We start from the raw sequence: 72,089 nt of genomic DNA on the forward strand, positions 1-72,089 counted from the left end.
CAACTGAAAAGAAACTTTGTGTTCGCAAAAAGATAAGTGAAGGACGGCTTTCACACTCACTTATCTCTCAGAACGCAGTATCTTGAGAGACTATCGTTCATCGAGCACTTGGGAAAGTTTTGCATGGGAAACTTTTACTCTGGTTTCTCAGTGAGTTTCCAAATGCCGGTTTGAAATTACTGAAGTTTTCACTTTAAAACCGATTTGGAGATTGTGCCTCCCCATTTATATGTATGGAGTGTAGTTTGCAATTTAAAAGAAACTTAGTTTTTGCAACAATCTAGGTGAAGGACGGCTTTCACACACACTTATCTCTCAGAATTGAGCATGTGGATATACGTTCGTTCAACTAGCACAAAGGGTACGGGTTGCCGGTGAAATTTTTACTCTGGTTTCTCAGTCTGTTTCCTATTGCCGGTTTGAATTTCCTGCGGATTTCACTGTAAAATCGAGTTGGAGCTTAAGCCTCCCTATATATATGTATGGAGTGTATTTTGCAACTTAAAAGAAACTTTGTGTTCCCAACAAGCTATGTGAAGAACTGCTTTTACACAAAATTACTTTTCAAAAGTGAGATGTGGAGAGACGTTTGTTCAACTAGCACAAAGGGAAAGGGTTGCAGGAGAAACTATTACTCTGGTTTCTCAGTCTGTTTCTTAGTTCTGGATTGAATTTCCTGCAGTTTTCACTGTAAAATCGTGTTGGAGCTTGGGGCTCACATATAAAATTTTGGAGTGTAGTTTGCAACTGAAAAGAAACTTTGTGTTCGTAACAAGCTAGGTGAAGTACGGCTTTCACGCTCACTTATTTCTCAGAACTGAGCATGTGGAGAGACTTTTGTTCATCGAGCACAATGGGAAAGTATGGCAGGGGAAACTTTTACTCTGGTTTCTTAGTGAGTTTCCAAACGCCGTTTTGAAGTTCCTGCAGTTTTCACTGTAAAACTGATTTGGAGATTGTGCCTCCCCATTTATATGTATGGAGTGTAGTTTGCAACTGAAAAGAAACTTTGTGTTCCCAACAAGCTAGGTGAAGGACGGCTTTCACACACACTTATCTCTCAGAACTGAGCATGTGGAGAAAGTTTCGTTCATCGAGAACAAAGTGAACGTTTTGCAGGGGAAACTTTTATTCTGGTTTCTCAGTCTGTTTCTTAGTGCTGGATTGAAGTTCCTGCAGTTTTCACAGTAAAAAAGATTTGGAAATTGTGCCTCTCCATATATATTTATGGAGTGTAGTTTCCAACTGAAAAGAATCTTTTTGTTCCCAACAAGCTAGATGAAGGGCGGCTTTCACACACACTTATCTCTCAGAACTGAGCATGTGGAGAGACGTTCGTTCATCGAGCACAATGGGAACGTTTTGCAGGGGAAATTTTTACTCTAGTTTCTCAGTCTGTTTCTTAGTGCTGGATTGAAGTTCCTGCAGTTTTCACAGTAAAACCGAGTTGGAGATTGTGCCTCTCCATATATATTTATGGAGTGTAGTTTTCAACTGAAAAGAAACTTTGTGTTCCCAACAAGCTAGGTGAAGGGCGGCTTTCACACTCACTTACATCTCAGAATTTAGCATTTGGAGAAACTATCGTTCATCGAGCACAATGGGAAAGTTTTGCAGGGGAAATTTTACTCTGGTTTCTCAGTGAGTTTCCAAATGCCGGTTTGAAGTTCCTGCATTTTTCACTGTAAAACCGATTTGGAGATTGTGCCTCCCCATTTATATGTATGGATTGTAGTTTGCAACTGAAAATAAACTTTGTGTTCGCAACAAGCTATTTGAAGGACGGATTTCACACACAATTATCTCTCACAACTGAGCATGTGGATAGACGTTCGTTCATCTAGCATAAAGGGTACGGGTTGCAAGAGAAATATTTACTCTGGTGTCTCAATCTGTTTCCTAGTGCCGTTTGAATTTCCTGCAGGTTTCACCGTAAAATCGAGTTGGAGATTGTGCCTCCACATATATATTTATGGATTGTAGTTTGCAAATGAAAAGAAACTTTGTGTTCCCAAAAAGATAGTGGAAGGACGGCTTTCACACACAAATATCTCTCAGATTTGAGCATGTTGGGAGACGTTCATTCATCTAGCACAAAGGGAACGGGTTGCAGGGGAATCTTTTACTCTGGTTTATCAGTCTGTTTCCTAGTTCCGATTGGAAGTTCCTGAGTTTTCATTGTAAAACCGAGTTGGAGATTGTGCCTCTCCATATATATTTATGAAGTGTAGTTTTCAACTGAAAAGAATCTTTTTGTTCCCAACAAGCTAGGTGAAGGGCGGCTTTCACACTCACTTATATCTCAGAACTTAGCATTTGGAGAAACTATCGTTCATCGAGCACAATGGAAAAGTTTGCAGGGGAAATTTTACTCTGGTTTCTCAGTGAGTTTCCAAATGCCGGTTTTAAGTTCCTGCATTTTTCACTGTAAAACCGATTTGGAGATTGTGCCTTCCCATTTATATGTATGGAGTGTAGTTGGCAACTGAAAAGAAACTTTGTGTTCACAACAAGCTAGGTGAAGTACGGGTTTCACACACACTTATCTCTCAGAACTGAGCATGTGGAGAGAGGATCGTTCATCGAGCACAAAGTGAACGTTTTGCAGGGGAAACTTTTACTCTGGTTTCTCAGTCCGTTTCTTAGTGCTGGATTGAAGTTCCTGCAGTTTTCACAGTAAAACCGATTTGGAAATTCTGCCTCTCCATATATATTTATGGAGTGTAGTTTTCAACTGAAAAGAATCTTTTTGTTCCCAACAAGCTAGGTGAAGGGCGGCTTACACACACACAAATTTCTCAGAACTGAGCATGTGGAGAGACGTACGTTCATCGAGCACAAAGTGAACGTTTTGCAGGGGAAATTTTACTCTGGTTTCTCAGTCTGTTTCCTAGTGCCGTTTGAATTTCCTGCAGGTTTCACTGTAAAATCAAGTTGGAGATTGTGTCTCCACACATAAATTTATGGAGTGTAGTTTGCAAATGAATAGAAACTTTGTCTTCCCAACATGATAAGTGAAGGGCGCATTTCACACACACTTATATCTCAGAACTGAGCATGTGGAGAGAGATTCGTTCATCGAGCACAAAGTGAACGTTTTGCAGGAGAAACTTTTACTCTGGTTTCTCAGTATGTTTCTTAGTGCTGGATTGAAGTTCCTGCAGTTTTCACTGTAAAACCGATTTGGAGATTGTGCCTCCCCATTTATATGTAGGGAGTGTAGTTTGCAAATGAAAAGAAACTTTGTGTTCCCAACAAGCTATGTGAAGAACTGCTTTCACACACAATTACTTTTCAGAAGTGAACATTGGAGAGACGTTTTTTCAACTAGCACAAAGGGAAAGGGTTGCAGGAGAAACTATTACTCTGGTTTCTCAGTCTGTTTCTTAGTTCTGGATTGAATTTCCTGCAGTTTTCACTGTAAAATCGTGTTGGAGCTTGGGGCTCCCATACATATGTTTGGAGTGTATTTTGCAACTGAAAAGAAACTTTGTGTTTGTAACAAGCTAGGTGAAGGACGGCTTTCACACTCACTTATTTCTCAGAACTGAGCATGTGGAGAGACTATTGTTCATCGAGCACAATGGGAAAGTTTTGCAGGGGAAACTTTTACTCTGGTTTCTTAGTGAGTTTCCAAATGCCGGTGTGAAGTTCCTGCAGTTTTCACTGTAAAACCGATTTGGAGATTGTGCCTCCCCATTTACATGTATGGAGTGTAGTTTGCAACTGAAAAGAATCTTTGTGTTCGCAACAAGCTAGGTGAAGGACGGCTTTCACACGCACTTATCTCTCAGAACTGAGCATGGGGATAGACGTTCGTTCATCTAGCATAAATGGTACGGGTTGCAAGAGAAACTTTTACTCTGTTTTCTCAATCTGTTTCCTAGTGCTGTTTGAATTTCCTGCAGGTTTCACTGTATAATCGAGTTGGAGATTGTGTCTCCACATATACATTTATGGAGTGTAGTTTGCAAATGGAAAGAAACTTTGTGTTCCCAACAAGATAGTGGAAGGACGACTTTCACACACAAATAACTCTCAGATTTGAGCATGTGGTGAGACGTTCGTTAATCTAGCACAAAGGGAACTGTTTGCAGGGAATAATTTTACTCTGGTTTATCAGTCTGTTTCTTGTTCCGATTTGAAGTTCCTGAGTTTTCACTGTAAAACCGAGTTGGAGTTTTTGCCTCCCCATATATATGTATGGAGTGTAGTTTGCAACTGCAAAGAAACTTTGTGTTCCCAACAAGATAAGTGAAGGGCGCCTTTCACACACACTTATCTCTCAGAACTGAGCATGTGGAGAGAGGTTCATTCATCGAGCACAAAATGAAAGTTTTGCAGGGGAAACTTTTACTCTGGTTTCTCAGTATGTTTCTTAGTGCTGGATTGAAGTTCCTGCAGTTTCCACAGTAAAACCGATTTGGAAATTGTGCCTCTCCATATATATTTATGGAGTGTAGTTTTCAACTGAAAAGAAACTTTGTGTTCGCAACAAACGAGGTGAAGGACTGCTTTCACACTCATTTATCTCTCAGAACTTAGCATTTGGAGAGACTATCCTTCATCGAACACAATGGGAAAGTTTTGCAGGGGAAATTATACTGTGGTTTCTCAGTGAGTTTCCAAATGCCGGTTTGATGTTCCTGCATTTTTCACTGTAAAAACGATTTGGAGATTGTGCCTCCCAATTTATATGTATGGATTGTAGTTTGCAAATGAAAAGAAACTTTGTGTTCCCAACAATCTATGTGAAGAACTGCTTTCACACACAATTAGTTTTCAGAAGTGAGCATGTGGAGAGAAGTTTGTTCAACTAGCACAAATGGAAAGGTTTGCAGGAGAAACTATTACTCTGGTTTCTCAGTGAGTTTCCAAATGCCGGTTTGAAGTTCCTGCAGTTTTCACTGTAAAACCGATTTGGAGATTGTGCCTCCCCATTTATATATATGGAGTGTATTTTGCAACTGAAAAGAATCTTTGTTTTCGCAACCAGCTAGGTGAAGGACGGCTTTCACACACACTTATCTCTCAGAACTGAGCATGTGGATAGAGGTTCGTTCATCTAGCACAAAGGGTACGGTTTGCAAGAGAAATTTTATCTCTGGTTTCTCAATCTGTTTCCTAGTGCCGGTTTGAATTTCCTGAAGGTTTCACTGTAAAACCGTGTTTGAGGTTGTGCTTCCATATATACATTTATGGAGTGAGGTTTGCAAATGAAAAGAAACTTTGTCTTCCCAACAAGCTAGGGGAAGGACGGCTTTCAAACACACTTATGTTTCAGAACTGAGCATGTGGAGAGACTTTCGTTCATCTAGCACAATGGGAACAGATTGCAGGAGAAATTTTTACTCTGGTTTCTCAGTCTGTTTCTTAGTGCTGGATTGAAGTTCCTGCAGTTTACTCAGTAAAACCGATTTGGAAATTGTGCCTCTCCATATATATTTATGGAGTGTATTTTTCAACTGAATAGAAACTTTGTGTTCCCAACAAGCTAGGTGAAGGACTGCTTTCACACACACTTATCTCTCAGAACTGAGCATGTGGAGAGACGTTCGTTCATCGAGCACAAAGTGAACGTTTTGCAGGGGAAACTTTTACTCTGATTTCTCGGTCTTTTTCTCAGTGCTGGATTTAAGTTTCTGCAGTTTTCACAGTAAAACCGATTTGGAAATTGTGCCTCTCCATATATATTAATGGAGTTTAGTTTTCAACTGAAAAGAATCTTTTTGTTCCCAACAAGCTAGGTGAAGGGGGTCTTTCACACTCACTTATCTCTCAGAATTTAGTATTTGGAGAGACTATCGTTCATCATAGCACAATGGGAAAGTTTTGCAGGGGAAAGATTTACTCTGGTTTCTCAGTGTGTTTCCAAATGCCGGTTTGAAGTTCCTGCAGTTTTCACTGTAAAACCGATTTAGAGATTGTGCCTCCCCATTTATATATATGGAGTGTAGTTTGCAACTGAAAAGAATCTTTGTGTTCGCAACAAGCTAGATGAAGGACGGCTTTAACACACAGTTATCTCTCAGAACTGAGCATGTGGATAGACGTCCGTTCATGTAGCACAAATGTTACGGTTTGCAAGAGAAATTTTTACTCTGGTTTCTCAATCTGTTTCCTAGTGCCGTTTGAATTTCCTGCAGGTTTCACTGTAAAATCGAGTTGGAGATTGGGCCTCCACATATATATTTATGGAGTGTAGTTTGCAAATGAAAAGAAACTTTGTGTTCAAACAAGCGAGTGGAAGGACGGCTTTCACACACAAATATCTCTCAGATTTGAGCATGTTGTGAGACATTCGTTCATCTAGCACAAACGGAACGTTTTGCAGGGGAGACTTTTACTCTGGTTTATCAGTCTGTTTCCTAGTTCCGATTTGAAGTTCCTGAGTTTTCACTGTAAAACCGAGTTGGAAATTTTGCCTCCCCATATATATGCATGGGGTGTAGTTTGCAACTGAAAAGAAACTTTGTGTTCCCAACAAGATAAGTGAAGGGCGCCTTTCACACACACTTATCTCTCAGAACTGAGCATGTGGAGAGAGGTTCGTTCATCGAGCACAAAGTGAACGTTTTGCAGGGGAAACTTTTACTCTGGTTTCTCAATCTGTTTCTTAGTGCTGGACTGAAGTTCCTGCAGTTTTCACAGTAAAACCGATTTGGATATTGTGCCTCTCCATATATATTTATGGAGTGTAGTTTTCAAATGAAAAGGATCTTTTTGTTCCCAACAAGCTATGTGAAGGGCGGCTTTCACACACACTTATTACTCAGAAATGAGCATGTGGAGACAGGTTCGTTCATCGAGCACAAAGTGAAAGTTTTGCAGGGGAAACTTTTATTCTGGTTTGTCAGTATGTTTCCTAGTGCCGGTTTGAATTTCCTGCAGGCTTGACTGTAAAATCGAGTTGGAGATTGTGCCTCCTCATATATATTTATCGAATGAAGTTTGCAACTGAAAATAGCCTTTGTGTTCCCAACAAGCAGTGTGAAGCACGGCTTTCACACACACTTACCATTCAGAACTTAGCATGTGGAGTAATGTTCATTCATCTAGAAGCAAGGAAAAGGTTTGCAGGGAAAACAATGACTCTGGATTCTCAGTCTGTTTCCTACTGCCATTTTGAAGATCCTTAGTTGTCACTGTAAAACCGAGTTGGAGATTGTGCCTCCCCATATTTATGTATGGAGTGTAGTTTGCAATCAAAAAGAAACTTTGTTTTTCCAACAAGCTAGGTGAAAAACTGCTTTCTCACAAAATTACCTTTCAGAAGTTAGCATTTGAAGAGACTTTTGTTCAACTAGCACAAAGGGAAAGGGGTGCAGGAGAAACTATCACTATCGTTTCTCAGTCTGTTTCTTAGTTCTGGATTTAATTTCCTGCTGTTTTCACTGTAAAATCGTGTTGGAACTTGAGGCTCCCATATATATGTTTGGAGTGTAGTTTGCAACTGAAAAGAAACATTGTGTTCGTAACAAGCTAGGTGAAGTACGGCTTTCACACTCACTTATCTCTCAGAACGTAGCATTTGGACAGAATATCGTTCATCGAGCACAAAGGGAAAGTTTGCAGGGGAAATTTTACTCTGGTTTCTCAGTGAGTTTCCAAATGCCGGTTTGAAGTTCCTGCATTTTTCACTGTAAAACCGATTTGGAGATTGTGCCTCCCCATTTATATGTATGGAATGTAGTTTGCAACTGAAAAGAAACTTTCTGTTCGCCACAAGCTAGGTGAAGGACGGCTTTCACACACACTTATCTCTCAGAACTGAGCATGTGGATAGACTTTCGTTCATCTAGCACAAAGGGAATGGGTTGCAGGGGAAACTTTTACTCTGGTTTTTCAGTCTGTTTCCTAGTTCCGATTTGAAGTTCCTGAGTTTTCACTGTAAAACCGAGTTGAAGATTTTGCCTCCCCATATATATGTATGGAGTGTAGTTGGCCACTGAAAGAAACTTTGTTTTCCCAACAAGATAAGTGAAGGACGCCTTACACACACACTTATCTCTCAGAACTGAGCATGTGGAGAGACGTACGTTCATCGAGCACAAAGTGAACGTTTTGCTGGGGAAATTTTTCTCTGGTTTCTCAGTCTGTTTCTTAGTGCTGGATTGAAGTTCCTGCAGTTTTCACAATAAAACAGATTTGAAAATTGTGCCTCTCCATATATATTTATGGAGTGTAGTTTTCAACTGAAAAGAATCTTTTTGTTCTCAACAAGCTAGGTGAAGGGCGGCTTACACACACACTTATTTCTCAGAACTGAGCATTTTGAGAGACGTACGTTCATCGAGCAAAAAGTGAATGTTTTGCAGGTGAAATTTTTACTCTGGTTTCTCAGTCTGTTTCCTAGTGCTGGTTAGAATTTCCTGCATATTTCACTGTAAAACCGAGTTGGAGCTTATGCCTCCCCATATATATTTGTGGAGTGTATTTTGCAACTGAAAAGAAACTTTGTGTTCCCAACAAGCTTTGTGAAGAACTGCTTTCACACACAATTACTTTTCAGAAGTGAGCATGTGGAGAGACGTTTTTTCAACTAGCACAAATGGAAAGGGTTGCAGGAGAAACTATTACTCTGGTTTCTCAGTCTGTTTCTTAGTTCTGGATTGAATTCCTGCAGTTTTCACTGTAAAATCGTGTTGGAGCTTGGTGCTCCCATATACAAGTTTGAAGTGTATTTTGCAACTGAAAAGAAACTTTGTGTTTGAAACAAGCTAGTTTAAGGACTGCTTTCACACTCACATATTTCTCAGAACTGCGCATGTGGAGAGACTATTCTTCATCGAGCACAATGGGAAAGATTTGCAGGTGAAACTTTTACTCTGGTTTCTCAGTGAGTTTCCAAATGCCGGTTTGAAGCTCCTGCAGTTTTCACTGTAAAACCGATTTGGAGATTGTGCCTCCCAATTTATATGTATGTAATGTAGTTTGCAACTGAAAAGAATCTTTGTTTTCGCAACAAGCTAGGTGAAGGACGGCTTTCACACACACTTATCTCTCAGAACTGAGCATGTGGATAGACGTTCGTTCATCTAGCACAAAGGGTACGTTTTGCAAGAGAAATTTTATCTCTGATTTCTCAATCTGTTTCCTAGTGCCGGTTTGAATTTCCTGCATGTTTCACTGTAAAATGGAGTTGGAGATTGTGCCTCCACATATACATTAATGGAGTGTTGATTGCAAATGAAAAGAAACTTAGTGTTCCCAACAAGCTAGGGTAAGGACGGCTTTCAAACACACTTATGTTTCAGAACTGAGCATGTGGAGAGACGTTCGTTCATCTAGCACAATGGGAACAGTTTGCAGGAGAAATTTTTACTCTGGTTTCTCAGTGAGTTTCCAAATGTCGGTTTGAAGTTCCTGCAGTTTTCAATGTAAAACTGATTTGTAGATTGTGCCTTCCCATTTATATATATGGAGTGTAATTTGCAACTGAAAAGAATCTTTTTGTTCGCAACAATCTAGGTGAAGGACGGCTTTCACACACACTTATCTCTCAGAACTGAGCATGTGGATAGACGTTCGTTCATCTAGCACAAAGGGTATGGTTTGCAAGAGAAATTTTTACTCTATTTTCTCAATCTGTTTCCTAGTGCCGGTTTGAATTTCCTGCAGGTTTAACTGTAAAATCGAGTTGGAGATTGTGCCTCCACATATACATTTATGGAGTGTAGTTTGCAAATGAATAGAAACTTTGTGTTCCCAACAAGCTAGTGGAAGGACGGCTTTCACACACAAATAACTCTCAGATTTGAGCATGTTATGAGACGTTCATTCATCTAGCACATAGGGAACGGTTTGCAGTGGAAACTTTTACTCTGCTTTATCAGTCTGTTTTCTAGTTCCGATTTGAAGTTTCTGATATTTCACTGTAAAACCGATTTGGAGATTTTGCCTCCCCATATATATGCATGGAGTGTAGTTTGCAACTGAAAAGAAACTTTGTGTTCCCTACAAGATAAGTGAAGGACGCCTTTCACACACACTTATCTCTCAGAATTGAGCATGTGGAGAGAGGTTCGTTCATCGAGCACAAAGTGAACGTTTTGCAGGGGAAACTTTTACTCTGGTTTCTCAATCTCTTTCTTAGTGCTGGATTGAATTTCCTGCAGTTTTCACTGTAAAATCGAGTTGGAGATTGTGCCTCCTCATATATATGTATGGAATGAAGTTTGCAACTGAAAATAGCCTTTGTGTTCCCAAGAAGCAGTGTGAAGGACGGCTTTCACACACACTTACCATTCAGAACTGAGCATGTGGATTAATGTTCATTCATCTAGCACCAAGGAAAAGGTTTGCAGGGAAAACAATGACTCTGGATTCTCTGTCTGTTTCCTACTGCCGTTTTGAAGATCCTTAGTTGTCACTGTAAAACCGAGTTGGAGCTTGTGCCTCCCCATATTTATGTATGGAGTGTAGTTTGCAATCAAAAAGAAACTTTGTTTTCCCAACAAGCTAGGTGAAAAACTGCTTTCTCACAAAATTACCTTTCAGAAGTTAGCATTTGGAGAGACTTTTGTTCAACTAGCACAAAGGAAAGGGGTGCAGGAGAAACTATCACTATCGTTCCTCAGTCTGTTTCTTAGTTCTGGATTTAATTTCCTGCTGTTTTCACTGTAAAATCGTGTTGGAACTTGAGGCTCCCATATATATGTTTGGAGTGTAGTTTGCAACTGAAAAGAAACATTGTGTTCGTAACAAGCTAGGTGAAGTACGGCTTTCACACTCACTTATCTCTCAGAACGTAGCATTTGGACAGAATATCGTTCATCGAGCACAAAGGGAAAGTTTGCAGGGGAAATTTTACTCTGGTTTCTCAGTGAGTTTCCAAATGCCGGTTTGAAGTTCCTGCATTTTTCACTGTAAAACCGATTTGGAGATTGTGCCTCCCCATTTATATGTATGGAATGTAGTTTGCAACTGAAAAGAAACTTTGTGTTCGCAAAAAGCTAGGTGAAGGACGGCTTTCACACACACTTACCATTCAGAACTGAGCATGTGGATTAATGTTCATTCATCTAGCACCAAGGAAAAGGTTTGCAGGGAAAACAATGACTCTGGATTCTCAGTCTGTTTCCTACTGCCATTTTGAAGATCCTTAGTTGTCACTGTAAAACCGAGTTGGAGCTTGTGCCTCCCCATATTTATGTATGGAGTGTAGTTTGCAATCAAAAAGAAACTTTGTGTTCCCAAAAAGCTAGGTGAAAAACTGCTTTCTGACACAATTACCTTTCAGATGTGAGCATTTGGAGAGACTTTTGTTCAACTAGCACAAAGGGAAAGGGGTGCAGGAGAAACTATCACTATCGTTTCTCAGTCTGTTTCTTAGTTCTGGATTGAATTTCCTGCAGTTTTCACTGTAAAATCGTGTTGGAGCTTGAGGCTCCTAAATATATGTTTGGAGTGTAGTTTGCAACTGAAAAGAAACATTCTGTTCGTAACAAGCTAGGTGAAGTACGGCTTTCACACTCACTTATCTCTCAGAACTTAGCATTTGGACAGAATATCGTTCATCGAGCACAAAGGGAAAGATTTGCAGGGGAAACTTTTACTCTGGTTTCTCAGTAAGTTTCCAAATGCCGGTTTGAAGTTCCTGCATTTTTCACTGTAAAACCGATTTTGAGATTGTGCCTCCCCATTTATATGTATGGAATGTAATTTGCAACTGAAAAGAAACTTTGTGTTCGCCACAAGCTAGGTGAAGGACGGCTTTCACACACACTTATCTCTCAGAACTGAGCATGTGGATAGACCTTCGTTCATCTAGCACAAAGGGAACGGTTTGCAGGGGAAACTTTTACTCTGGTTTATCAGTCTGTTTCCTAGTTCCGATTTGACGTTCCTCAGTTTTCACTGTAAAACCGAGTTGAAGATTTTGTCTCCGCATATATATGTAAGGAGTGTAGTTGGCAACTGAAAAGGAACATTGTTTTCCCAACAAGATAAGTGAAGGACGCCTTACACACACACTTATCTCTCAGAACTGAGCATGCAGAGAGACTTTGGTTCATCGAGCACAAAGTGAACGTTTTGCAGGGGAACATTTTACTCTTGTTTCTCAGTCTGTTTCTTAGTGCTGGATTGAAGTTCCTGCATTTTTCACAGTAAAACCGATTTGGAAATTGTGCCTCTCCATATATATTTATGGAGTGTAGTTTTCAACAGAAAATAATCTTTTTGTTCCCAACAAGCTAGGTGAATGATGGATTTCACACACACTTATCTATCAAAACTGAGCATGTGGAGAGACGTACGTTCATCGAGCACAAATGGAACGTGTTGTGGAGAAATTTTTACTCTGATTTCTCAGTCTGTTTACAAGTGCCGGTTTGAATTTCCTGCGGTTTTCACTGTAAAACCGAGTTGGAGATTGTGCCTCCACATATATATGTATGGAGTTAAATTTGCAACTGAAAAGAACTTTTGTGTTCCCAACAAGCAGTGTGAAGGACGGCTTTCACACAAACTTATCTCTCAGAACTGAGCATGTGGAGAGACATTCGTTCATCAAGCACAAACGGAACGGGTTGCAGGAGAAATTTTTCCTCTGGTTTCTCAGTCTGTTTCCTAGTGCCGGTTTGAAATTCCTGCGGTTTTCACTGTAAAACCGAGTTAGAGATTGTGCCTCCCCATATATAATTATGGAGTGTATTTTGCAACTGAAAAGAATCTTTGTGTTCCCAACAATCTAGGTGAAGAACTGCTTTCACACGCAAATACTTTTCAGTAGTGAGCATGTGGAGAGACGTTCGTTCATCGAGCACAAACGGAACAGGACGCAGGAGAAATTTTTACTCGGATTTCTCAGTCTGTTTCTTAGTGCTGGATTGAATTTCCTGCAGTTTTCACTGTGAAATCGTGTTGGAGCTTGGGGGTCCTGCATATATGTTTGCAGTGTTGTTTGCAAATGAAAAGAAACTATGTGTTTGCAACAAGCAATTTGAAGGACGGCTTTCACACACAATTATCTCTCAGAACTGAGCATGTGGAGAGACGTTCATTCATCGAGCACAAACGGAACGGGTTGCAGGAGAAATTTTTACTCTGGTTTCTCAGTCTGTTTCCTAATGCCGCTTTGAAATTCCTGCAGGTTTCACTGTAAAATCGAGTTGGAGTTTGGGCCTCCTCATATATATTTATGGAGAGTAGTTTGCAAATGAAAAGAAACTTTGTGTTCGCAACAAGATAGATGAAGGGCGGCTTTCACACACAATTATCTCCCAGAACTGAGCATGTTGTGAGACGTTCGTTCATCTAGCACAAACAGAACGGGTTACAGGGAAACTTTTACTCTGGATTCTCAGTCTGATTCCTAGTTCCGATTTGAAGTTCCTGAGTTTTCACTGTAATACCGAGTTAGAGATTTTGCCTCCCCATATATATGTATTGAGTGTAGTGGGCAACTGAAAAGAAATTTTTTGTTCCCGACAACTAAGTGAATTACGGCTTTCAAACCCACTTATCCCTCAGAAATGAGCATGTGGAGAGACGTTCGTTCATCTAGCACAAAGGGAACGTGTTGTAGGAGAAACTTTTACTCTGGTTTCTCAGTCTGTTTCCTAGTGCCGGTTTGAATTTCCTGCCGTTTTCACTGTAAATCAGAGTAGGAGCTTGTGCCTCCCCATATATATGTATGTAGTGAAGTTTGCAACTGAAAACAACCTTTGTGTTCCCAACAAGCTATGTGAAGGACGGCTTTCACACACACTTACCATTCAGAACTGAGCATGTGGATTAATGTTCATTCATCTAGCACAAAGGAAAAGGGTTGCAGGGAAAACTATTACTCTGGTTTCTCAGTCTGTTTCCTACTGCCGTTTTGAAGTTCCTTAGTTTTCACTGTAAAACCGAGTTGGAGCTTGTGCCTCCCCATATTTATGTATGGATTATAGTTTGCAATCAAAAAGAAAGTTTGTGTTCCCAACAATCTAGGTGAAGGACGGTTTCCAAACACACTTATCTCTCAGAACTGAGCATGTGGAATGACGTTCGTTCATCTAGCACAAAGGGAACAGGATGCAGGAGAAATTTTTACTTTTGTTTCTCAGTCTGCTTCCTAGTGCCAGTTGTAATTTCGTGCAGTTTTCACCATTAAAACGAGTTGGAGCTTGGGCCTCCCAATATATATTTATGGAGTGTAGTTTGCAACTGAAAAGAAACTTTGTGTTCCCAACAAGCTAGGGGAAGGTCGGCTTTCACACACACTTATCTCTCAGAACTGAGCATGTGTAGAGACGTTCGTTCATCTAGCACAAATTGAACACATTGCAGTGGAAAATTTTATTCTGTTTTCTCAGTCCGTTTCCTAGTGCAGGTTTGAAATTCCTGCAGTTTTCAATGTAAAACCGAGTTGGAGATCGTGCCTCCCCATATATATGTATGGATTATAGTTTGCAAATGAAAAGAAACTTTGTGTTCCATACAAGATAGGTGAAGGACGGCTTTCACACACACTTATATTTCAGAACAGACCATGTGGAGAGACGTTCGTTCATGTAGCCAAGGGGAACGGGTTGCAGGAGAAACTTTTACTCTGGTTTCTCAGTCTGTTTCCTAGTGCCGGTTTGAAGTTCCTGCAGTTTTCACTGCAACACCGTGTTGGATCTTGTGCCTCCCAATATATATATATGGAGTGTAGTTTGCAACTGAAAAGAAACTTTGTGTCCTCAACAAGCTATTTGGAGGTCGGCTTTCACACTGATTTATCTCTCAGAGCTGAGCATGTGGAGAGACTTTATTTCAATGAGCAAAATAGGAACGGTCTGCAGGGGAAACTATTACTCTGATTTCTCAGTCTGCTTCCTACTGCCGATTTGAAGTATCTGAGTTTTCACTGTATAACCGAGTTGGATCTTGTGCCTCCCCATATATATGTATGGAGTGTAGTTGGCAACTGAAAAGGAACTTTGTGTTCCCAACAAGATAAGTGAAGGACGCCTTACACACACACTTATCTCTCAGAACCGAGCATGCGGAGAGACGTTGGTTCATCGAGCACAAAGTGAACGTTTTCCAGGGGAACATTTTACTCTTGTTTCTCAGTCTGTTTCTTAGTGCTGGATTGAAGTTCCTGCATTTTTCACAGTAAAACCAATTTGGAAATTGTGCCTCTCCATATATATTTATGGAGTGTAGTTTTCAACTGAAAATAATCTTTTTGTTCCCAACAAGCTAGGTGAATGATGGATTTCACACACACTTATCTATCAGAACTGAGCATGTGGAGAGACGTACGTTCATCGAGCACAAATGGAACGGGTTGCAGGAGAAATTTTACTCTGATTTCTCATTCTGTTTCTTAGAGCCTGAATGAATTTCCTGCAGTTTTCACTATAAAATCGTGTAGGAGCTTGGACCTCCCCATATATATTTGTATGGAGTGTAGTTTGCAACTGAAAAATACTTTGTGTTCCCAACAAGCTAGGTGAAGGACTGCTTTCACTCACAGTTATCTCTCATTACTGAGCATGTGGAGATACGTTCGTTCATCGAGCACAAAGGGAACTGTTGGCAGGGGAAAGTTTTACTCTGTTTTCTCAGTCTGTTTCATAGTTCCGATTTGAAGTTCCTGAGATTTCACTGTAAAAACGATTTGAAGCTTTTGCCTCCCCATATATACTTATGGTGTGTAGATTGCAACCTAAAAGAAACTTTGTGTTCCCAACAAGCTAGGTGAAGGACGGCTTTGAAACACACTTATCTCTCAGAACTGAGCATGTGGAGAGACTTTCGTTCATCGAGCACAAATGGAACGGGTTGCAGGAGAAATTTTTACTCTGATTTCTCAGTCTGTTTCCTAGTGCCGGTGTGAATTTCCTGCGGTTTTCACTGTAAAACCGAGTTGGAGATTGTGCCTCCCCATATATATGTATGGAGTGAAGTTTGCAACTGAAAAGAACCTTTGTGTTCCCAACAAGCAGTGTGAAGGACGACTTTCACACAAACTTATCTCTCAGAACTGAGCATGTGGAGAGACGTTCGTTCATCGAGCACAAACGGAACAGGTTGCAGGAGAAATTTTTACTCTGATTTCTCAGTCTGTTTCTTAATGCTGGATTGAATTTCCTGCAGTTTTCACTGTGAAATCGTGTTGGAGCTTGGGGGTCCTGCATATATGTTTGTAGTGTAGTTTGCAACTGAAAAGAAACTTTCTGTTTGCAACAAGCTATTTGAAGGACGGCTTTCTCACACACTTATCTCTCAGAACTTAGCATGTGGAGAGACGTTCGTTCATCGAGCACAAACGGAACGGGTTGCAGGAGAAATTTTTATTCTGGTTTCTCAGTCTGTTTCCTATTGCCGCTTTGAATTTCCTGCAGGTTTCACTGTAAAATCGAGTTGGAGATTCTGCCTTCTCATATATATTTATGGAAAGTTGTTTGCAAATGAAAAGAAACTTTGTGTTCGCAACAAGCTAGATGAAGGGCGGCTTTCACACACAATTATCTCTCAGAACTTAGCATGTGTAGAGACGTTCGTTCATCTAGCACAAATTGAACACGTTGAAGTGGAAACTTTTATTCTGCTTTCTCAGTCCTTTTCCTAGTGCAGGTTGGAAATTCCTGCAGTTTTCACTTTAAAACCGAGTTGTAGATTGTGCCTCACCTTATATATGTATGGATTATAGTTTGCAAATGAAAAGAAACTTTGTGTTCCATACAAGATAGGTGAAGGACGGCTTTCACACACACTTATCTTTCAGAACTGACCATGTGGAGAGACGTTCGTTCATGTAGCACAAAGGGAACTGGTTGCAGGAGAAAATTTTTACTCTGGTTTCTCAGTCTGTTTCCTACTGCCGTTTTGAAGTTCCTGCAGGTTTCACTGTAAAACCGAGATGGAGCTTCTGTCTTCCTATATATAAGTATGGAATGAAGTTTTCAAGTGAAAAGAAACTTTGTGTTCCCAAACAAGCTAGGTGAAGGACGGCTTTCACACACACTTACCTTTCAGAACTGAGCATGTGGATTAATGTTCATTCATCTTGCACAAAGGAAAAGGGTTGCAGGGAAAACTATTACTCTGGTTTCTCAGTCTGTTTCCTACTGCCGTTTTGAAGTTCCTTAGTTTTCACTGTAAAACCGAGTTGGACCTTGTGCCCGCCATTTATATGTATGGAGTGTAGTTTGCAACCTAAAAGAAGCTTAGTGATCCCAACAAGCTTGCTGAAGGACGGCTTTCACACACACTTACCTTTCAAAACTGTGCATGTGTAGAGACGTTCATTCATGTAGCAAAAAGGGAACGGTTTTCAGGAGAAACTTTTACTCTGGGTTCTCTGTCTGTTTCCTACTGACGTTTTGAAGTTCCTGAGTTTTCACTGTAAAACCGAGTTGGAGCTAATGCCTCCCCATATTTATGTATGGATTATAGTTTGCAATCAAAAAGAAAGATTGTGTTCCCAACAATCTAGGTGAAGGACGGTTTCCAAACACAATTATCTCTCAGAACTGAGCATGTGCAGATACTTTCGTTCATCTTGCACAAATGGAACGGGTTGCAGGACAAACTTTTACTCTGATTTCTCATTCTGTTTCTTAGTGCTGGATTGAATTTCCTGCAGTTTTCACTGTAAAATCGTATTGGAGCTTCTGCCTCCCCATATAAGTGTATGGACTGTAGTTTGCAACTGAAAAGAAACTTTGTGTTCCCAACAAGCTAGTTGAAGGACTTCTTTCACACACATTTATTTCTCAGAACTGAGCATGTGGAGAGAAGTTCGTTCATCGAGCACAAAGGGAAAGGTTTGCTGGGGAAACTTTTACTCTTGTATCTCATTCTGCTTCCAAGTGCCAGTATTAATTTCGTGCAGTTTTCACCTTAAAAACGAGTTGGACCTTCGGCCTACCAATATATATGTATGGAGTGTAGTTTGCAACTGAAAAGAAACTTTGTGTTCCCAAGAAGCTAGGGGTAAGACGGCTTTCACACACACTTATCTCTCAGAACTGAGCATGTGTAGAGACGTTCGTTCATCTAGCACAAATTGAACACGTTGAAGTGGAAACTTTTATTCTGCTTTCTCAGTCCGTTTCCTAGTGCAGGTTTGAAAATCCTGCAGTTTTCACTGTAAAACCGAGTTGGAGATTGTGCCTCCCCTTATATATGTATGGATTATAGTTTGCAAATGAAAAAAAACTTTGTGTTCCATACAAGATAGGTGAAGGACGGCTTTCACACACACTTATCTTTCAGAACTGACCATGTGGAGAGACGTTCGTTCATGTAGCACAAAGGGAACGGGTTGCAGGTGAAAATTTATACTCTGGTTTCTCAGTCTGTTTCCTACTGCCGTTTTGACGTTCCTGCAGGTTTCACTGTAAAACCGAGATGGAGCTTCTGTCTTCCTATATATAAGTATGGAATGTAGTTTTCAACTGAAAAGAAACTTTATGTTCCCAAACAAGCTAGGTGGAGGACGGCTTTCACACACACTTATCTCTCAGAACAGAGCATGTGGAGAGACGTTCTTTCATCGAGCACAAAAGGGAAGGTTTGCAGGGGAAATTTTACTCTGATTTCTCAGTCAGTTTCCTAATGCCGTTTTGATTATCCTGCAGTTTTCACTGTATAAACGATTTGGAGCTTGGGGCTCCCCATATATATGTTTTGAGTGTAGTTTGCAACTGAAAAGAATCTTTGTGTTCGCAACAAGCTAGGTGAAGGACGGCTTTCACACTCACTTACCTCTCATAACTGAGCACGTGTAGAGAATTTCGTTCATCGAGCACAAAGGGAAAGTTTTGCGGGGAAACTTTTACTCTGGTTTCTCAGTGTGTTTCCTAGTGCTGGTTTGATATTACTGCAGGTTTCACTGTAAAATCGAGTTGGATATTGTGCCTCCCCATATATATTTATGGATTATAGTTTGCAAATGAAAAGAAACTTTGTGTTCCCATCAAGCTAGGTGATGGACGGTTGCACTCACTTATATCTCAGAAATGAGCATGTGAAGAGACGTTTGTTCATGTAGCACAAAGGGAACGGGTTGCTGGTGAAACTTTTACTCTGGTTTCTCAGTATGTTTCCTACTGCCGGTTTGACGTTCCTTAGTTTTCACTTTAAAACCGAGATGGAGCTTCTGTCTTCCTATATATAAGTATGGAGAGTAGTTTTCAACTGAAAAGAAACTTTGTGTTCCCAACAAGCTACGGGAATGACGGCTTTCACACACACTTATCTCTCAGAACTGAGCATGTGGATAGACGTTCTTTCATCGAGCACAAAAGGAAAGGTTTGCAGGGGAAACTTTTACTCTGATTTCTCAGTTTCCTAATGCCGGTTTGATTATCCTGCAGTTTTCACTGTAAAACCGATTTGGAGCTTGGGGCTCCCCATATATATGTTTTGAATGTAGTTTGCAACTGAAAAGAAACTTTGTGTTCCCAACAAACTAGGTGAAGTACGGCTTTCACACACACTTATCTCTCAGAACTGAGCATGTGGTGATACGTTCGTTCTTCAAGAACAAAGGGAAAGGGTTGCAGGGGAAACTTTTACTCTGCTATCTCATTCTGTTCCCTTGTTCCGATTTGAAGTTCCTGAGTTTTCACTGTAAAACCGAGTTGGAGATTTTGCCTCCCCATATATATGTATGGAGTGTAGTTGGCAACTGAAAAGGAACTTTGTGTTCCCAACAAGATAAGTGAAGGACGCCTTACACACACACTTATCTCTCAGAACTGAGCATGCGGAGAGACGTTGGTTCATCGAGCACAAAGTGAACGTTTTGCAGGGGAACATTTTACTCTTGTTTCTCAGTCTGTTTCTTAGTGCTGGATTGAAGTTCCTGCATTTTTCACAGTAAAACCGATTTGGAAATTGTGCCTCTCCATATATATTTATGGAGTGTAGTTTTCAACTGAAAATAATCTTTTTGTTCCCAACAAGCTAGGTGAATGATGGATTTCACACACACTTATCTATCAGAACTGAGCATGTGGAGAGACGTACGTTCATCGAGCACAAATGGAACGGGTTGCAGGAGAAATTTTACTCTGATTTCTCATTCTGTTTCTTAGTGCCTGATTGAATTTCCTGCAGTTTTCACTATAAAATCGTGTAGGAGCTTGGACCTCCCCATATATATTTGTATGGAGTGTAGTTTGCAACTGAAAAATACTTTGTGTTCCCAACAAGCTAGGTGAAGGACTGTTTTCACACACAGTTATCTCTCATAACTGAGCATGTGGAGAGACGTTCTTTCATCGAGCACAAAGGGAACTGTTGGCAGGGGAAAGTTTTACTCTGTTTTCTCAGTCTGTTTCATAGTTCCGATTTGAAGTTCCTGAGATTTCACTGTAAAAACGATTTGAAGCTTTTGCCTCCCCATATATACGTATGGTGTGTAGATTGCAACCTAAAAGAAACTTTGTGTTCCCAACAAGCTAGGTGAAGGACGGCTTTGAAACACACTTATCTCTCAGAACTGAGCATGTGGAGAGACTTTCGTTCATCAAGCACAAATGGAACGGGTTGCAGGAGAAATTTTTACTCTGATTTCTCAGTCTGTTTCCTAGTGCCGTTTTGAATTTCCTGTGGTTTTCACTGTAAAACCGAGTTGGAGATTGTGCCTCCCCATATATATGTATGGAGTGAAGTTTGCAACTGAAAAGAACCTTTGTGTTCCCAACAAGCAGTGTGAAGGACGGCTTTCACACAAACATATCTCTCAGAACTGAGCATGTGGAGAGACTTTCTTTCATCGAGCACAAACGGAACAGGTTGCAGGAGAAATTTTTACTCTGATTTCTCAGTCTGTTTCTTAATGCTGGATTGAATTTCCTGCAGTTTTCACTGTGAAATCATGTTGGAGCATGGGGGTCCTGCATATATGTTTGTAGTGTAGTTTGCAACTGAAAAGAAACTTTGTGTTCCCAACAAACTAGGTGAAGTACGGCTTTCACACACACTTATCTCTCAGAACTGTGCATGTGGTGATACGTTCGTTCTTCAAGAACAAAGGGAAAGGGTTGCAGGGGAAACTTTTACTCTGCTATCTCATTCTGTTCCCTTGTTCCGATTTGAAGTTCCTGAGTTTTCACTGTAAAACCGAGTTGGAGATTTTGCCTCCCCATATATATGTATGGAGTGTAGTTGGCAACTGAAAAGGAACTTTGTGTTCCCAACAAGATAAGTGAAGGACGCCTTACACACACACTTATCTCTCAGAACTGAGCACGCGGAGAGACGTTGGTTCATCGAGCACAAAGTGAACGTTTTGCAGGGGAACATTTTACTCTTGTTTCTCAGTCTGTTTCTTAGTGCTGGATTGAAGTTCCTGCATTTTTCACAGTAAAACCGATTTGGAAATTGTGCCTCTCCATATATATTTATGGAGTGTAGTTTTCAACTGAAAATAATCTTTTTGTTCCCAACAAGCTAGGTGAATGATGGATTTCACACACACTTATCTATCAGAACTGAGCATGTGGAGAGACGTACGTTCATCGAGCACAAATGGAACGGGTTGCAGGAGAAATTTTACTCTGATTTCTCATTCTGTTTCTTAGTGCCTGATTGAATTTCCTGCAGTTTTCACTATAAAATCGTGTAGGAGCTTGGACCTCCCCATATATATTTGTATGGAGTGTAGTTTGCAACTGAAAAATACTTTGTGTTCCCAACAAGCTAGGTGAAGGACTGTTTTCACACACAGTTATCTCTCATAACTGAGCATGTGGAGAGACGTTCTTTCATCGAGCACAAAGGGAACTGTTGGCAGGGGAAAGTTTTACTCTGTTTTCTCAGTCTGTTTCATAGTTCCGATTTGAAGTTCCTGAGATTTCACTGTAAAAACGATTTGAAGCTTTTGCCTCCCCATATATACGTATGGTGTGTAGATTGCAACCTAAAAGAAACTTTGTGTTCCCAACAAGCTAGGTGAAGGACGGCTTTGAAACACACTTATCTCTCAGAACTGAGCATGTGGAGAGACTTTCGTTCATCGAGCACAAATGGAACGGGTTGCAGGAGAAATTTTTACTCTGATTTCTCAGTCTGTTTCCTAGTGCCGTTTTGAATTTCCTGTGGTTTTCACTGTAAAACCGAGTTGGAGATTGTGCCTCCCCATATATATGTATGGAGTGAAGTTTGCAACTGAAAAGAACCTTTGTGTTCCCAACAAGCAGTGTGAAGGACGGCTTTCACACAAACTTATCTCTCAGAAATGAGCATGTGGAGAGACTTTCGTTCATCGAGCACAAACGGAACAGTTTGCAGGAGAAATTTTTACTCTGATTTCTCAGTCTGTTTCTTAATGCTGGATTGAATTTCCTGCAGTTTTCACTGTGAAATCATGTTGGAGCATGGGGGTCCTGCATATATGTTTGTAGTGTAGTTTGCAACTGAAAAGAAACTTTCTGTTTGCAACAAGCTATTTGAAGGACGGCTTTCACACACACTTATCTCTCAGAACTTAGCATGTGGAGAGACGTTCGTTCATCGAGCACAAACGGAACGGTTTGCAGGAGAAATTTTTATTCTGGTTTCTCAGTCTGTTTCCTATTGCCGCTTTGAATTTCCTGCAGGTTTCACTGTAAAATCGAGTTGGAGATTCTGCCTTCTCATATATATTTATGGAATGTTGTTTGCAAATGAAAAGAAACTTTGTGTTCGCAACAAGCTAGATGAAGGGCGGCTTTCACACACAATTATCTCTCAGAACTTAGCATGTGGAGAGACGTTCGTTCATCGAGCACAAATGGAACGGATTGCAGGAGAAATTTTTACTCTGGTTTCTCAGTCTGTTTCCTAGTGCCGGTTTGAATTTCCTGCCGTTTTCACTGTAAATCAGAGTTGGAGTTTCTGCCTCCCTATATATATGTATGGACTGAAGTTTGCAACTGAAAACAACCTTTATGTTCCCAACAAGCTATGTGAAGGACGGCTTTCACAAACACTTATCTCTCAGAACTTAGCATGTGTAGAGACGTTCGTTCATCTAGCACAAATTGAACACGTTGAAGTGGAAAATTTTATTCTGCTTTCTCAGTCCGTTTCCTAGTGCATGTTTGAAAATCCTGCAGTTTTCACTGTAAAACCGAGTTGGAGATTGTGCCTCCCCTTATATATATATGGATTATAGTTTGCAAATGAAAAGAAACTTTGTGTTCCATACAAGATAGGTGAAGGACGGCTTTCACACACAATTATCTTTCAGAACTAACCATGTGGAGTGACGTTCGTTCATGTAGCACAAAGGGAACTGGTTGCAGGAGAAAATTTTTACTCTGGTTTCTCAGTCTGTTTCCTATTGCCGTTTTGAAGTTCCTGCAGGTTTCACTGTAAAACCGAGATGGAGCTTCTGTCTTCCTATATATAAGTATGGAATGAAGTTTTCAACTGAAAAGAAACTTTGTGTTCCCAAACAAGCTAGGTGAAGGACGGCTTTCACACACACTTACCTTTCAGAACTGAGCATGTGGATTAATGTTCATTCATCTAGCACAAAGGAAAAGGTTTGCAGGGAAAACTATTACTCTGGTTTCTCAGTCTGTTTCCTACTGACGTATTGAAGTTCCTGAGTTTTCACTGTAAAACCGAGTTGGAGCTTGTGCCTCCCCATATATATGTATGGAGTGTAGTTTGCAACCTATAAGAAACTTAGTGATCCCAACAAGCTTGCTGAAGGACGGCTTTCACACACACTTACCTTTCAAAACTGTGCATGTGTAGAGACGTTCATTCATGTAGCAAAAAGGGAACGGTTTTCAGGAGAAACTTTTACTCTGGGTTCTCTGTCTGTTTCCTACTGACGTATTTCAGTTCCTGAGTTTTCACTGTAAAACCGAGTTGGAGCTTGTGCCTCCCCATATTTATGTATGGATTATAGTTTGCAATCAAAAAGAAAGATTGTGTTCCCAACAATCTAGGTGAAGGACGGTTTCCAAACACAATTATCTCTCAGAACTGAGCATGTGCAGAGACTTTCGTTCATCTTGCACAAATGGAACGGGTTGTAGGACAAACTTTTACTCTGATTTCTCATTCTGTTTCTTAGTGCTGGATTGAATTTCCTGCAGTTTTCACTGTAAAATCGTATTGGAGCTTTTGCCTCCCCATATAAGTTTATGGAGTGTAGTTTGCAACTGAAAAGAAACTTTGTGTTCCCAACAAGCTAGTTGAAGGACTGCTTTCACACACACTTAATTCTCAGAACTGAGCATGTGGAGAGACTTTCGTTCATCGAGCACAAAGGGTAAGGTTTGCAGGGGAAACTTTTACTCTGATTTCTCATTCAGTTTCCTAATGCCGGTTTGATTATCCTGCAGTTTTCACTGTAAAACCGATTTGGAGCTTGGGGCTCCCCATATATATGTTTTGAATGTAGTTTGCAACTGAAAAGAAACTTTGTGTTCCCAACAAACTAGGTGAAGTACGGCTTTCACACACACTTATCTCTCAGAACTGAGCATGTGGTGATACGTTCGTTCTTCAAGAACAAAGGGAAAGGGTTGCAGGGGAAACTTTTACTCTGCTTTCTCATTCTGTTCCCTAGTTCCGATTTGACGTTCCTCAGTTTTCACTGTAAAATCGAGTTGGAGATTTTGCCTCCCCATATATAAGTATGGAGCTTAGTTGGCAACTGAAAAGGAACTTTGTGTTCCCAACAAGGTAAGTGAAGGACGCCTTACACACACACTTATCTCTCAGAACTGAGCACGCGGAGAGACGTTGGTTCATCGAGCACAAAGTGAACGTTTTGCAGGGGAACATTTTACTCTTGTTTCTCAGTCTGTTTCTTAGTGCTGGATTGAAGTTCCTGCATTTTTCACAGTAAAACCGATTTGGAAATTGTGCCTCTCCATATATATTTATGGAGTGTAGTTTTCAACTGAAAATAATCTTTTTGTTCCCAACAAGCTAGGTGAATGATGGATTTCACACACACTTATCTATCAGAACTGAGCATGTGGAGAGACGTACGTTCATCGAGCACAAATGGAAAGGGTTGCAGGAGAAATTTTTACTCTGGTTTCTCAGTCTGTTTCCTAGTGCCGGTGTGAATTTCCTGCGGTTTTCACTGTAAAACCGAGTTGGAGATTGTGCCTCCCCATATATATGTATGCAGTTAAGTTTGCAACTGAAAAGAACTTTTGTGTTCCCAACAAGCAGTGTGAAGGACGGCTTTCACACAAACTTATCTCTCAGAACTGAGCATGTGGAGAGACATTCGTTCATCGAGCACAAACGGAACGGGTTGCAGGAGAAATTTTTCCTCTGGTTTCTCAGTCTGTTTTCTAGTGCCGGTTTGAAATTCCTGCGGTTTTCACTGTAAAACCGAGTTAGAGATTGTGCCTCCCCATATATTATTATGGAGTGTATTTTGCAACTGAAAAGAATCTTTGTGTTCCCAACAATCTAGGTGAAGAACTGTTTTCACACGCAATTACCTTTCAGTAGTGAGCATGTGGAGAGACGTTCGTTCATCGAGCACAAACGGAATAGGACGCAGGAGAAATTTTTACTCGGATTTCTCAGTCTGTTTCTTAGTGCTGGATTGAATTTCCTGCAGTTTTCACTGTGAAATCGTGTTGGAGCTTGGGGGTCCTGCATATATGTTTGCAGTGTTGTTTGCAACTGAAAAGAAACTATGTGTTTGCAACAAGCTATTTGAAGGACGGCTTTCACACACAATTATCTCTCAGAACTGAGCATGTGGAGAGACGTTCATTCATCGAGCACAAACGGAACGGGTTGCAGGAGAAATTTTTACTCTGGTTTCTCAGTCTGTTTCCTAATGCCGCTTTGAAATTCCTGCAGGTTTCACTGTAAAATCCAGTTGGAGTTTGGGCCTCCTCATATATATTTATGGAGAGTAGTTTGCAAATGAAAAGAAACTTTGTGTTCGCAACAAGCTAGATGAAGGGCGGCTTTCACACACAATTATCTCTCAGAACTGAGCATGTTGTGAGACGTTCGTTCATCTAGCACAAACAGAACGGGTTACAGGGAAACTTTTACTCTGGATTCTCAGTCTGATTCCTAGTTCCGATTTGAAGTTCCTGAGTTTTCACTGTAATACCGAGTTAGAGATTTTGCCTCCCCATATATATGTATTGAGTGTAGTGGGCAACTGAAAAGAAACTTTGTGTTCCCGACAACTAAGTGAATTACGGCTTTCAAACCCACTTATCCCTCAGAAATGAGCATGTGGAGAGACGTTCGTTCATCTAGCACAAAGGGAACGTGTTGTAGGAGAAACTTTTACTCTGGTTTCTCAGTCTGTTTCCTAGTGCCGGTTTGAATTTCCTGCCGTTTTCACTGTAAATCAGAGTTGGAGCTTGTGCCTCCGCATATGTATGTATGGAGTGAAGTTTGCAACTGAAAACAACCTTTGTGTTCCCAACAAGCTATGTGAAGGACGGCTTTCACACACACTTACCATTCAGAACTGAGCATGTGGATTAATGTTCATTCATCTAGCACAAAGGAAAAGGGTTGCAGGGAAAACTATTACTCTGGTTTCTCAGTCTGTTTCCTACTGCCGTTTTGAAGTTCCTTAGTTTTCACTGTAAAACCGAGTTGGAGCTTGTGCCTCCCCATATTTATGTATGGATTATAGTTTGCAATCAAAAAGAAAGTTTGTGTTCCCAACAATCTAGGTGAAGGACGGTTTCCAAACACACTTATCTCTCAGAACTGAGCATGTGGAATGACGTTCGTTCATCTAGCACAAAGGGAACAGGATGCAGGAGAAATTTTTACTTTTGTTTCTCAGTCTGCTTCCTAGTGCCAGTTGTAATTTCGTGCAGTTTTCACCTTTAAAACGAGTTGGAGCTTGGGCCTCCCAATATATATTTATGGAGTGTAGTTTGCAACTGAAAAGAAACTTTGTGTTCCCAACAAGCTAGGGGAAGGTCGGCTTTCACACACACTTATCTCTCAGAACTGAGCATGTGCAGAGACGTTCGTTCATCTAGCACAAATTGAACACATTGCAGTGGAAAATTTTATTCTGTTTTCTCAGTCCGTTTCCTAGTGCAGGTTTGAAATTCCTGCAGTTTTCAATGTAAAACCGAGTTGGAGATCGTGCCTCCCCATATATATGTATGGATTATAGTTTGCAAATGAAAAGAAACTTTGTGTTCCATACAAGATAGGTGAAGGACGGCTTTCACACACACTTATATTTCAGAACTGACCATGTGGAGAGACGTTCGTTCATGTAGCCAAGGGGAACGGGTTGCAGGAGAAACTTTTACTCTGGTTTCTCAGTCTGTTTCCTAGTGCCGGTTTGAAGTTCCTGCAGTTTTCACTGTAAAACCGTGTTGGATCTTGTGCCTCCCCATATATATATATGGAGTGTAGTTTGCAACTGAAAAGAAACTTTGTGTCCTCAACAAGCTATTTGGAGTTCGGCTTTCACACTGATTTATCTCTCAGAGCTGAGCTTGTGGAGAGACTTTATTTCAACGAGCAAAATAGGAACGGTCTGCAGGGGAAACTATTACTCTGATTTCTCAGTCTACTTCCTACTGCCGATTTGAAGTATCTGAGTTTTCACTGTATAACCGAGTTGGATCTTGTGCCTCCCCATATATATATATGGAGTGTATTTGGCAACTGAAAAGGAACTTTGTGTTCCCAACATGATAAGTGAAGGACGCCTTACACACACACTTATCTCTCAGAACTGAGCATGCGGAGAGACGTTGGTTCATCGAGCACAAAGTGAACGTTTTCCAGGGGAACATTTTACTCTTGTTTCTCAGTCTGTTTCTTAGTGCTGGATTGAAGTTCCTGCATTTTTCACAGTAAAATCGATTTGGAAATTGTGCCTCTCCATATATATTTATGGAGTGTAGTTTTCAACTGAAAATAATCTTTTTGTTCCCAACAAGCTAGGTGAATGATGGATTTCACACACACTTATCTATCAGAACTGAGCATGTGGAGAGACGTACGTTCATCGAGCACAAATGGAACGGGTTGCAGGAGAAATTTTACTCTGATTTCTCATTCTGTTTCTTAGAGCCTGATTGAATTTCCTGCAGTTTTCACTATAAAATCGTGTAGGAGCTTGGACCTCCCCATACATATTTGTATGGAGTGTAGTTTGCAACTGAAAAATACTTTGTGTTCCCAACAAGCTAGGTGAAGGACTGCTTTCACTCACAGTTATCTCTCATAACTGAGCATGTGGAGATACGTTCGTTCATCGAGCACAAAGGGAACTGTTGGCAGGGGAAAATTTTACTCTGTTTTCTCAGTCTGTTTCATAGTTCCGATTTGAAGTTCCTGAGATTTCACTGTAAAAACGATTTGAAGCTTTTGCCTCCCCATATATACTTATGGTATGTAGATTGCAACCTAAAAGAAACTTTGTGTTCCCAACAAGCTAGGTGAAGGACGGCTTTGAAACACACATATCTCTCAGAACTGAGCATGTGGAGAGACGTTCGTTCATCGAGCACAAATGGAACGGGTTGCAGGAGAAATTTTTACTCTGATTTCTCCGTCTGTTTCCTAGTGCTGGTGTGAATTTCCTGCGGTTTTCAATGTAAAACCGAGTTGGAGATTGTGCCTCCCCATATATATGTATGGAGTGAAGTTTGCAACTGAAAAGAACCTTTGTGTTCCCAACAAGCAGTGTGAAGGACGGCTTTCACACAAACTTATCTCTCAGAACTGAGCATGTGGAGAGACGTTCGTTCATCGAGCACAAACGGAACAGTGTGCAGGAGAAATTTTTACTCTGATTTCTCAGTCTGTTTCTTAATGCTGGATTGAAATTCTTGCAGTTTTCACTGTGAAATCGTGTTGGAGCTTGGGGGTCCTGCATATATGTTTGTAGTGTAGTTTGCAACTGAAAAGAAACTTTCTGTTTGCAACAAGCTATTTGAAGGACGGCTTTCTCACACACTTATCTCTCAGAACTTAGCATGTGGAGAGACGTTCGTTCATCGAGCACAAACGGAACGGGTTGCAGGAGAAATTTTTATTCTGGTTTCTCAGTCTGTTTCGTATTGCCGCTATGAATTTCCTGCAGGTTTCACTGTAAAATCGAGTTGGAGATTCTGCCTTCTCATATATATTTATGGAAAGTTGTTTGCAAATGAAAAGAAACTTTGTGTTCGCAAAAAGCTAGATGAAGGGCGGCTTTCACACACAATTATCTCTCAGAACTTAGCATGTGTAGAGACTTTCGTTCATCTAGCACAAATTGAACACGTTGAAGTGGAAACTTTTATTCTGCTTTCTCAGTCCGTTTCCTAGTGCAGGTTTGAAATTCCTGCAGTTTTCACTGTAAAACCGAGTTGGAGATTGTGCCTCACCTTATATATGTATGGATTATAGTTTGCAAATGAAAAGAAACTTTGTGTTCCATACAAGATAGGTGAAGGACGGCTTTCACACACAATTATCTTTCAGAACTGACCATGTGGAGAGACGTTCGTTCATGTAGCACAAAGGGAACTGGTTGCAGGAAAAAATTTTTACTCTGGTTTCTCAGTCTGTTTCCTACTGCCGTTTTGAAGTTCCTGCAGGTTTCACTGTAAAACCGAGATGGAGCTTCTGTCTTCCTATATATAAGTATGGAATGAAGTTTTCAACTGAAAAGAAACTTTGTGTTCCCAAACAAGCTAGGTGAAGGACGGCTTTCACACACACTTACCTTTCCGAACTGAGCATGTGGATTAATGTTCATTCATCTAGCACAAAGGAAAAGGGTTGCAGGGAAAACTATTACTCTGGTTTCTCAGTCTGTTTCCTACTGCCGTTTTGAAGTTCCTTAGTTTTCACTGTAAAACCGAGTTGGAGCTTGTGCCCGCCATATATATGTTTGGAGTGTAGTTTGCAACCTAAAAGAAACTTAGTGATCCCAACAAGCTTGCTGAAGGACGGCTTTCACACACACTTACCTTTCAAAACTGTGCATGTGTAGAGACGTTCATTCATGTAGCAAAAAGGGAACGGTTTTCAGGAGAAACTTTTACTCTGGGTTCTCTGTCTGTTTCCTACTGACGTTTTGAAGTTCCTGAGTTTTCACTGTAAAACCGAGTTGGAGCTTGTGCCTCCCCATATTTATGTATGGATTATAGTTTGCAATCAAAAAGAAAGATTGTGTTCCCAACAATCTAGGTGAAGGACGGTTTCCAAACACAATTATCTCTCAGAACTGAGCATGTGCAGATAATTTCGTTCATCTTGCACAAATGGAACGGTTTGCAGGACAAAATTTTACTCTGATTTCTCATTCTGTTTCTTAGTGCTGGATTGAATTTCCTGCAGTTTTCACTGTAAAATCGTATTGGAGCTTCTGCCTCCCCATATAAGTGTATGGACTGTAGTTTGCAACTGAAAAGAAACTTTGTGTTCCCAACAAGCTAGTTGAAGGACTGCTTTCACACACACTTAATTCTCAGAACTGAGCATGTGGAGAGACGTTCGTTCATCGAGCACAAAAGGAAAGGTTTGCAGGGGAAACTTTTACTCTTGTATCTCATTCTGCTTCCAAGTGCCAGTTTTAATTTCGTGCAGTTTTCACCTTAAAAACGAGTTGGAGCTTGGGCCTACCAATATATATGTATAGAGTGTAGTTTGCAACTGAAAAGAAACTTTGTGTTCCCAACAAGCTAGGGGTAAGGCGGCTTTCACACACACTTATCTCTCAGAACTGAGCATATGTAGAGACGTTCGTTCATCTAGCACAAATTGAACACGTTGAAGAGGAAACTTTTATTCTGCTTTCTCAGTCCGTTTCCTAGTGCAGGTTTGAAAATCCTGCAGTTTTCACTGTAAAACCGAGTTGGAGATTGTGCCTCCCCTTATATATGTATGGATTATAGTTTGCAAATGAAAAGAAACTTTGTGTTCCATACAAGATAGGTGAAGGACGGCTTTCACACACACTTATCTTTCAGAACTGACCATGTGGAGAGACGTTCGTTCATGTAGCACAAAGGGAACGGGTTGCAGGAGAAAATTTTTACTCTGGTTTCTCAGTCTGTTTCCTACTGCCGTTTTGAAGTTCCTGCAGGTTTCACTGTAAAACCGAGATGGAGCTTCTGTCTTCCTATATATAAGTATGGAATGTAGTTTTCAACTGAAAAGAAACTTTATGTTCCCAAACAAGCTAGGTGGAGGACGGCTTTCACACACACTTATCTCTCAGAACAGAGCATGTGGAGAGACGTTCTTTCATCGAGCACAAAAGGGAAGGTTTGCAGGGGAAATTTTACTCTGATTTCTCAGTCAGTTTCCTAATGCCGGTTTGATTATCCTGCAGTTTTCACATATAAACGATTTGGAGCTTGGGGCTCCCCATATATATGTTTTGAGTGTAGTTTGCAACTGAAAAGAATCTTTGTGTTCGCAACAAGCTAGGTGAAGGACGGCTTTCACACTCACTTACCTCTCATAACTGAGCACGTGTAGAGAATTTCGTTCATCGAGCACAAAGGAAAAGTTTTGCGGGGAAACTTTTACTCTGGTTTCTCAGTGTGTTTCCTAGTGCTGGTTTGATATTACTGCAGGTTTCACTGTAAAATCGAGTTGGATATTGTGCCTCCCCATATATATTTATGGATTATAGTTTGCAAATGAAAAGAAACTTTGTGTTCCCATCAAGCTAGGTGATGGACGGTTGCACTCACTTATATCTCAGAAATGAGCATGTGAAGAGACGTTTGTTCATGTAGCACAAAGGGAACGGGTTGCTGGTGAAACTTTTACTCTGGTTTCTCAGTATGTTTCCTACTGCCGGTTTGACGTTCCTTAGTTTTCACTTTAAAACCGAGATGGAGCTTCTGTCTTCCTATATATAAGTATGGAGAGTAGTTTGCAACTGAAAAGAAACTTTGTGTTCCCAACAAGCTACGGGAATGACGGCTTTCACACACACTTATCTCTCAGAACTGAGCATGTGGATAGACGTTTTTTCATCGAGCACAAAAAGGAAAGGTTTGCAGGGGAAACCTTTACTCTGATTTCTCAGTCAGTTTCCTAATGCCGGTTTGATTATCCTGCAGTTTTCACTGTAAAACCGATTTGGAGCTTGGGGCTCCCCATATATATGTTTTGAATGTAGTTTGCAACTGAAAAGAAACTTTGTGTTCCATACAAGATAGGTGAAGGACGGCTTTCACACACACTTATCTCTCAGAACTGAGCATGTGGTGATACGTTCGTTCTTCAAGAACAAAGGGAAAGGGTTGCAGGGGAAACTTTTACTCTGCTTTCTCATTCTGTTCCCTAGTTCCGATTTGAAGTTCCTCAGGTTTCACTGTAAAACCGAGTTGGAGATTGTGCCTCCCCATATATATGTATGGAGTGAAGTTTGCAACTGAAAAAAACCTTTGTGTTCCCAACAAGCAGTGTGAAGGACGGCTTTCACACAAACTTATCTCTCAGAACTGAGCATGTGGAGAGACGTTCGTTCATCGAGCACAAACGGAACAGGTTGCAGGAGAAATTTTTACTATGATTTCTCAGTCTGTTTCTTAATGCTGGATTGAATTTCCTGCAGTTTTCACTGTGAAATCATGTTGGAGCATGGGGGTCCTGCATATATGTTTGTAGTGTAGTTTGCAACTGAAAAGAAACTTTCTGTTTGCAACAAGCTATTTGAAGGACGGCTTTCACACACACTTATCTCTCAGAACTGAGCATGTGGAGAGACGTTCGTTCATCGAGCACAAACGGAACGGTTTGCAGGAGAAATTTTTATTCTGGTTTCTCAGACTGTTTCCTATTGCCGCTTTGAATTTCCTGCAGGTTTCACTGTAAAATCGAGTTGGAGATTCTGCCTTCTCATATATATTTATGGAATGTTGTTTGCAAATGAAAAGAAACTTTGTGTTCGCAACAAGCTAGATGAAGGGCGGCTTTCACACACAATTATCTCTCAGAACTGAGCATGTGGAGAGACGTTCGTTCATCGAGCACAAATGGAACGGATTGCAGGAGAAATTTTTACTCTGGTTTCTCAGTCTGTTTCCTAGTGCCGGTTTGAATTTCCTGCCGGTTTCACTGTAAATCAGGCTTGGAGTTTCTGCCTCCCCATATATATGTATGGACTGAAGTTTGCAACTGAAAACAACCTTTATGTTCCCAACAAGCTATGTGAAGGACGGCTTTCACACACACTTATCTCTCAGAAATTAGCATGTGGAGAGACGTTCGTTCATCTAGCACAAATTGAACACGTTGAAGTGAAAAATTTTATTCTGCTTTCTCAGTCCGTTTCCTCGTGCAGGTTTGAAAATCCTGCAGTTTTCACTGTAAAACCGAGTTGGAAATTGTGCCTCCCCTTATATATGTATGGATTATAGTTTGCAAATGAAAAGAAACTTTGTGTTCTATACAAGATAGGTGAAGGACGGCTTTCACACACAATTATCTTTCAGAACTGACCATGAGGAGAGACGTTCGTTCATGTAGCACAAAGGGAACTGGTTGCAGGAGAAAATTTTTACTCTGGTTTCTCAGTCTGTTTCCTATTGCCGTTTTGAAGTTCCTGCAGGTTTCACTGTAAAACCAAGATGGAGCTTCTGTCTTCCTATATATAAGTATGGAATGAAGTTTTCAACTGAAAAGAAACTTTGTGTTCCCAAACAAGCTAGGTGAAGGACGGCTTTCACACACACTTACCTTTCAGAACTGAGCATGTGGATTAATGTTCATTCATCTAGCAGAAAGGAAAAGATTTGCAGGGAAAACTATTACTCTGGTTTCTCAGTCTGTTTCCTACTGACGTATTGAAGTTCCTGAGTTTTCACTGTAAAACCGAGTTGGAGCTTGTGCCTCCCCATATATATGTATGGAGTGTAGTTTGCAACCTAAAAGAAACTTAGTGATCCCAACAAGCTTGCTGAAGGACGGCTTTCACACACACTTACCTTTCAAAACTGTGCATGTGTAGAGACGTTCATTCATGTAGCAAAAAGGGAACGGTTTTCAGGAGAAACTTTTACTCTGGGTTCTCTGTCTGTTTCCTACTGACGTATTTCAGTTCCTGAGTTTTCACTGTAAAACCGAGTTGGAGCTTGTGCCTCCCCATATTTATGTATGGATTATAGTTTGCAATCAAAAAGAAAGATTGTGTTCCCAACAATCTAGGTGAAGGACGGTTTCCAAACACAATTATCTCTCAGAACTGAGCATGTGCAGAGACTTTCGTTCATCTTGCACAAATGGAACGGGTTGCAGGACAAACTTTTACTCTGATTTCTCATTCTGTTTCTTAGTGCTGGATTGAATTTCCTGCAGTTTTCACTGTAAAATCGTATTGGAGCTTTTGCCTCCCCATATAAGTTTATGGAGTGTAGTTTGCAACTGAAAAGAAACTTTGTGTTCCCAACAAGCTAGTTGAAGGACTGCTTTCACACACACTTAATTCTCAGAACTGAGCATGTGGAGAGACTTTCGTTCATCGAGCACAAAGGGTAAGGTTTGCAGGGGAAACTTTTACTCTGATTTCTCATTCAGTTTCCTAATGCCGGTTTGATTATCCTGCAGTTTTCACTGTAAAACCGATTTGGAGCTTGGGGCTCCCCATATATATGTTTTGAATGTAGTTTGCAACTGAAAAGAAACTTTGTGTTCCCAACAAACTAGGTGAAGTACGGCTTTCACACACACTTATCTCTCAGAACTGAGCATGTGGTGATACGTTCGTTCTTCAAGAACAAAGGGAAAGGGTTGCAGGGGAAACTTTTACTCTGCTTTCTCATTCTGTTCCCTAGTTCCGATTTGAAGTTCCTGAGTTTTCACTGTAAAACCGAGTTGGAGATTTTGCCTCCCCATATATATGTATGGAGCTTAGTTGGCAACTGAAAAGGAACTTTGTGTTCCCAACAAGATAAGTGAAGGACGCCTTACACACACACTTATCTCTCAGAACTGAGCATGCGGAGAGACGTTGGTTCATCGAGCACAAAGTGAACGTTTTGCAGGGGAACATTTTACTCTTGTTTCTCAGTCTGTTTCTTAGTGCTGGATTGAAGTTCCTGCATTTTTCACAGTAAAACCGATTTGGAAATTGTGCCTCTCCATATATATTTATGGAGTGTAGTTTTCAACTGAAAATAATCTTTTTGTTCCCAACAAGCTAGGTGAATGATGGATTTCACACACACTTATCTATCAGAACTGAGCATGTGGAGAGACGTACGTTCATCGAGCACAAATGGAAAGGGTTGCAGGAGAAATTTTTACTCTGGTTTCTCAGTCTGTTTCCTAATGCCGCTTTGAAATTCCTGCAGGTTTCACTGTAAAATCGAGTTGGAGTTTGGGCCTCCTCATATATATTTATGGAGAGTAGATTGCAAATGAAAAGAAACTTTGTGTTCGCAAAATGATAGATGAAGGGCGGCTTTCACACACAATTATCTCTCAGAACTGAGCATGTTGTGAGACGTTCGTTCATCTAGCACAAATGAACGGGTTACAGGGAAACTTTTACTCTGGTTTCTCAGTCTGATTCCTAGTTCCGATTTGAAGTTCCTGAGTTTTCACTGTAATACCGAGTTAGAGATTTTGCTTCTCCATATATATATATTGAGTGTAGTTGGCAACTGAAAAGAAACTTTGTGTTCCCGACAACTAAGTGAATTACGGCTTTCAAACCCACTTATCCCTCAGAAATGAGCATGTGGAGAGACGTTCGTTCATCTAGCACAAAGGGAACGTGTTGTAGGAGAAACTTTTACTCTGGTTTCTCAGTCTGTTTCCTAGTGCCGGTTTGAATTTCCTGCCGTTTTCACTGTAAATCAGAGTTGGAGCTTGTGCCTCCCCATATATATGTATGGAGTGAAGTTTGCAACTGAAAACAACCTTTGTGTTCCCAACAAGCTATGTGAAGGACGGCTTTCACACACACTTACCATTCAGAACTGAGCATGTGGATTAATGTTCATTCATCTAGCACAAAGGAAAAGGGTTGCAGGGAAAACTATTACTCTGGTTTCTCAGTCTGTTTCCTACTGCCGTTTTGAAGTTCCTTAGTTTTCACTGTAAAACCGAGTTGGAGCTTGTGCCTCCCCATATATATGTATGGAGAGTAGTTTGCAACCTAAAAGAAACTTAGTGATCCCAACAAGCTGGCTGAAGGACGGTTTTCACACACAATTACTTTTCTAAAGTGTGCATGTGGAGAGACTTTCGTTCATGTAGTAAAAATGGAACGGTTTTCAGGAGAAACTTTTACTCTGGTTTATCTGTTTCCTACTGACGTTTTGATGTTCCTGAGTTTTCACTGTAAAACCGAGTTGGAGCTTGTGCCTCCCCATATTTATGTATGGATTATAGTTTGCAATCAAAAAGAAAGTTTGTGTTCCCAACAATCTAGGTGAAGGACGGTTTCCAAACACACTTATCTCTCAGAACTGAGCACGTGGAATGACGTTCGTTCATCTAGCCAAAGGGAACAGGATGCAGGAGAAATTTTTACTTTTGTTTCTCAGTCTGCTTCCTAGTGACAGTTGTAATTTCGTGCAGTTTTCACCTTTAAAACGAGTTGGAGCTTGGGACCCCCAATATATATTTATGGAGTGTAGTTTGCAACTGAAAAGAAACTTTGTGTTCCCAACAAGCTAGGGGAAGGTCGGCTTTCACACACACTTATCTCTCAGAACTGAGCATGTGTAGAGACGTTCGTTCATCTAGTACAAATTGAACACGTTGCAGTGGAAACTTTTATTCTGTTTTCTCAGTCCGTTTCCTAGTGCAGGTTTGAAATTCCTGCAGTTTTCAATGTAAACCCGAGTTGGAGATTGTGCCTCCCTTTATATATGTATGGATTATAGTTTGCAAATGAAAAGAAACTTTGTGTTCCATACGAGATAGGTGAAGGACGGCTTTCACACACACTTATATTTCAGAACAGACCATGTGGAGAGACGTTCGTTCATGTAGCACAAGGGGAACGGTTTGCAGGGGAAATTTTTTACTCTGGTTTCTCAGTCTGTTTCTTACTGCCGGTTTGACATTCCATAGTTTTCACTTTAAAACCGAGATGGAGCTTCTGTCTTCCTATATATAAGTATGGAGAGTAGTTTGCTACTGAAAAGAAACTTTGTGTTCCCAACAAGCTACGGGAATGACGGCTTTCACACACACTTATCTCTCAGAACTGAGCATGTGGATAGACGTTCTTTCATCGAGCACAAAAGGAAAAGTTTGCAGGGGAAACTTTTACTCTGATTTCTCAGTCAGTTTCCTAATGCCGGTTTGATTATCCTGCAGTTTTCACTGTAAAACCGATTTGGAGCTTGGGGCTCCCCATATATATGTTTTGAATGTAGTTTGCAACTGAAAAGAAACTTTGTGTTCCCAACAAACTAGGTGAAGTACGGCTTTCACACACACTTATCTCTCAGAACTGAGCATGTGGTGATACGTTCTTTCTTCAAGAACAAAGGGAAAGGGTTGCAGGGGAAACTTTTACTCTGCTTTCTCATTCTGTTCCCTAGTTCCGATTTGAAGTTCCTCAGTTTTCACTGTAAAACCGAGTTGGAGATTTTGCCTCCCCATATATATGTATGGAGTGTAGTTGGCAACTGAAAAGGAACTTTGTGTTCCCAACAAGATAAGTGAAGGACGCCTTACACACACACTTATCTCTCAGAACTGAGCATGCAGAGAGACGTTGGTTCATCGAGCACAAAGTGAACGTTTTGCAGGGGAATATTTTACTCTTCTTTCTTATTCTGTTTCTTAGTGCTGGATTGAAGTTCCTGCATTTTTCACAGTAAAACCGATTTGGAAATTGTGCCTCTCCATATATATTTATGGAGTGTAGTTTTCAACTGAAAATAATCTTTTTGTTCCCAACAAGTAGGTGAATGATGGATTTCACACACACTTTTCTATCAGAACTGAGCATGTGGAGAGACGTACGTTCATCGAGCACAAATGGAACGGGTTGCAGGAGAAATTTTACTCTGATTTCTCATTCTGTTTCTTAGTGCCTGATTGAATTTCCTGTAGTTTTCACTATAAAATCGTGTAGGAGCTTGGACCTCCCCATATATATTTGTATGGAGTGTAGTTTGCAACTGAAAAATACTTTGTGTTCCCAACAAGCTAGGTGAAGGACTGCTTTCACACACAGTTATCTCTCATATCTGAGCATGTACAGTGACGTTCATTCATCGAGCACAAAGGGAACTGTTGGCAGGGGAAAGTTTTACTCTGTTTCCTCAGTCTGTTTCATAGTTCCGTTTTGAAGTTCCTGAGATTTCACTGTAAAAACGATTTGAAGCTTTTGCCTCCCCATATATAAGTATGGTGTGTTGATTGCAACCTAAAAGAAACTTTGTGTTCCCAACAAGCTACGTGAAGGACTGCTTTGAAACACACGTTTCTCTCAGCACTGAGCATGTGGAGAGACGTTCGTTCATCGAGCACAAATGGAACGGGTTGCAGGAGAAATTTTTAATCTGATTTCTCAGTCTGTTTCCTATTGCCGCTTTGAATTTCCTGCAGGTTTTACTGTAAAATCGAGTTGGAGATTCTGCCTTCTCATATATATTTATGGAAAGTTTTTTGCAAATGAAAAGAACCTTTGTGTTCCCAACAAGGTAGATGAAGGGCGGCTTTCACACACAATTATCTCTCAGAACTGAGCATGTGGAGAGACGTTCGTTCATCGAGCACAAATGGAACGGATTGCAGGAGAAATTTTTACTCTGGTTTCTCAGTCTGTTTCCTAGTGCCGGTTTGAATTTCCTGCCGTTTTCACTGTAAATCAGAGTTGGAGCTTCTGCCTCCCCATATATATGTATGGACTGAAGTTTGCAACTGAAACAACCTTTGTGTTCCCAACAAGCTATGTGAAGGACGGCTTTCACACACACTTACCTTTCAGAACTGAGCATGTGGATTAATATTCATTCATCTAGCACAAAGGAAAAGGGTTGCAGGGAAAACTATTACTCTGGTTTCTCAGTCTGTTTCCTACTGCCGTTTTGAAGTTCCTTAGTTTTCACTGTAAAACCGAGTTGGAGCTTGTGCCCGCCATATATATGTATGGAGTGTAGTTTGCAACCTAAAAGAAACTTAGTGATCCCAACAAGCTTGCTGAAGGACGGCTTTCACACACACTTACCTTTCAAAACTGTGCATGTGTAGAGACGTTCATTCATGTAGCAAAAAGGGAACGGTTTTCAGGAGAAACTTTTACTCTGGGTTCTCTGTTTCCTACTGATGTTTTGAAGTTCTTGAGTTTTCACTGTAAAACCGAGTTGGAGCTTATGCCTCCCCATATTTATGTATGGATTATAGTTTGCAATCAAAAAGAAAGATTGTGTTCCCAACAATCTAGGTGAAGGACGGTTTCCAAACACAAATATCTCTCAGAACTGAGCATGTGCAGATACTTTCGTTCATCTTGCACAAATGGAACGGTTTGCAGGACAAACTTTTACTCTGATTTCTCATTCTGTTTCTTAGTGCTGGATTGAATTTCCTGCAGTTTTCACTGTAAAATCGTATTGGAGCTTCTGCCTCCCCATATAAGTTTATGGAGTGTAGTTTGCAACTGAAAAGAAACTTTGAGTTCCCAACAAGCTAGTTGAAGGACTGCTTTCACACACACTTATTTCTCAGAACTGAGCATGTGGAGAGACGTTCGTTCATCGAGCACAAAGGGAAAGGTTTGCAGGGGAAACTTTTACTCTTGTTTCTCATTCTGCTTCCAAGTGCCAGTTTTAATTTCGTGCAGTTTTCACCTTAAAAACGAGTTGGAGCTTGGGCCTACCAATATATATGTATGGAGTGTAGTTTGCAACTGAAAAGAAACTTTGTGTTCCCAAGAAGCTAGGGGTAAGACGGCTTTCACACACACTTATCTCTCAGAACTGAGCATGTGTAGAGACGTTCGTTCATCTAGCACAAATTGAACACGTTGAAGTGGAAACTTTTATTCTGCTTTCTCAGTCCGTTTCCTAGTGCAGGTTTGAAAATCCTGCACTTTTTACTGTAAAACCGAGTTGGAGATTGTGCCTCCCCTTATATATGTATGGATTATAGTTTGCAAATGAAAAGAAACTTTGTGTTCCATACAAGATAGGTGAAGGACGGCTTTCACACACACTTATCTTTCAGAACTGACCATGTGGATAGACGTTCGTTCATGTAGCACAAAGGGAACGGGTTGCAGGAGAAAATTTTTACTCTGGTTTCTCAGTCTGTTTCCTACTGCCGTTTTGACGTTCCTGCAGGTTTCACTGTAAAACCGAGATGGAGCTTCTGTCTTCCTATATATAAGTATGGAATGTAGTTTCCAACTGAAAAGAAGCTTTGTGTTCCCAAACAAGCTAGGTGGAGGACGGCTTTCACACCCACTTATCTCTCAGAACACAGCATGTGGAGAGACGTTGTTTCATCGAGCACAAAAGGGAAGGTTTGCAGGGGAAATTTTACTCTGATTTCTCAGTCAGTTTCCTAATGCCGGTTTGATTATCCTGCAGTTTTCACTGTAAAACCGATTTGGAGCTTGGGGCTCCCCATATATATGTTTTGATTGTAGTTTGCAACTGAAAAGAAACTTTGTGTTCCCAACAAACTAGGTAAAGTACGGCTTTCACACACACTTATCTCTCAGAACTGAGCATGTGGTGATACGTTCGTTCTTCAAGAACAAAGGGAAAGGGTTGCAGGGGAAACTTTTACTCTGCTATCTCATTCTGTTCCCTAGTTCCGATTTGAAGTTCCTGAGTTTTCACTGTAAAACCGAGTTGGAGATTTTGCCTCCCCATATATATGTATGGAGTGTAGTTGGCAACTGAAAAGGAACTTTGTGTTCCCAACAAGATAAGTGAAGGACGCCTTACACACACACTTATCTCTCAGAACTGAGCATGCGGAGAGACGTTGGTCCATCGAGCACAAATTGAACGTTTTGCAGGGGAACATTTTACTCTTGTTTCTCAGTCTGTTTCTTAGTGCTGGATTGAAGTTCCTGCATTTTTCACAGTAAAACCGATTTGGAAATTGTGCCTCTCCATATATATTTATGGAGTGTAGTTTTCAACTGAAAATAATCTTTTTGTTCCCAACAAGCAAGGTGAATGATGGATTTCACACACACTTATCTATCAGAACTGAGCATGTGGAGAGACGTACGTTCATCGAGCACAAATGGAACGGGTTGCAGGAGAAATTTTACTCTGAATTCTCATTCTGTTTCTTAGTGCCTGATTGAATTTCCTGCAGTTTTCACTATAAAATCGGGTAGGAGCTTGGACCTCCCCATATATATTTGTATGGAGTGTAGTTTGCAACTGAAAAATACTTTGTGTTCCCAACAAGCTAGGTGAAGGACTGTTTTCACACACAGATATCTCTCATAACTGAGCATGTGGAGAGACGTTCCTTCATCGAGCACAAAGGGAACTGTTGGCAGGGGAAAGTTTTACTCTGTTTTCTCAGTCTGTTTCATAGTTCCGATTTGAAGTTCCTGAGATTTCACGGTAAAAACGTTTTGAAGCTTTTGCCTCCCCATATATAAGTATGGTGTGTAGATTGCAACCTAAAAGAAACTTTGTGTTCCCAACAAGCTAGGTGAAGGACGGCTTTGAAACACACTTATCTCTCAGAACTGAGCATGTGGAGAGACTTTCGTTCATCGAGCACAAATGGAACGGTTTGCAGGAGAAATTTTTACTCTGATTTCTCAGTCTGTTTCCTAGCGCCGTTTTGAATTTCCTGCGGTTTTCACTGTAAACCCGAGTTGGAGATTGTGCCTCCCCATATATATGTATGGAGTGAAGTTTGCAACTGAAAAGAACCTTTGTGTTCCCAACAAGCAGTGTGAAGGACGGCTTTCACACAAACTTATCTCTCAGAACTGAGCATGTGGAGAGACTTTCGTTCATCGAGCACAAACGGAACAGGTTGCAGGAGAAATTTTTACTATGATTTCTCAGTCTGTTTCTTAATGCTGGATTGAATTTCCTGCAGTTTTCACTGTGAAATCATGTTGGAGCTTGGGGGTCCTGCATATATGTTTGTAGTGTAGTTTGCAACTGAAAAGAAACTTTCTGTTTGCAACAAGCTATTTGAAGGACGGCTTTCACACACACTTATCTCTCAGAAGTTAGCATGTGGAGAGACGTTCGTTCATCGAGCACAAACGGAACGGTTTGCAGGAGAAATTTTTATTCTGGTTTCTCAGTCTGTTTCCTATTGCCGCTTTGAATTTCCTGCAGGTTTCACTGTAAAATCGAGTTGGAGATTCTGCCTTCTCATATATATTTATGGAATGTTGTTTGCAAATGAAAAGAAACTTTGTGTTCGCAACAAGCTAGATGAAGGGCGGCTTTCACACACAATTATCTCTCAGAACTGAGCATGTGGAGGGACGTTCGTTCATCGAGCACAAATGGAACGGATTGCAGGAGAAATTTTTACTCTGGTTTCTCAGTCTGTTTCCTAGTCCCGGTTTTAATTTCCTGCCGTTTTCACTGTAAATCAGAGTTGGAGATTCTGCCTCCCCATATAAGTGTATGGAGTGTAGTTTGCAACTGAAAACAACTTTTATGTTCCCAACAAGCTATGTGAAGGACGGCTTTCACACACACTTATCTCTCAGAACTTAGAATGTGTAGAGACGTTCGTTCATCTAGCACAAATTGAACACGTTGAAGTGGAAAATTTTATTCTGCTTTATCAGTCCGTTTCCTAGTGCAGGTTTGAAATTCCTGCAGTTTTCACTGTAAAACCGAGTTGGAGATTGTGCCTCCCCTTATATATGTATGGATTATAGTTTGCAAATGAAAAGAAACTTTGTGTTCCATACAAGATAGGTGAAGGACGGCTTTCACACACAATTATCTTTCAGAACTGACCATGTGGAGAGACGTTCGTTCATGTAGCACAAAGGGAACTGGTTGCAGGAGAAAATTTTTACTCTGGTTTCTCAGTCTGTTTCCTACTGCCGTTTTGAAGTTCCTGCAGGTTTCACTGTAAAACCGAGATGGAGCTTCTGTCTTCCTATATATAAGTATGGAATGAAGTTTTCAACTGAAAAGAAACTTTGTGTTCCCAAACAAGCTAGGTGAAGGACGGCTTTCACACACACTTTCCTTTCAGAACTGAGCATGTTGATTAATGTTCATTCATCTAGCACAAAGGAAAAGGTTTGCAGGGAAAACTATTACTCTGGTTTCTCAGTCTGTTTCCTACTGACGTATTGAAGTTCCTGAGTTTTCACTGTAAAACCGAGTTGGAGCTTGTGCCTCCCCATATATATGTATGGAGTGTAGTTTGCAACCTATAAGAAACTTAGTGATCCCAACAAGCTTGCTGAAGGACGGCTTTCACACACACTTACCTTTCAAAACTGTGCATGTGTAGAGACGTTCATTCATGTAGCAAAAAGGGAACGGTTTTCAGGAGAAACTTTTACTCTGGGTTCTCTGTCTGTTTCCTACTGACGTACTGAAGTTCCTGAGTTTTCACTGTAAAACCGAGTTGGAGCTTGTGCCTCCCCATATTTATGTATGGATTATAGTTTGCAATCAAAAAGAAAGATTGTGTTCCCAACAATCTAGGTGAAGGACGGTTTCCAAACACAATTATCTCTCAGAACTGAGCATGTGCAGAGACTTTCGTTCATCTTGCACAAATGGAACGGGTTGCAGGACAAACTTTTACTCTGATTTCTCATTCTGTTTCTTAGTGCTGGATTGAATTTCCTGCAGTTTTCACTGTAAAATCGTATTGGAGCTTTTGCCTCCCCATATAAGTGTATGGAGTGTAGTTTGCAACTGAAAAGAAACTTTGTGTTCCCAACAAGCTAGTTGAAGGACTGCTTTCACACACACTTAATTCTCAGAACTGAGCATGTGGAGAGACTTTCGTTCATCGAGCACAAAGGGTAAGGTTTGCAGGGGAAACTTTTATTCTGATTTCTCAGTCAGTTTCCTAATGCCAGTTTGATTATCCTGCAGTTTTCACTGTAAAACCGATTTGGAGCTTGGGGCTCCCCATATATATGTTTTGAATGTAGTTTGCAACTGAAAAGAAACTTTGTGTTCCCAACAAACTAGGTGAAGTACGGCTTTCACACACACATATCTCTCAGAACTGAGCATGTGGTGATACGTTCGTTCTTCAAGAACAAAGGGAAAGGGTTGCAGGGGAAACTTTTACTCTGCTTTCTCATTCTGTTCCCTAGTTCCGATTTGAAGTTCCTGAGTTTTCACTGTAAAACCGAGTTGGAGATTTTGCCTCCCCATATATATGTATGGAGCTTAGTTGGCAACTGTAAAGGAATTTTGTGTTCCCAACAAGATAAGTGAAGGACGCCTTACACACACACTTATCTCTCAGAACTGAGCATGCGGAGAGACATTGGTTCATCGAGCACAAAGTGAACGTTTTGCAGGGGAACATTTTACTCTTGTTTCTCAGTCTGTTTCTTAGTGCTGGATTGAAGTTCCTGCATTTTTCACAGTAAAACCGATTTGGAAATTGTGCCTCTCCATATATATTTATGGAGTGTAGTTTTCAACTGAAAATAATCTTTTTGTTCCCAACAAGCTAGGTGAATGATGGATTTCACACACACTTATCTATCAGAACTGAGCATGTGGAGAGACGTACGTTCATCGAGCACAAATGGAAAGGGTTGCAGGAGAAATTTTTACTCTGGTTTCTCAGTCTGTTTCCTAATGCCGCTTTGAAATTCCTGCAGGTTTCACTGTAAAATCGAGTTGGAGTTTGGGCCTCCTCATATATATTTATGGAGAGTAGATTGCAAATGAAAAGAAACTTTGTGTTCGCAACAAGATAGATGAAGGGCGGCTTTCACACACAATTATCTCTCAGAACTGAGCATGTTGTGAGACGTTCGTTCATCTAGCACAAACAGAACGGGTTACAGGGAAACTTTTACTCTGGTTTCTCAGTCTGATTCCTAGTTCCGATTTGAAGTTCCTGAGTTTTCACTGTAATACCGAGTTAGAGATTTTGCTTCCCCATATATATGTATTGAGTGTAGTTGGCAACTGAAATCAAACTTTGTGTTCCCGACAACTAAGTGAATTACGGCTTTCAAACCCACTTATCCCTCAGAAATGAGCATGTGGAGAGACGTTCGTTCATCTAGCACAAAGGGAACGTTTTGTAGGAGAAACTTTTACTCTGGTTTCTCAGTCTGTTTCCTAGTGCCGGTTTGAATTTCCTGCCGTTTTCACTGTAAATCAGAGTTGGGGATTGTGCCTCCCCATATATATGTATGGAGTGAAGTTTGCAACTGAAAACAACCTTTGTGTTCCCAACAAGCTATGTGAAGGACGGCTTTCACACACACTTACCATTCAGAACTGAGCATGTGGATTAATGTTCATTCATCTAGCACAAAGGAAAAGGGTTGCAGGGAAAACTATTACTCTGGTTTCTCAGTCTGTTTCCTACTGCCGTTTTGAAGTTCCTTAGTTTTCACTGTAAAACCGAGTTGGAGCTTGTGCCTCCCCATATATATGTATGGAGAGTAGTTTGCAACCTAAAAGAAACTTAGTGATCCCAACAAGCTGGCTGAAGGACGGTTTTCACACACAATTACTTTTCTAAAGTGTGCATGTGGAGAGACGTTCGTTCATGTAGCAAAAATGGAACAGTTTTCAGGAGAAAATTTTACTCTGGTTTGTCTGTTTCCTAATGACGTTTTGATGTTCCTGAGTTTTCACTGTAAAACCGAGTTGGAGCTTGTGCCTCCCCATATTTATGTATGGATTATAGTTTGCAAATGAAAAGAAACTTTGTGTTCCATACAAGATAGGTGAAGGACGGCTTTCACACACACTTATATTTCAGAACAGACCATGTGGAGAGACGTTCGTTCATGTAGCACAAGGGGAACGGGTTGCAGGGGAAAATTTTTACTCTGGTTTCTCAGTCTGTTTCCTACTGCCGGTTTGACGTTCCTTAGTTTTCACTTTAAAACCGAGATGGAGCTTCTGTCTTCCTATATATAAGTATGGAGAGTAGTTTGCAACTGAAAAGAAACTTTGTTTTCCCAACAAGCTACGAGAATGACGGCTTTCACACACACTTATCTCTCAGAACTGAGCATGTGGATAGACGTTCTTTCATCGAGCACAAAAGGAAAAGTTTGCAGGGGAAACTTTTATTCTGATTTCTCAGTCAGTTTCCTAATGCCGGTTTGATTATCCTGCAGTTTTCACTGTAAAACCGATTTGGAGCTTGGGGCTCCCCATATATATGTTTTGAATGTAGTTTGCAACTGAAAAGAAACTTTGTTTTCCCAACAAGCTACGGGAATGACGGCTTTCACACACAATTATCTCTCAGAACTGAGCATGTGGTGATACGTTCGTTCTTCAAAAACAAAGGGAAAGTGATGCAGGGGAAACTTTTACTCTGCTTTCTCATTCTGTTCCCTAGTTCCGATTTGAAGTTCCTCACTTTTCACTGTAAAACCGAATTGGAGATTTTGCCTCCCCATATATATGTATGGAGTGTAGTTGGCAACTGAAAAGGAACTTTGTGTTCCCAACAAGATAAGTGAAGGACGCCTTACACACACACTTATCTCTCAGAACTGAGCATGCGGAGAGACGTTGGTTCATCGAGCACAAAGTGAACGTTTTGCAGGGGAACATTTTACTCTTGTTTCTCAGTCTGTTTCTTAGTGCTGGATTGAAGTTCCTGCATTTTTCACAGTAAACCCGATTTGGAAATTTTACCTCTCCATATATATTTATGGAGTGTAGTTTTCAACTGAAAATAATCTTTTTGTTCCCAACAAGCTAGGTGAATGATGGATTTCACACACACTTATCTATCAGAACTGAGCATGTGGAGAGACGTACGTTCATCGAGCACAAATGGAACGGGTTGCAGGAGAAATTTTACTCTGATTTCTCATTCTGTTTCTTAGTGCCTGATTGATTTTCCTGCAGTTTTCACTATAACATCATGTAGGAGCTTGGACCTCCCCATATATATTTGTATGGAGTGTAGTTTGCAACTGAAAAATACTTTGTGTTCCCAACAAGCGAGGTGAAGGACTGCTTTCACACACAGTTATCTCTCATAACTGAGCATGTGGAGAGGCGTTCGTTCATCGAGCACAAATGGAACGGGTTGCAGGAGAAATTTTTACTCTGATTTCTCAGTCTGTTTCCTAGTGCCGGTTTGAATTTCCTGCGGTTTTCACTGTAAAACCGAGTTGGAGATTGTGCCTCCCATATATATGTATGGAGTTAAGTTTGCAACTGAAAAGAACCTTTGTGTTCCCAACAAGCAGTGTGAAGGACGGCTTTCACACAAACTTATCTCTCAGAACTGAGCATGTGGAGAGACATTCGTTCATCGAGCACAAACGGAACGGGTTGCAGGAGAAATTTTTCCTCTGGTTTCTCAGTCTGTTTCCTAGTGCCGGTTTTAAATTCCTGCGGTTTTCACTGTAAAACCGAGTTAGAGATTGTGCCTCCCCATATAAATTATGGAGTGTATTTTGCAACTGAAAAGAATCTTTGTGTTCCCAACAATCTAGGTGAAGAACTGCTTTCACACGCAATTACCTTTCAGTAGTGAGTATGTGGAGAGACGTTCGTTCATCGAGCACAAACGGAACAGGATGCAGGAGAAATTTTTACTCCGATTTCTCAGTCTGTTTCTTAGTGCTGGATTGAATTTCCTGCAGTTTTCACTGTGAAATCGTGTTGGAGCTTGGGGGTCCTGCATATATGTTTGCAGTGTTGTTTGCAACTGAAAAGAAACTATGTGTTTGCAACAAGCTATTTGAAGGACGGCTTTCACACACAATTATCTCTCAGAACCGAGCATGTGGAGAGACGTTCGTTCATCGAGCACAAACGGAACGGGTTGCAGGAGAAATTTTTACTCTGGTTTCTCATTCTGTTTCCTAGTGCCGTTTTGAATTTCCTGCAGGTTTCACTGTAAAATCGAGTTGGAGTTTGGGCCTCCTCATATATATTTATGGAGAGTAGTTTGCAAATGAAAACTAACATTTGTTCCCAACAAACTAGGTGAAGGAAGGCTTTCACACACAATTATCTCTCAGATCTGAGCATGTTGTGAGACGTTCGTTCATCTAGCACAAACAGAACGGGTTACAGGGAAACTTTTACTCTGGTTTCTCAGTCTGATTCCTAGTTCCGATTTGAAGTTCCTGAGTTTTCACTGTAATACCGAGTTAGAGATTTTGCCTCCGCATATATATGTATTGAGTGTAGTTGGCAACTGAAAAGAAACTTTGTGTTCCCCACAACTAAGTGAATTACGGCTTTCAAACCCACTTATCCCTCAGAAATGAGCATGTGGAGAGACGTTCGTTCATCTAGCACAAAGGGAACGTGTTGTAGGAGAAACTTTTACTCTGGTTTCTCAGTCTGTTTCCTAGTGCCGGTTTGAATTTCCTGCCGTTTTCACTGTAAATCAGAGTTGGAGCTTGTGCCTCCCCATATATATGTATGGAGTGAAGTTTGCAACTGAAAACAACCTTTGTGTTCCCAACAAGCTATGTGAAGGACGGCTTTCACACACACTTACCATTCAGAACTGAGCATGTGGATTAATATTCATTCATCTAGCACAAAGGAAAAGGGTTGCAGGGAAAACTATTACTCTGGTTTCTCAGTCTGTTTCCTACTGCCGTTTTGAAGTTCCTTAGTTTTCCCTGTAAAACCGAGTTGGAGCTTGTGCCTCCCCATATATATGTATGGAGAGTAGTTTGCAACCTAAAAGAAACCTAGTGATCCCAACAAGCTGGCTGAAGGACGGTTTTCACACACAATTACCTTTCAAAAGTGTGCATGTGGAGAGACGTTCGTTCATGTAGCAAAAATGGAACGGTTTTCAGGAGAAACTTTTACTCTGGTTTGTCTGTTTCCTACTGACGTTTTGATGTTCCTGAGTTTTCACTGTAAAACCGAGTTGGAGCTTGTGCCTCCCCATATTTATGTATGGATTATAGTTTGCAATCAAAAAGAAAGTTTGTGTTCCCAACAATCTAGGTGAAGGACGGTTTCCAAACACACTTATCTCTCAGAACTGAGCATGTGGAATGACGTTCGTTCATCTAGCACAAAGGGAACAGGATGCAGGAGACATTTTTACTTTTGTTTCTCAGTCTGCTTCCTAGTGCCAGTTGTAATTTCGTGCAGTTTTCACCTTTAAAACGAGTTGGAGCTTGGGCCTCCCAATATATATTTATGGAGTGTAGTTTGCAACTGAAAAGAAACTTTGTGTTCCCAACAAGCTAGGGGAAGGTCGGCTTTCACACACACTTATCTCTCAGAACTGAGCATGTGTAGAGACGTTCGTTCATCTAGCACAAATTGAACACGTTGCAGTGGAAACTTTTATTCTGTTTTCTCAGTCCGTTTCCTAGTGCAGGTTTGAAATTCCTGCAGTTTTCAATTTAAACCCGAGTTGGAGATTGTTCCTCCCCATATATATGTATGGATTATAGTTTGCAAATGAAAAGAAACTTTGTGTTCCATACAAGATAGGTGAAGGACGGCTTTCACACACACTTATATTTCAGAACAGACCATGTGGAGAGACGTTCGTTCATGTAGCACAAGGGGAACGGGTTGCAGGGGAAAATTTTTACTCTTTTTTCTCAGTCTGTTTCCTACTGCCGGTTTGACGTTCCTTAGTTTTCACTTTAAAACCGAGATGGAGCTTCTGTATTCCTATATATATGTATGGAGAGCAGTTTGCAACTGAAAAGAAACTTTGTTTTCCCAACAAGCTACGGGAATGACGGCTTTCACACACATTTATCTCTCAGAACTGAGCATGTGGATAGACGTTCTTTCATCGAGCACAAATGGAAAAGTTTGCAGGGAAACTTTTATTCTGATTTCTCAGTCAGTTTCCTAATGCCGGTTTGATTATCCTGCAGTTTTCACTGTAAAACCGATTTCGAGCTTGGGGCTCCCCATATATATGTTTTGAATGTAGTTTGCAACTGAAAAGAAACTTTGTTTTCCCAACAAGCTACGGGAATGACGGCTTTCACACACAATTATCTCTCAGAACTGAGTATGTGGTGATACGTTCGTTCTTCAAGAACAAAGGGAAAGTGTTGCAGGGGAAACTTTTACTCTGCTTTCTCATTCTGTTCCCTAGTTCCGATTTGAAGTTCCTCAGTTTTCACTGTAAAACCGAGTTGGAGATTTTGCCTCCCCATATACATGTATGGAGTGTATTTGGCAACTGAAAAGGAACTTTGTGTTCCCAACAAGATAAGTGAAGGAAGCCTTACACACACACTTATCTCTCAGAACTGAGCATGCGGAGAGACGTTGGTTCATCGAGCACAAAGTGAACGATTTGCAGGGGAACATTTTACTCTTGTTTCTCAGTCTGTTTCTTAGTGCTGGATTGAAGTTCCTGCATTTTTCACAGTAAAACCGATTTGGAAATTGTGCCTCTCCATATATATTTATGGAGTGTAGTTTTCAACTGAAAATAATCTTTTTGTTCCCAACAAGTAGGTGAATGATGGATTTCACACACACTTATCTATCAGAACTGAGCATGTGGAGAGACGTACGTTCATCGAGCACAAATGGAACGGGTTGCAGGAGAAATTTTACTCTGATTTCTCATTCTGTTTCTTAGTGCCTGATTGAATTTCCTGCAGTTTTCACTATAAAATCGTGTAGGAGCTTGGACCTCCCCATATATATTTGTATGGAGTGTAGTTTGCAACTGAAAAATACTTTGTGTTCCCAACAAGCTAGGTGAAGGACTGCTTTCACACAAGTTATCTCTCATAACTGAGCATGTGGAGAGATGTTCCTTCATCGAGCACAAAGGGAACTGTTGGCAGGGCAAAGTTTTACTCTGTTTCCTCAGTCTGTTTCATAGTTCCGATTTGAAGTTCCTGAGATTTCACTGTAAAAACGATTTGAAGCTTTTGCCTCCCCATATACAAGTATGGTGTGTAGATTACAACCTAAAAGAAACTTTGTGTTCCCAACAAGCTAGGTGAAGGACGGCTTTGAAACACAATTTTCTCTCAGAACTGAGCATGTGGAGAGACGTTCGTTCATCGAGCACAAATGGAACGGTTTGCATGAGAAATTTTTACTCTGATTTCTCAGTCTGTTTCCTAGTGCCGGTGTGAATTTCCTGCGGTTTTCACTGTAAAACCGAGTTGGAGATTGTGCCTCCCCATATATATGTATGGAGTGAAGTTTGCAACTGAAAAGATCCTTTGTGTTCCCAACAAGCAGTGTGAAGGACGGCTTTCACACAAACTTATCTCTCAGAACTGAGCATGTGGAGAGACGTTCGTTCATCGAGCACAAACGGAACAGGTTGCAGGAGAAATTTTTACTCTGATTTCTCAGTCTGTTTCTTAATGCTGGATTGAATTTCCTGCAGTTTTCACTGTGAAATCGTGTTGGAGCTTGGGGGTCCTGCATAAATGTTTGTAGTGTAGTTTGCAACTGAAAAGAAACTTTCTGTTTGCAACAAGCTATTTGAAGGACGGCTTTCACACACACTTATCTCTCAGAAGTTAGCATGTGGAGAGACGTTCGATCATCGAGCACAAACGGAACGGGTTGCAGGAGAAATTTTTATTCTGGTTTCTCAGTCTGTTTCCTATTGCCGCTTTGAATTTCCTGCAGGTTTCACTGTAAAATCGTGTTGGAGATTCTGCCTTCTCATATATATTTATGGAAAGTTGTTTGCAAATGAAAAGAAACTTTGTGTTCGCAACAAGCTAGATGAAGGGCGGCTTTCACACACAATTATCTCTCAGAACTGAGCATGTGGAGAGACGTTCGTTCATCGAGCACAAATGGAACGGATTGCAGGAGAAATTTTTACTCTGGTTTCTCAGTCTGTTTCCTAGTGCCGCTTTGAATTTCCTGCCGTTTTCACTTTAAATCAGAGTTGGAGTTTCTGCCTCCCCATATATATGTATGGACTGAAATTTGCAACTGAAAACAACCTTTGTGTTCCCAACAAGCTATGTGAAGGACGGCTTTCACACACACTTATCTCTCAGAACTTAGCATGTGTAGAGACGTTCGTTCATCTAGCACAAATTGAACACGTTGAAGTGGAAATTTTTATTCTGCTTTCTCAGTCCGTTTCCTAGTGCAGGTTTGAAATTCCTGCAGTTTTCACTGTAAAACCGAGTTGGAGATTGTGCCTCACCTTATATATGTATGGATTATAGTTTGCAAATGAAAAGAAACTTTGTGTTCCATACAAGATAGGTGAAGGACGGCTTTCACACACAATTATCTTTCAGAACTTACCATGTGGAGAGACGTTCGTTCATGTAGCACAAAGGGAACTGGTTGCAGGAGAAAATTTTTACTCTGGTTTATCAGTCTGTTTCCTACTGCCGTTTTGACGTTCCTGCAGGTTTCACTGTAAAACCGAGATGGAGCTTCTGTCTTCCTATATATAAGTATTGAATGAAGTTTTCAACTGAAAAAAAACTTTGTGTTCCCAAACAAGCTAGGTGAAGGACGGCTTTCACACACACTTACCATTCAGAACTGAGCATATGGATTAATGTTCATTCATCTTGCACAAAGGAAAAGGGTTGCAGGGAAAACTATTACTCTGGTTTCTCAGTCTGTTTCCTACTGCCGTTTTGAAGTTCCTTAGTTTTCACTGTAAAACCGAGTTGGAGCTTTTGCCCGCCATATATATGTATGGAGTGTAGTTTGCAACCTAAAAGAAACTTAGTGATCCCAACAAGCTTGCTGAAGGACGGCTTTCACACACCCTTACCTTTCAAAACTGTGCATGTGTAGAGACGTTCATTTATGTAGCAAAAAGGGAACGGTTTTCAGGAGAAACTTTTACTCTGGGTTCTTTGTCTGTTTCCTACTGACGTACTGAAGTTCCTGAGTTTTCACTGTAAAACCGAGTTGGAGCTTGTGCCTCCCCATATTTATGTATGGATTATAGTTTGCAATCAAAAAGAAAGATTGTGTTCCCAACAATCTAGGTGAAGGACGGTTTCCAAACACAATTATCTCTCAGAACTGAGCATGTGCAGAGACTTTCGTTCATCTTGCACAAATGGAACGGGTTGCAGGACAAACTTTTACTCTGATTTCTCATTCTGTTTCTTAGTGCTGGATTGAATTTCCTGCAGTTTTCACTGTAAAATCGTATTGGAGCTTCTGCCTCCCCATATCAGTGTATGGAGTGTAGTTTGCAACTGAAAAGAAACTTTGTGTTCCCAACAAGCTAGTTGAAGGACTGCTTTCACACACACTTATTTCTCAGAACTGAGCATGTGGAGAGACGTTCGTTCATCTAGCACAAATTGAACACGTTGAAGTGGAAACTTTTATTCTGCTTTCTCAGTCCGTTTCCTAGTGCAGGTTTGAAAATCCTGCAGTTTTCACTGTAAAACCGAGTTGGAGATTGTGCCTCCCCTTATATATGTATGGATTATAGTTTGCAAATGAAAAGAAACTTTGTGTTCCATACAAGATAGGTGAAGGCCTGCTTTCACACACACTTATCTTTCAGAACTGACCATGTGGATAGACGTTCGTTCATGTAGCACAAAGGGAACGGGTTGCAGGAGAAAATTTTTACTCTGGTTTCTCAGTCTGTTTCCTACTGCCGTTTTGACGTTCCTGCAGGTTTCACTGTAAAACCGAGATGGAGCTTCTGTCTTCCTATATATAAGTATGGAATGTAGTTTTCAACTGAAAAGAAACTTTGTGTTCCCAAACAAGCTAGGTGGAGGACGGCTTTCACACCCACTTATCTCTCAGAACACAGCATGTGGAGAGACGTTCTTTCATCAAGCACAAAAGGGAAGGTTTGCAGGGGAAATTTTACTCTGATTTCTCAGTCAGTTTCCTAAAGCCGGTTTGATTATCCTGCAGTTTTCACTGTATAAACGATTTGGAGCTTGGGGCTCCCCATATATATGTTTTGAGTGTAGTTTGCAAATGAAAAGAATCTTTGTGTTCGCAACAAGCTAGGTGAAGGATGGCTTTCACACTCACTTACCTCTCATAACTGAGCACATGTAGAGAATTTCGTTCATCGAGCACAAAGGGAAAGTTTTGCGGGGAAACTTTTACTCTGGTTTCTCAGTGTGTTTCCTAGTGCTGGTTTGATATTACTGCAGGTTTCACTGTAAAATCGAGTTGGAGATTGTGCCTCCCCATATATATTTATGGAGTGTAGTTTGCAAATGAAAAGAATCTTTGTGTTCCCATCAAGCTAGGTGATGGACGGTTGCACTCACTTATATCTCAGAATTGAGCATGTGAAGAGACGTTTGTTCATGTAGCACAAAGGGAACGGGTTGCTGGTGAAACTTTTACTCTGGTTTCTCAGTCTGTTTCCCAATTTCGGTTTGAAGTTCCTGCAGTAGTCACTGTAAAACCGAGATGGAGCTTCTGTCTTCCTATATATAAGTATGGAATTTAGTTTTCAACTGAAAAGAAACTTTGTGTTCCCAAACAAGCTAGGTGAAGGACGACTTTCACACACACTTATCTCTCAGAACTGAGCATGTGGAGAGACGTTCATTCATCGAGCACAAATGGAACGGTTTGCAGGGGAAACTTACTCTGGTTTCTCAGTCAGTTTCCTAATGCCAGATTTAATTTCCTGCAGTTTTCAAGGTAAAAGCGAGTTGGAGCTTGGGCCTCCCAAATATATATATGGAGTGTAGTTTGCAACTGAAAAGAAACTTTGTGTCCTCAACAAGCTATTTGGAGGTCGGCTTTCACACTGATTTATCTCTCAGAGCTGAGCTTGTTGAGAGACTTTATTTCAACGAGCAAAATAGTATGGTCTGCAGGGGAAACTATTACTCTGATTTCTCAGTCTGCTTCCTACTGCCGATTTGAAGTATCTGAGTTTTCACTGTAAAACCGAGTTGGATCTTGTGCCTCCCCATATATATGTATGGAGTGTAGTTGGCAACTGAAAAGGAACTTTGTGTTCCCAACAAGATAAGTGAAGGACGCCTTACACACACACTTATCTCTCAGAACTGAGCATGCGGAGAGACGTTGGTTCATTGAGCACAAAGTGAACGTTTTGCAGGGGAACATTTTACTCTTGTTTCTCAGTCTGTTTCTTAGTGCTGGATTGAAGTTCCTGCATTTTTCACAGTAAAACCGATTTGGAAATTGTGCCTCTCCATATATATTTATGGAGTGTAGTTTTCAACTGAAAATAATCTTTTTGTTCCCAACAAGTATGTGAATGATGGATTTCACACACACTTATCTATCAGAACTGAGCATGTGGAGAGACGTACGTTCATCGAGCACAAATGGAACGGGTTGCAGGAGAAATTTTACTCTGATTTCTCATTCTGTTTCTTAGTGCCTGATTGAATTTCCTGCAGTTTTCACTATAAAATCGTGTAGGAGCTTGGACCTCCCCATATATATTTGTATGGAGTGTAGTTTGCAACTGAAAAATACTTTTTGTTCCCAACAAGCTAGGTGAAGGACTGCTTTCACACACAGTTATCTCTCATAACTGAACATGTGGAGAGATGTTCCTTCATCGAGCACAAAGGGAACTGTTGGCAGGGGAAAGTTTTACTCTGTTTCCTCAGTCTGTTTCATAGTTCCGATTTGAAGTTCCTGAGATTTCACTGTAAAAACGATTTGAAGCTTTTGCCTCCCCATATATAAGTATGGTGTGTAGATTACAACCTAAAAGAAACTTTGTGTTCCCAACAAGCTAGGTGAAGGACGGCTTTGAAACACACTTTTCTCTCAGAACTGAGCATGTGGAGAGACGTTCGTTCATCGAGCACAAATGGAACGGTTTGCAGGAGAAATTTTTACTCTGATTTCTCAGTCTGTTTCCTAGTGCCGTTTTGAATTTCCTGCGGTTTTCACTGTAAAACCGAGTTGGAGATTGTGCCTCCCCATATATATGTATGGAGTGAAGTTTGCAAATTAAAAGAACCTTTGTGTTCCCAACAAGCAGTGTGAAGGACGGCTTTCACACAAACTTATCTCTCAGAACTGAGCATGTTGAGAGACGTTCGTTCATCGAGCACAAACGGAACAGGTTGCAGGAGAAATTTTTACTCTGATTTCTCAGTCTGTTTCTTAATGCTGGATTGAATTTCCTGCAGTTTTCACTGTGAAATCGTGTTGGAGCTTGGGGGTCCTGCATAAATGTTTGTAGTGAAGTTTGCAACTGAAAAGAAACTTTCTGTTTGCAACAAGCTATTTGAAGGACGGCTTTCACACACACTTATCTCTCAGAACTTAGCATGTGGAAAGACGTTCGTTCATCGAGCACAAACGGAACGGGTTGCAGGGGAAATTTTTATTCTGGTTTCTCAGTCTGTTTCCTATTGCCGCTTTGAATTTCCAGCAGGTTTCACTGTAAAATCGAGTTGGAGATTCTGCCTTCTCATATATATTTATGGAATGTTGTTTGCAAATGAAAAGAAACTTTGTGTTCGCAACAAGCTAGATGAAGGGCGGCTTTCACACACAATTATCTCTCAGAACTGAGCATGTGGAGAGACGTTCGTTCATCGAGCACAAATGGAACGGATTGCAGGAGAAATTTTTACTCTGTTTTCTCAGTCTGTTTCCTAGTGCCGCTTTGAATTTCCTGCCGTTTTCACTTTAAATCAGAGTTGGAGTTTCTGCCTCCCCATATATATGTATGGACTGAAGTTTGCAACTGAAAACAACCTTTGTGTTCCCAACAAGCTATGTGAAGGACGGCTTACACACACACTTACCTTTCAGAACTGAGCATGTGGATTAATGTTCATTCATCTTGCACAAAGGAAAAGGGTTGCAGGGAAAACTATTACTCTGGTTTCTCAGTCTGTTTCCTACTGCCGTTTTGAAGTTCCTTAGTTTTCACTGTAAAACCGAGTTGGAGCTTGTGCCCGCCATATATATGTATGGAGTGTAGTTTGCAACCTAAAAGAAACTTAGTGATCCCAACAAGCTGGCTGAAGGACGGCTTTCACACACCCTTACCTTTCAAAACTCTGCATGTGTAGAGACGTTCATTCATGTAGCAAAAAGGGAACGGTTTTCAGGAGAAACTTTTACTCTGGGTTCTCTGTCTGTTTCCTACTGACGTTTTGAAGTTCCTGAGTTTTCACTATAAAACCGAGTTGGAGCTTGTGCCTCCCCATATTTATGTATGGATTATAGTTTGCAATCAAAAAGAAAGATTGTGTTCCCAACAATCTAGGTGAAGGACGGTTTCCAAACACAATTATCTCTCAGAACTGAGCATGTGCAGATACTTTCGTTGATCTTGCACAAATGGAACGGGTTGCAGGACAAACTTTTACTCTGATTTCTCATTCTGTTTCTTAGTGCTGGATTGAATTTCCTGCAGTTTTCACTGTAAAATCGTATTGGAGCTTCTGCCTCCCCATATAAGTGTATGGAGTGTAGTTTGCAACTGAAGAGAAACTTTGTGTTCCCAACAAGCTAGTTGAAGGACTGCTTTCACACACACTTATTTCTCAGAACTGAGCTTGTGGAGAGACGTTCGTTCATCTAGCACAAATTGAACACGTTGAAGTGGAAACTTTTATTCTGCTTTCTCAGTCCGTTTCCTAGTGCAGGTTTGAAAATCCTGCAGTTTTCACTGTAAAACCGAGTTGGAGATTGTGCCTCCACTTATATATGTATGGATTATAGTTTGCAAATGAAAAGAAACTTTGTGTTCCATACAAGATAGGTGAAGGACGGCTTTCACACACACTTATCTTTCAGAACTGACCATGTGGATAGACGTTCGTTCATGTAGCACAAAGGGAACGGGTTGCAGGAGAAAATTTTTACTCTGGTTTCTCAGTCTGTTTCCTACTGCCGTTTTGACGTTCCTGCAGGTTTCACTGTAAAACCGAGATGGAGCTTCTGTCTTCCTATATATAAGTATGGAATGTAGTTTTCAACTGAAAAGAAACTTTGTGTTCCCAAACAAGCTAGGTGGAGGACGGCTTTCACACCCACTTATCTCTCAGAACACAGCATGTGGAGAGACGTTCTTTCATCAAGCACAAAAGGGAAGGTTTGCAGGGGAAATTTTACTCTGATTTCTCAGTCAGTTTCCTAAAGCCGGTTTGATTATCCTGCAGTTTTCACTGTATAAACGATTTGGAGCTTGGGGCTCCCCATATATATGTTTTGAGTGTAGTTTGCAAATGAAAAGAATCTTTGTGTTCGCAACAAGCTAGGTGAAGGATGGCTTTCACTCTCACTTACCTCTCATAACTGAGCACGTGTAGAGAATTTCGTTCATCGAGCACAAAGGGAAAGTTTTGCGGGGAAACTTTGACTCTGGTTTCTCAGTGTGTTTCCTAGTGCTGGTTTGATATTACTGCAGGTTTCACTGTAAAATCGAGTTGGAGATTGTGCCTCCCCATATATATTTATGGAGTGTAGTTTGCAAATGAAAAGAATCTTTGTGTTCCCATCAAGCTAGGTGATGGACGGTTGCACTCACTTATATCTCAGAATTGATCATGTGAAGAGACGTTTGTTCATGTAGCACAAAGGGAACGGGTTGCTGGTGAAACTTTTACTCTGGTTTCTCAGTCTGTTTCCCAATTTCGGTTTGAAGTTCCTGCAGTAGTCACTGTAAAACCGAGATGGAGCTTCTGTCTTCCTATATATAAGTATGGAATTTAGTTTTCAACTGAAAAGAAACTTTGTGTTCCCAAACAAGCTAGGTGAAGGACGACTTTCACACACACTTATCTCTCAGAACTGAGCATGTGGAGAGACGTTCATTCATCGAGCACAAATGGAACGGTTTGCAGGGGAAACTTACTCTGGTTTCTCAGTCAGTTTCCTAATGCCAGATTTAATTTCCTGCAGTTTTCAAGGTAAAAGCGAGTTGGAGCTTGGGCCTCCCAAATATATATATGGAGTGTAGTTTGCAACTGAAAAGAAACTTTGTGTCCTCAACAAGCTATTTGGAGGTCGGCTTTCACACTGATTTATCTCTCAGAGCTGAGCTTGTGGAGAGACTTTATTTCAACGAGCAAAATAGGAATGGTCTGCAGGGGAAACTATTACTCTGATTTCTCAGTCTGCTTCCTACTGCCGATTTGAAGTATCTGAGTTTTCACTGTAAAACCGAGTTGGATCTTGTGCCTCCCCATATATATGTATGGAGTGTAGTTGGCAACTGAAAAGGAACTTTGTGTTCCCAACAAGATAAGTGAAGGACGCCTTACACACACACTTATCTCTCAGAACTGAGCATGCGGAGAGACGTTGGTTCATTGAGCACAAAGTGAACGTTTTGCAGGGGAACATTTTACTCTTGTTTCTCAGTCTGTTTCTTAGTGCTGGATTGAAGTTCCTGCATTTTTCACAGTAAAACCGATTTGGAAATTGTGCCTCTCCATATATATTTATGGAGTGTAGTTTTCAACTGAAAATAATCTTTTTGTTCCCAACAAGCTAGGTGAATGATGGATTTCACACACACTTATCTATCAGAACTGAGCATGTGGAGAAACGTACGTTCATCGAGCACAAATGGAACGGGTTGCAGGAGAAATTTTACTCTGATTTCTCATTCTGTTTCTTAGTGCCTGATTGAATTTCCTGCAGTTTTCACTATAAAATCGTGTAGGAGCTTGGACCTCCCCATATATATTTGTATGGAGTGTAGTTTGCAACTGAAAAATACTTTGTGTTCCCAACAAGCTAGGTGAAGGACTGCTTTCACACACATTTATCTCTCATAACTGAGCATGTGGAGTGACGTTCCTTCATCGAGCACAAAGGGAACTCTTTGCAGGGCAAAGTTTTACTCTGTTTCTCAGTCTGTTTCACAGTTCCGATTTGAAGTTCCTGAGATTTCACTGTAAAAACCAGTTGGAGATTTTGCTTCCCCATATATATGTATGGTGTGTAGATTGCAACCTAAAAGAAACTTTGTGTTCCCAACAAGCTAGGTGAAGGACGGCTTTGAAACACACTTATCTCTCAGAACTGAGCATGTGGAGAGGTGTTCGTTCATCGAGCACAAATGGAACGGTTTGCAGGAGAAATTTTTACTCTGATTTCTCAGTCTGTTTCCTAGTGCCGGTTTGAATTTCCTGCGGTTTTCACTGTAAAACCGAGTTGGAGATTGTGCCTCCCATATATATGTATGGAGTTAAGTTTGCAACTGAAAAGAACCTTTGTGTTCCCAACAAGCAGTGTGAAGGACGGCTTTCACACAAACTTATCTCTCAGAACTGAGCATGTGGAGAGACATTCGTTCATCGAGCACAAACGGAACGGGTTGCAGGAGAAATTTTTCCTCTGGTTTCTCAGTCTGTTTCCTAGTGCCGGTTTGAAATTCCTGCGGTTTTCACTGTAAAACCGAGTTAGAGATTGTGCCTCCCCATATATAATTATGGAGTGTATTTTGCAACTGAAAAGAATCTTTGTGTTCCCAACAATCTAGGTGAAGAACTGCTTTCACACGCAATTACCTTTCAGTAGTGAGCATGTGGAGAGACGTTCGTTCATCGAGCACAAACGGAACAGGACGCAGGAGAAATTTTTACTCTGATTTCTCAGTCTGTTTCTTAGTGCTGGATTGAATTTCCTGCAGTTTTCACTGTGAAATCGTGTTGGAGCTTGGGGTTCCTGCATATATGTTTGCAGTGTTGTTTGCAACTGAAAAGAAACTATGTGTTTGCAACAAGCTATTTGAAGGACGGCTTTCACACACAATTATCTCTCAGAACCGAGCATGTGGAGAGACGTTCGTTCATCGAGCACAAACGGAACGGGTTGCAGGAGAAATTTTTACTCTGGTTTCTCAGTCTGTTTCCTAATGCCGCTTTGAATTTCCTGCAGGTTTCACTGTAAAATCGAGTTGGAGTTTGGGCCTCCTCATATATATTTATGGAGAGTAGTTTGCAAATGAAAACTAACTTTTGTTCCCAACAAACTAGGTGAAGGAAGGCTTTCACACAGAATTATCTCTCAGATCTGAGAATGTTGTGAGACGTTCGTTCATCTAGCACAAACAGAACGGGTTGCAGGAGAAATTTTTACTCTGATTTCTCAGTCTGTTTCCTAGTGCCGGTTTGAATTTCCTGCGGTTTTCACTGTAAAACAGATTTGGAGCTTGTGCCTCCCCATATATATGTATGGAGTGAAGTTTGCAACTGAAAACAACCTTTGTGTTCCCAACAAGCTATGTGAAGGACGGCTTTCACACACACTTACCATTCAGAACTGAGCATGTGGATTAATGTTCATTCATCTAGCACAAAGGAAAAGGGTTGCAGGGAAAACTATTACTCTGGTTTCTCAGTCTGTTTCCTACTGCCGTTTTGAAGTTCCTTAGTTTTCACTGTAAAACCGAGTTGGAGCTTGTGCCTCCCCATATATATGTATGGAGAGTAGTTTGCAACCTAAAAGAAACTTAGTGATCCCAACAAGCTGGCTGAAGGACGGTTTTCACACACAATTACCTTTCAAAAGTGTGCATGTGGAGAGACGTTCGTTCATGTAGCAAAAATGGAACGGTTTTCAGGAGAAACTTTTACTCTGGTTTGTCTGTTTCCTACTGACGTTTTGATGTTCCTGAGTTTTCACTGTAAAACCGAGTTGGAGCTTGTGCCTCCCCATATTTATGTATGGATTATAGTTTGCAATCAAAAAGAAAGTTTGTGTTCCCAACAATCTAGGTGAAGAACGGTTTCCAAACACACTTATCTCTCAGAACTGAGCATGTGGAATGACGTTCGTTCATCTAGCACAAAGGGAACAGGATGCAGGAGACATTTTTACTTTTGTTTCTCAGTCTGCTTCCTAGTGACAGTTGTAATTTCGTGCAGTTTTCACCTTTAAAACGAGTTGGAGCTTGGGCCCCCCAATATATATTTATGGAGTGTAGTTTGCAACTGAAAAGAAACTTTGTGTTCCCAACAAGCTAGGGGAAGGTCGGCTTTCACACACACTTATCTCTCAGAACTGAGCATGTGTAGAGACGTTCGTTCATCTAGCACAAATTGAACACGTTGCAGTGGAAACTTTTATTCTGTTTTCTCAGTCCGTTTCCTAGTGCAGGTTTGAAATTCCTGCAGTTTTCAATGTAAACCCGAGTTGGAGATTGTGCCTCCCCATATATATGTATGGATTATAGTTTGCAAATGAAAAGAAACTTTGTGTTCCATACAAGATAGGTGAAGGACGGCTTTCACACACACTTATATTTCAGAACAGACCATGTGGAGAGACGTTCGTTCATGTAGCACAAGGGGAACGGGTTGCAGGGGAAAATTTTTACTCTGGTTTCTCAGTCTGTTTCCTACTGCCGGTTTGACGTTCCTTAGTTTTCACTTTAAAACCGAGATGGAGCTTCTGTCTTCCTATATATAAGTATGGAGAGTAGTTTGTAACTGAAAAAAACTTTGTGTTCCCAACAAGCTACGGGAATGACGGCTTTCACACACACTTATCTCTCAGAACTGAGCATGTGGATAGACGTTCTTTCATCGAGCACAAAAGGAAAGGTTTGCAGGGGAAACTTTTATTCTGATTTCTCAGTCAGTTTCCTAATGCCGGTTTGATTATCCTGCAGTTTTCACTGTAAAACCGATTTGGAGCTTGGGGCTCCCCATATATATGTTTTGAATGTAGTTTGCAACTGAAAAGAAACTTTGTTTTCCCAACAAGCTACGGGAATGACGGCTTTCACACACAATTATCTCTCAGAACTGAGCATGCGGAGAGACGTTGGTTCATCGAGCACAAAGTGAACGTTTTGCAGGGGAATATTTTACTCTTGTTTCTCAGTCTGTTTCTTAGTGCTGGATTGAAGTTCCTGCATTTTTCACAGTAAAACCGATTTGGAAATTGTGCCTCTCCATATATATTTATGGAGTGTAGTTTTCAACTGAAAATAATCTTTTTGTTCCCAACAAGTAGGTGAATGATGGATTTCACACACACTTATCTATCAGAACTGAGCATGTGGAGAGACGTACGTTCATCGAGCACAAATGGAACGGGTTGCAGGAGAAATTTTACTCTGATTTCTCATTCTGTTTCTTAGTGCCTGATTGAATTTCCTGCAGTTTTCACTATAAAATCGTGTAGGAGCTTGGACTTCCCCATATATATTTGTATGGAGTGTAGTTTGCAACTGAAAAATACTTTGTGTTCCCAACAAGCTAGGTGAAGGGCTGCTTTCACACAAGTTATCTCTCATAACTGAGCATGTGGAGATATGTTCCTTCATCGAGCACAAAGGGAACTGTTGGCAGGGGAAAGTTTTACTCTGTTTCCTCAGTCTGTTTCATAGTTCCGATTTGAAGTTCCTGAGATTTCTCTGTAAAAACGATTTGAAGCTTTTGCCTCCCCATATATAAGTATGGTGTGTAGATTACAACCTAAAAGAAACTTTGTGTTCCCAACAAGCTAGGTGAAGGACGGCTTTGAAACACAATTTTCTCTCAGAACTGAGCATGTGGAGAGACGTTCGTTCATCGAGCACAAATGGAACGGGTTGCAGGAGAAATTTTTACTCTGATTTCTCAGTCTGTTTCCTAGTGCCGTTTTGAATTTCCTGCGGTTTTCACTGTAAAACCGAGTTGGAGATTGTGCCTCCCCATATATATGTATGGAGTGAAGTTTGCAACTGAAAAGAACCTTTGTGTTCCCAACAAGCAGTGTGAAGGACGGCTTTCACACAAACTTATCTCTCAGAACTGAGCATGTGGAGAGACTTTCGTTCATCGAACACAAACGGAACAGGTTGCAGGAGAAATTTTTACTCTGATTTCTCAGTCTTTTTCTTAATGCTGGATTGAATTTCGTGCAGTTTTCCCTGTGAAATCGTGTTGGAGCTTGGGGGTCCTGCATAAATGTTTGTAGTGTAGTTTGCAACTGAAAAGAAACTTTCTGTTTGCAACAAGCTATTTGAAGGACGGCTTTCACACACACTTATCTCTCAGAACTGAGCATGTGGAGAGACGTTCGTTCATCGAGCACAAATGGAACGGATTGCAGGAGAAATTTTTTCTCTGGTTTCTCAGTCTGTTTCCTAGTGCCGGTTTGAATTTCCTGCCGTTTTCACTGTAAATCAGAGTTGGAGTTTCTGCCTCCCCATATATATGTATGGACTGAAGTTTGCAACTGAAACAACCTTTGCTGTTCCCAACAAGCTATGTGAAGGACGGCTTTCACACACACTTACCTTTCAGAACTGAGCATGTGGATTAATGTTCATTCATCTAGCACAAAGGAAAAGGATTGCAGGGAAAACTATTACTCTGGTTTCTCAGTCTGTTTCCTACTGCCGTTTTGAAGTTCCTTAGTTTTCACTGTAAAACCGAGTTGGAGCTTGTGCCCGCCATATATATGTTTGGAGTGTAGTTTGCAACCTAAAAGAAACTTAGTGATCCCAACAAGCTGGCTGAAGGACGGCTTTCACACACACTTACCTTTCAAAACTGTGCATGTGTAGAGACGTTCATTCATGTAGCAAAAATGGAACGGTTTTCAGGAGAAACTTTTACTCTGTGTTCTCTGTCTGTTTCCTGCTGACGTTTTGAACTTCCTGAGTTTTCACTGTAAAACCGAGTTGGAGCTTGTGCCTCCCCATATTTATGTATGGATTATAGTTTGCAATCAAAAAGAAAGATTGTGTTCCCAACAATCTAGGTGAAGGACGGTTTCCAAGCAAAATTATCTCTCAGAACTGAGCATGTGCAGATACTTTCGTTGATCTTGCACAAATGGAACGGGTTGCAGGACAAACTTTTACTCTGATTTCTCATTCTGTTTCTTAGTGCTGGATTGAATTTCCTGCAGTTTTCACTGTAAAATCGTATTGGAGCTTCTGCCTCCCCATATAAGTGTATGGAGTGTAGTTTGCAACTGAAAAGAAACTTTGTGTTCCCAACAAGCTAGTTGAAGGACTGCTTTCACACACACTTATTTCTCAGAACTGAGCATGTGGAGAGACGTTCGTTCATCGAGCACAAAGGGAAAGGTTTCCAGGGGAAACTTTTACTCTTGTATCTCATTCTGCTTCCAAGTGCCAGTTTTAATTTCGTGCAGTTTTCACCTTAAAAACGAGTTGGAGCTTGGGCCTACCAATATATATGTATGGAGTGTAGTTTGCAACTGAAAAGAAACTTTGTGTTCCCAAGAAGCTAGGGGTAAGACGGCTTTCACACACACTTATCTCTCAGAACTGAGCATGTGTAGAGACGTTCGTTCATCTAGCACAAATTGAACACGTTGAAGTGGAAACTTTTATTCTGCTTTCTCAGTCCGTTTCCTAGTGCAGGTTTGAAAATCCTGCAGTTTTCACTGTAAAACCGAGTTGGAGATTGTGCCTCCCCTTATATATGTATGGATTATAGTTTGCAAATGAAAAGAAACTTTGTGTTCCATACAAGATAGGTGAAGGACGGCTTTCACACACACTTATCTTTCAGAACTGACCATGTGGATAGACGTTCGTTCATGTAGCACAAAGGGAACGGGTTGCAGGGGAAAATTTTTACTCTGGTTTCTCCGTCTGTTTCCTACTGCCGTTTTGACGTTCCTGCAGGTTTCACTGTAAAACCGAGATGGAGCTTCTGTCTTCCTATATATAAGTATGGAATGTAGTTTTCAACTGAAAGGAAACTTTGTGTTCCCAAACAAGCTAGGTGGAGGACGGCTTTCACACACACTTATCTCTCAGAACAGAGCATGTGGAGAGACGTTCTTTCATCAAGCACAAAAGGGAAGGTTTGCAGGGGAAATTTTACTCTGATTTCTCAGTCAGTTTCCTAATGCCGGTTTGATTATCCTGCAGTTTTCACTGTATAAACGATTTGGAGCTTGGGGCTCCCCATATATATGTTTTGAGTGTAGTTTGCAACTGAAAAGATTCTTTGTGTTCGCAACAAGCTAGGTGAAGGACGGTTTCACACTCACTTACCTCTCATAACTGAGCACGTGTAGAGAATTTCGTTCATCGAGCACAAAGGGAATGTTTTGCGGGGAAAATTTACTCTGGTTTCTCAGTGTGTTTCCTAGTGCTGGTTTGATATTACTGCAGGTTTCACTGTAAAATCGAGTTGGAGATTGTGCCTCCCCATATATATTTATGGAGTGTAGTTTGCAAATGAAAAGAAACTTTGTGTTCCCATCAAGCTAGGTGATGGATGGTTGCACTCACTTATATCTCAGAAATGAGCATGTGAAGAGACGTTTGTTCATGTAGCACAAAGGAAAGGGGTTGCTGGTGAAACTTTTACTCTGGTTTCTCAGTCTGTTTCCCAATTTCAGTTTGAAGTTCCTGCAGTAGTCACTGTAAAACCGAGATGGAGCTTCTGTCTTCCTATATATAAGTATGGAATTTAGTTTTCAACTGAAAAGAAACTTTGTGTTCCCAAACAAGCTAGGTGAAGGACGACTTTCACACACACTTATCTCTCAGAACTGAGCATGTGGAGAGACGTTCGTTCATCGAGCACAAATGGAACGGTTTGCAGGGGAAACTTACTCTGGTTTCTCAGTCAGTTTCCTAATGCCAGATTTAATTTCCTGCAGTTTTCAAGGTAAAAGCGAGTTGGAGCTTGGGCCTCCCAAATATATATATGGAGTGTAGTTTGCAACTGAAAAGAAACTTTGTGTCCTCAACAAGCTATTTGGAGGTCGGCTTTCACACTGATTTATCTCTCAGAGCTGAGCTTGTGGAGAGACTTTATTTCAACGAGCAAAATAGGAACGGTTTGCAGGGGAAACTATTACTCTGATTTCTCAGTCTGCTTCCTACTGCCGATTTGAAGTATCTGAGTTTTCACTGTAAAACCGAGTTGGATCTTGTGCCTCCCCATATATATGTATGGAGTGTAGTTTGCAAATTTAAATAAACTCTGTGTTCCCAACAAGCTAAGTGAAGGACGGCTATTACACACACACTTATCACTCAGAAATAAGCATGTGGAGAGACGTTCGTTCATCTAGCACAAAGGGAACGGGTTGCAAGAGAAATTTTTACTCTGGTTTCTCTGTCTGTTTCCTAGTGCCGGTTTGAAATTCCTGAAGATTTGAGTGTAAAACCGAGTTGGAGCTTGTGCCTCCCCATATATATGTATGGATTGTAGTTTCCGCTTGTAAAGAAAATTTGTTTTCCCAACAAGCTAGGTGAAGGAAGGTTTTCACAAACACTTAACTTTCAGAATTGAGCATGTGGAGAGACGTTCGTTCTTCAAGAACAAAGGGAAAGTGTTGCAGGGGAAACTTTTACTCTGCTTTCTCATTCTGTTCCCTAGTTCCGATTTGAAGTTCCTCAGTTTTCACTGTAAAACCGAGTTGGAGATTTTGCCTCCCCATATATATGTATGGAGTGTAGTTGGCAACTGAAAAGGAACTTTGTGTTCCCAACAAGATAAGTGAAGGACGCCTTACACACACACTTATCTCTCAGAACTGAGCATGCGGAGAGATGTTGGTTCATCGAGCACAAAGTGAACGTTTTGCAGGGGAACATTTTACTCTTGTTTCTCAGTCTGTTTCTTAGTGCTGGATTGAAGTTCCTGCATTTTTCACAGTAAAACCGATTTGGAAATTGTGCCTCTCCATATATATTTATGGAGTGTAGTTTTCAACTGAAAATAATCTTTTTGTTCCCAACAAGTATGTGAATGATGGATTTCACACACACTTATCTATCAGAACTGAGCATGTGGAGAGACGTACGTTCATCGAGCACAAATGGAACGGGTTGCAGGAGAAATTTTACTCTGATTTCTCATTCTGTTTCTTAGTGCCTGATTGAATTTCCTGCAGTTTTCACTATAAAATCGTGTAGGAGCTTGGACCTCCCCATATATATTTGTATGGAGTGTAGTTTGCAACTGAAAAATACTTTTTGTTCCCAACAAGCTAGGTGAAGGACTGCTTTCACACACAGTTATCTCTCATAACTGAACATGTGGAGAGATGTTCCTTCATCGAGCACAAAGGGAACTGTTGGCAGGGGAAAGTTTTACTCTGTTTCCTCAGTCTGTTTCATAGTTCCGATTTGAAGTTCCTGAGATTTCACTGTAAAAACGATTTGAAGCTTTTGCCTCCCCATATATAAGTATGGTGTGTAGATTACAACCTAAAAGAAACTTTGTGTTCCCAACAAGCTAGGTGAAGGACGGCTTTGAAACACACTTTTCTCTCAGAACTGAGCATGTGGAGAGACGTTCGTTCATCGAGCACAAATGGAACGGTTTGCAGGAGAAATTTTTACTCTGATTTCTCAGTCTGTTTCCTAGTGCCGTTTTGAATTTCCTGCGGTTTTCACTGTAAAACCGAGTTGGAGATTGTGCCTCCCCATATACATGTATGGAGTGAAGTTTGCAAATGAAAAGAACCTTTGTGTTCCCAACAAGCAGTGTGAAGGACGGCTTTCACACAAACTTATCTCTCAGAACTGAGCATGTTGAGAGACGTTCGTTCATCGAGCACAAACGGAACAGGTTGCAGGAGAAATTTTTACTCTGATTTCTCAGTCTGTTTCTTAATGCTGGATTGAATTTCCTGCAGTTTTCACTGTGAAATCGTGTTGGAGCTTGGGGGTCCTGCATAAATATTTGTAGTGTAGTTTGCAACTGAAAAGAAACTTTCTGTTTGCAACAAGCTATTTGAAGGACGGCTTTCACACACACTTATCTCTCAGAACTTAGCATGTGGAAAGACGTTCGTTCATCGAGCACAAACGGAAAGGGTTGCAGGGGAAATTTTTATTCTGGTTTCTCAGTCTGTTTCCTATTGCCGCTTTGAATTTCCTGCAGGTTTCACTGTAAAATCGAGTTGGAGATTCTGCCTTCTCATATATATTTATGGAATGTTGTTTGCAAATGAAAAGAAACTTTGTGTTCGCAACAAGCTAGATGAAGGGCGGCTTTCACACACAATTATCTCTCAGAACTGAGCATGTGGAGAGACGTTCGTTCATCGAGCACAAATGGAACGGATTGCAGGAGAAATTTTTACTCTGTTTTCTCAGTCTGTTTCCTAGTGCCGCTTTGAATTTCCTGCCGTTTTCACTTTAAATCAGAGTTGGAGTTTCTGCCTCCCCATATATATGTATGGACTGAAGTTTGCAACTGAAAACAACCTTTGTGTTCCCAACAAGCTATGTGAAGGACGGCTTACACACACACTTACCTTTCAGAACTGAGCATGTGGATTAATGTTCATTCATCTTGCACAAAGGAAAAGGGTTGCAGGGAAAACTATTACTCTGGTTTCTCAGTCTGTTTCCTACTGCCGTTTTGAAGTTCCTTAGTTTTCACTGTAAAACCGAGTTGGAGCTTGTGCCCGCCATATATATGTATGGAGTGTAGTTTGCAACCTAAAAGAAACTTAGTGATCCCAACAAGCTGGCTGAAGGACGGCTTTCACACACCCTTACCTTTCAAAACTGTGCATGTGTAGAGACGTTCATTCATGTAGCAAAAAGGGAATGGTTTTCAGGAGAAACATTTACTCTGGGTTTTCTGTCTGTTTCCTACTGACGTTTTGAAGTTCCTGAGTTTTCACTATAAAACCGAGTTGGAGCTTGTGCCTCCCCATATTTATGTATGGATTATAGTTTGCAATCAAAAAGAAAGATTGTGTTCCCAACAATCTAGGTGAAGGACGGTTTCCAAACACAATTATCTCTCAGAACTGAGCATGTGCAGATATTTTCGTTGATCTTGCACAAATGGAACGGGTTGCAGGACAAACTTTTACTCTGATTTCTCATTCTGTTTCTTAGTGCTGGATTGAATTTCCTGCAGTTTTCACTGTAAAATCGTATTGGAGCTTCTGCCTCCCCATATAAGTGTATGGAGTGTAGTTTGCAACTGAAAAGAAACTTTGTGTTCCCAACAAGCTAGTTGAAGGACTGCTTTCACACACACTTATTTCTCAGAACTGAGCTTGTGGAGAGACGTTCGTTCATCTAGCACAAATTGAACACGTTGAAGTGGAAACTTTTATTCTGCTTTCTCAGTCCGTTTCCTAGTGCAGGTTTGAAAATCCTGCAGTTTTCACTGTAAAACCGAGTTGGAGATTGTGCCTCCACTTATATATGTATGGATTATAGTTTGCAAATGAAAAGAAACTTTGTGTTCCATACAAGATAGGTGAAGGACGGCTTTCACACACACTTATCTTTCAGAACTGACCATGTGGATAGACGTTCGTTCATGTAGCACAAAGGGAACGGGTTGCAGGAGAAAATTTTTACTCTGGTTTCTCAGTCTGTTTCCTACTGCCGTTTTGATGTTCCTGCAGGTTTCACTGTAAAACCGAGATGGAGCTTCTGTCTTCCTATATATAAGTATGGAATGTAGTTTTCAACTGAAAAGAAACTTTGTGTTCCCAAACAAGCTAGGTGGAGGACGGCTTTCACACCCACTTATCTCTCAGAACACAGCATGTGGAGAGACGTTCTTTCATCAAGCACAAAAGGGAAGGTTTGCAGGGGAAATTTTACTCTGATTTCTCAGTCAGTTTCCTAAAGCCGGTTTGATTATCCTGCAGTTTTCACTGTATAAACGATTTGGAGCTTGGGGCTCCCCATATATATGTTTTGAGTGTAGTTTGCAAATGAAAAGAATCTTTGTGTTCGCAACAAGCTAGGTGAAGTATGGCTTTCACACTCACTTACCTCTCATAACTGAGCACGTGTAGAGAATTTCGTTCATCGAGCACAAAGGGAAAGTTTTGCGGGGAAACTTTTACTCTGGTTTCTCAGTGTGTTTCCTAGTGCTGGTTTGATATTACTGCAGGTTTCACTGTAAAATCGAGTTGGAGATTGTGCCTCCCCATATATATTTATGGAGTGTAGTTTGCAAATGAAAAGAATCTTTGTGTTCCCATCAAGCTAGGTGATGGACGGTTGCACTCACTTATATCTCAGAATTGAGCATGTGAAGAGACGTTTGTTCATGTAGCACAAAGGGAACGGGTTGCTGGTGAAACTTTTACTCTGGTTTCTCAGTCTGTTTCCCAATTTCGGTTTGAAGTTCCTGCAGTAGTCACTGTAAAACCGAGATGGAGCTTCTGTCTTCCTATATATAAGTATGGAATTTAGTTTTCAACTGAAAAGAAACTTTGTGTTCCCAAACAAGCTAGGTGAAGGACGACTTTCACACACACTTATCTCTCAGAACTGAGCATGTGGAGAGACGTTCATTCATCGAGCACAAATGGAACGGTTTGCAGGGGAAACTTACTCTGGTTTCTCAGTCAGTTTCCTAATGCCAGATTTAATTTCCTGCAGTTTTCAAGGTAAAAGCGAGTTGGAGCTTGGGCCTCCCAAATATATATATGGAGTGTAGTTTGCAACTGAAAAGAAACTTTGTGTCCTCAACAAGCTATTTGGAGGTCGGCTTTCACACTGATTTATCTCTCAGAGCTGAGCTTGTGGAGAGATTTTATTTCAACGAGCAAAATAGAATGGTCTGCAGGGGAAACTATTACTCTGATTTCTCAGTCTGCTTCCTACTGCCGATTTGAAGTATCTGAGTTTTCACTGTAAAACCGAGTTGGATCTTGTGCCTCCCCATATATATGTATGGAGTGTAGTTGGCAACTGAAAAGGAACTTTGTGTTCCCAACAAGATAAGTGAAGGACGCCTTACACACACACTTATCTCTCAGAACTGAGCATGCGGAGAGACGTTGGTTCATTGAGCACAAAGTGAACGTTTTGCAGGGGAACATTTTACTCTTGTTTCTCAGTCTGTTTCTTAGTGCTGGATTGAAGTTCCTGCATTTTTCACAGTAAAACCGATTTGGAAATTGTGCCTCTCCATATATATTTATGGAGTGTAGTTTTCAACTGAAAATAATCTTTTTGTTCCCAACAAGCTAGGTGAATGATGGATTTCACACACACTTATCTATCAGAACTGAGCATGTGGAGAAACGTACGTTCATCGAGCACAAATGGAACGGGTTGCAGGAGAAATTTTACTCTGATTTCTCATTCTGTTTCTTAGTGCCTGATTGAATTTCCTGCAGTTTTCACTATAAAATCGTGTAGGAGCTTGGACCTCCCCATATATATTTGTATGGAGTGTAGTTTGCAACTGAAAAATACTTTGTGTTCCCAACAAGCTAGGTGAAGGACTGCTTTCACACACATTTATCTCTCAT

The sequence above is a fragment of the Camelus ferus genome, chromosome 14 (assembly GCF_009834535.1).
Source record: "Camelus ferus isolate YT-003-E chromosome 14, BCGSAC_Cfer_1.0, whole genome shotgun sequence".
In the NCBI taxonomy this organism is placed as follows: Eukaryota; Metazoa; Chordata; class Mammalia; order Artiodactyla; family Camelidae; genus Camelus; species Camelus ferus.